General features: G+C 33.0%; 2 protein-coding genes, 1 long non-coding RNA gene and 1 pseudogene across 3 annotated transcripts; 2 read left to right on the top strand and 2 right to left on the bottom strand.

Annotated features, from left to right (window-relative positions):
- Positions 1-13,660: 13,660 nt before the first annotated feature.
- On the bottom strand, positions 13,661-17,192 carry LOC111992584 (putative calcium-transporting ATPase 13, plasma membrane-type). The gene has a single exon (XM_065777312.1). It carries the CDS (start codon positions 16,996-16,998, stop codon positions 13,921-13,923), a length of 3,078 nt encoding a protein of 1,025 aa, XP_065633384.1. The 5' UTR covers positions 16,999-17,192; the 3' UTR covers positions 13,661-13,920.
- A 2,756-nt stretch (positions 17,193-19,948) lies between these two features.
- LOC111992583 (pentatricopeptide repeat-containing protein At2g36730-like) lies at positions 19,949-21,458 on the top strand (annotated as a pseudogene).
- Positions 21,459-37,009: 15,551 nt separating this feature from the next.
- On the top strand, positions 37,010-41,613 carry LOC111994530 (vacuolar cation/proton exchanger 1). The gene is given in 13 exon segments (XM_065777311.1): positions 37,010-37,417; positions 37,608-37,675; positions 37,774-37,802; positions 37,920-38,116; positions 38,209-38,421; positions 39,169-39,265; positions 39,268-39,281; positions 39,369-39,384; positions 39,387-39,484; positions 39,591-39,644; positions 40,645-40,761; positions 40,870-40,960; positions 41,076-41,613. Coding segments are annotated over 13 exon segments (1,350 nt in total). The 5' UTR covers positions 37,010-37,117; the 3' UTR covers positions 41,132-41,613.
- A 1,073-nt stretch (positions 41,614-42,686) lies between these two features.
- LOC136069122 (uncharacterized) lies at positions 42,687-43,347 on the bottom strand. The gene is made up of 2 exons (XR_010630394.1): positions 43,077-43,347; positions 42,687-42,951 (listed from the first exon to the last, which is right to left on the bottom strand). It is a non-coding gene; the product is annotated as an uncharacterized LOC136069122 (long non-coding RNA).
- Positions 43,348-72,089: the final 28,742 nt, after the last annotated feature.

The raw sequence follows: 72,089 nt of genomic DNA, 5'->3' as shown, positions 1-72,089 counted from the left end.
TTCTATTTTTATTATTATTTAAGAATCAACTTATTTTGATAGTCCTAGTGTTTTTAAGACATTCTCAAGGTTGAAATATCCTCTCTTTTGTTGTAAGTCGTAACTATTGAATTATCAACTAAAAAAAAAAAAAATTGTTAAATAAAAAAACTTCTATTTTATTATTATTTAAGAATCAACTTATTTTGTTTGTGACTCTTAAGCTTTTGAAGCTTAAAATTTTCTAAGCCATTATTTTAAAACTATCAAAATAATAGCTTATTAGCTTCAAACATGGAAAAGGTAGAAAACATAGATCCGCTTCAAACTATAGAATTTTATGGGTCAAGTCCAAGTTAGTGTGGTAGATCAAAAATATGATTTATAAAAGAGAAAGCAAAATAAAAAAGAAAAAGAAAAACTATTGGTGTTTCTCTTTATGCAAAGTCGAAGGACTAGCTAGGATTAGATTCTCCAAAAGAAAAAAAGAAGAAGAAAGAAAAGAAAAGCAACCTAGGATTCATCCATACATACATGTATTTTTAGATTGAAATATAATAAACATACATACATATGGTATTTTTGTACAAATATAATACACAAAACGTTTAATACATGTTTTTTTATTACTTTAAATTATAGAATATATATATATTTCGAAATACTTTTGTTTAATACTGTACATAATTTAGTTTTAGAATGTATGTATACCATGGTTTTAAAAACCGAACCGGGCATCAAACCGTTTTTTTTAATTTTAGATTCAACCTCGGTTTTTGGCCGATTTTCCAGTTATTGATTGGTTTTGGGGCTTTTAACTGGACTGGACTAGCTCTCGATTCTCGGTTGAGCTAGTCAGACCGGCCGGTCCGGTCCGGTTTTTAAAATAGTGATGTATATATAATATACCGTGTGATATGCATATTTCACTAACTATAACAAAAATTTCCATGTATTTCAAATATTATACCCATTGGTGTACAAATAGGGACAACAAATGTTGTATCTAGTGCACACTACCATTACTTTTGTGGGGTTTGAAAGACGTCTTGATGGGCAACTCAACCCAATTTATTAAAAAGAGGAGCTCTCTAACTCAAACTTGCAACCTATTAATTTTGGGATGGAGGCACTTGTTATTATGCACAATAGTTATCATTTACACTTATAATACTCAATAAAATACTACAATTGCTTTTTCTACCAAAAAAAAAAAAAAAACAAAGTTTCCATGTGTGTGTTTCAGACAAAAGAAAAAGGAAAAGGGAAAGAATCAATGCTGTTGCATAGAAAATCTTTAAAAGCAACAATTGGCTCCTAAAATCTTGATGAGAAAGGAATATCTCAATTTTCTATAGTTCTCATAAAATAATAATAATAATAATAAAATAATAACTTTTTGGTCAGAACGTGCTTGGAAATTCAGTTGTGTTTCATAATTCATACTGCTTTTCAAATATAAAAACTTTCAATGATTCTAAGTGTAACCCATAATGTCTTTCAACTACTAGTGGATGGTGATGTATAAATCGCAAACTTAATCTTTACATTCCTTCTATAGTAAGCATAATGTCTTTCAATGTTGGCATTCATCATTTTCGATTAGCAGTTTTTTTTTTTTTGTTTAAAGTGAGAAAAAAAGGATAAAAGCTAATTTAGTTTCAAATTTTTAATTTTGATGCTGATTTTGTAAAATGTGAGACAGAAAAAGAAAAAAAAAAAAAAAAGCTGGAAACTCTTGAACAAACTTGCTTGAGGAAGGCAATATCGTAGAATCCATTCCGGGATCAAGTCTATGAGTGTCTTGCACTCTTAGAAAAGGAATTTCGTGTTGCTAGCTCCTCACTCCACCCCTCTTTCTTCGGAGAAGTTACAAAATAATGGGTTGTCCAGTTATTCTTAAGCAAAAGGCCTTTTTAAAAGTGTATTCTTTTTTTTTTTTTTTTAGGTGGGGTTTCTCTTTTTTNTCGTTAATTTTCAAAATATTTTTAACTTGTTAATGGGTTACGCTGAGTTAATTAATTAAGCAAGTTATACAAGTCTGATTTAAGAAAATTATCTTCTTTAGTTTCATACACTAACCATGTTAAGAACCACTACTTCCTAAAGGAGATAGATGAGAATTGTAGAAAAATGTATGAGAATATATGAGATTTGATTGAATTTGAAGCAATTACCCTCCATTAAAGAGATTGAGAGAGACGAAATGCATTAAGGTAACAACTTTTAGAAACTTATTTTATGAAATAGAAAAAAAAAATGACAAGTTTTTATATTTCCCATTAAAGTGGTATTATAGTCAAGTTTTGGCAACTGTTTTTTTTTTTTTTTTTTTAAAAAAATTTTAAAAACCATTTTCTATTTTCTAAACCAAAAAATTTTTTTGGTAACTTAAAATAGACAAAAAACAAAAACAGTTTCTAAATCTTAATTTTCAAAAGAAACTGAGAACAACTAATGACCTGTTTTCAATTATTAAAACACGGAGAAACCAAGTTTTATAGTCTTGCCAGCCTTTTTTTCATTTAAAAATACAGTGTTGAATTTTATAGTCTTGCCAACTTTTTTTCTATTCACCTATATAAAAAGAACCAACAGGCTATTAGGAATAGTAACTTTTAGTTTAGTCAAGTTTTGGCAACTGTTGTTTTTTTTTTTTTTAATTTTCTTTTTCAAAATCTATTTTCTATTTTCTATACAAAAAACTTGTTTGGTAACTTAAAATAGATAAAAACAAAAACAGTTTCTAAATCTTAATTTTCAGAGGAAACTGAGAACAGCTAATGACCTGTTTTCAATTATGAAAACATGAAGAAACCAAGTGAACTTAATGAAGTCTAGGCTTTAAGTCTTGGCTGAAAAAAAAAAAAGAAAAAAAAAAGAGGAGGAAGAAAAAAAAAAAGAAGAAGCACAATAACAAAGGCTAAAACTTGCAGCCAAACCCAAACCCACCGCTCTCTCCTCCCTCCCTCTACATTCCTCCCATCATCCATGAAATCCTCTTTAGTTCACAGCCTATGTTAAATTACTGATTCTTCAAAAAGTTTAACCCATTGAAATATGGTAAATTTAATTATTTAACCACACGATTCTAACACTCTCTCTCACGTGCGAGCCGAAACTACCTTTTAATAGTTAAGACCCAACATGTGGGAATTTAAATGGGAAGTAGAGTAGAAAAGATAAGGATCGAACTCAGGATATCATGCTTTGATATCATTTAAATTTCCATATGTTAGGCTCCACCTATTAAAATGTAGTTTTGGCCCACATTTGAGGGGAAGAATTGTGTGATTAAATGATTAAATTTACCATATCCCAATAGCTTAAACTATGTTAAATTACCAATTATTCTAAAAGTTTAAGTTATTAGGATATGGTAAATTTAATCATTTAACTATACAATTTTAACAACCTAACATGCAAAATTACCTGACATGACAAACTTGAGCAATGAACATCAATGACCAGTGATATATGAAGAAACGACCCAAGGCTAGAGTTAAATGAGATTTCATGTTTAGGTTTTGGTCTTATGTTTGTAAGATACAATGACTATGTTTAGACTTTAGTCATGAGGTTGTTTTAAGTCTGGCAACAAATACATGTACCTGCTATGCTGGCATGGGATTGTTTATATTAGACACATATATTTACGTTCTATTAATAAAAAGTTATAGATTAGCCTAAAAAACGATATATATTGGTTCATCACTTAGTTAATAGTCCAAAATTACCCCAAAAGAAAAAAGTTAATAGGCACAAAAAATGCTCACTTTTGTTTTTAATTTTGGAAACACAATAAAACCGTTTTTTATTTTTATTCTCAAGAACAGGTTTTTGAAAACAAAAGACAGAGATAATTATCAACATAGCCTTCTGTGTTGAATTTTATAGTCTTGCCAGCCTTTTTTTCATTGTGAAATTCTGATTAGAATTTTATAGTCTTGCCAACATTTTTTTTTTCTTTCTATTATCTATTTCTATTTCTTTTGGGCCATAAGGAACAGTAACTTTTAGTGTAGTCAAGTTTTGGAAGCTTGCTACTTTCTAAAGTGGCTTTGGTTTCTTTCTTAAAAATAAAAAAAAAATAAAAATGTAGCTTTGGTTTTGGTGAATTTGGTGAGCTGGCTTTTTTATTTTATTTATTTTAATTTTTTATGCCTATTTTGGTTTAGGTGTTGTTATATTGATACAACAAATTGTCATAATATTTTAAAAATTATTGAGGTGTCAATTTTTTATTAGTCAAAATAAAATAAATTAAAATAGTAAAATATGAGACCGGGATCAATCACAACTAACATAAAGATATTGTGAAAATGTTGTGATATATGTGTCAATTCCTTATAGATCAAAATAAAATAAAATAATAAAATATCAGACCGGAATTCACCACAACTAAAAATAAATGTATTGTATTATGAAAAGTTCGTGACATTTTGTTTTTTTGTTTTGTTGTTGATAAAATGATATTTTGTTATTATTACAATATTTTCACAAATATTAAGGTGTAAGTTTCTTATAAGTTAAAATAAAATAAAATATCAGATCCACCATAGTTGAAAATAAAGAGATTGTTTGTAATATTTTGTAATGTTCCTAGACTTTCTTTTTAGTTTAGTAAAATTTGGAGAGCCATTTTACAAACAGTTTTCTCGGGCTTTTTTTAAAGAAGAAGAATTTTTTTCACCTATAGTAAAAGTAGAAATTAGGCCCCTTTATGTTTGGGGTAGTTTCATTCCTCTCTAAACTTTAAAATCGAGCAAATACTCTCTACTATTATTCTTTCAATTAAACTATAAGGTCCATAACAAAATATTATAATTTATAAAATATTCCATTGTGCAATCCTAACTACTAGATTATATAATTTATGCTCTATTTATTTCAATGTAAAAATATTTTTAGGTGTTTGATGTAACATGTAAAATCAAGAACAAACCACCGAAACCAGTGGCATCAGCTACTGGACTATTAACCTAGCCACGGACCATTAACATAGCCACTATATGGAGGGGGATAAAGCTACCGTGTGTTTTTGTAGAATGTTTTACCAAGTTTTATAAGTTTTACAAAATATTTTATAGTTAATTGAAAATATTTTCAAGTTTAACCAAATTTTACAATTAAAGAAATACGGTAAAATGCTGAAAATATTTTCCACAAAATACATTTTACAATTAAACAAACGGAGCAGCACAACTATATTATCATATTTAGATTAGAGTTGGGTTATGTAATAATAAAAAAAATTGCACTAATTTGAGCTTCTGGCAGTACGATTTGTGAGGAGAATTTGCATTCCCACCAAGAACACAAAAATGGTACACAAAGTAGTGAAAGTACAAACTAAAGTACTAATCAAGTGCTCTAAAATGCGCTTAACAGTCGTTTAAGCTATGAAAACTTCCGAAGCCTTGAGTTAATTATTACTACCTTGGTAATTAAACATGAAATATTCAATTTGGTAACAAAATATAATCGCTAATGGAAAAAAAAAATCAAAATTTTCTTTGAAAATTACCTTATTGTTTGACATAAAAATCATATATTTTTCTTCTCATATATAATCAATAAAGCAATCTAATAATATAAGTGGAATCCTAATCCTAATACTCATAATACCAATAATCATTTGGATGAGTTTCAGCTGCGAGGGCCACATATAGAACAAAGTTTCTTTCCAAATTAGTTTACAAAGAAACTCTTTAAAATTTTCATATATTTCTTTTTTGGGTGTAAATTTTTAAAATCTTATTGTTGAATTTTATGTTCCTTATATTCTTAACATGTATATCAAATTTCGTTTAAATTGGATATTATTTATTATTTGACCAATAAACTTATTTTTTATAAAAATTTTATATCACAAGAACATGAAATTTTAACATTTGTTTGATGACATAGCAATTAATCTTTGATGTTCTTGAAATTTTGCAAGCATGAAGAATATAATATAAACATGCAATCCAACAGTTAGATTTTCAAAATTCACAATCAATATAAACATATATGAGAAGTTTGAAGGGTTTCTCTTTAAACTAGTGCAGAGAGACCCTATTTTTGTTATAAAAAATAAAAATAAAAATAAAAAAAGGGGAAGAAGAAGAAGAGGTTTCCCTCCAACCCTTTCCCCTTCTTTAAAAGAGTTCAAAAAAAGGTTAAATAAACACCCCCATCCCCTTTACTCTTCTCCCCTACATCCAAATACGCTATTAAGCAAAATTATTGAGTACTTCATGAACAATAGTGTCTCATCTCACATAAATGACAGGTCTTATTATGAAATTTAATTAGTGGAATTCCAAATTATGTGAGAGGAGAGAGCAATACACTTGGAATCCTGGATAATTTACTCAACCTCCAGGTTAGCCAAGTTCAAATTCCTTTCTCTATACTCATCGTTGTGAATAAAAATTATGAATCTGCTTATATGCATTTCTTTAGAAAACAATGTCGCTAAACTCTATGTTTCTGTTGCAAAGAGAAATTCATAAGAAAGGACCACTAATTTCAAATCACCGTATAAACACATTGAACCTGACTTTTCATCTTCCTGTGTAATGGACCCATGTGCAGACTTGTAACACCCTTCATTTGAAACAGTTCAAAACGCTAACAACCTTTTTTTTCCCCATGAATTGGGAACATAAGATCATGAACATCCAACTGAGACTTTTTTAGGAAACGGATTATATGCAAACTACAAGATTTAGGTACATGGTATAGGTAACTAGAAATATTAGCAGCCTTTGGATTACCCATATTTTTGTATGTTTAGAACATTGTTGTCATCTTTTTTCTTTAGGTGAATAGTGGTTCGAAGTTCGAACCCCAGATATTAGACATCACAAAGGGTGTGGATACTACTAGACTATCGCTTGAACCCCAACTTTGTTGTTACTTGGGAGAAAATGAAAAATGTTAAATCCCTCCCTAAGCTATTCATGGTTTATATGTTCTGTTAAGATTTACAATCAACATGGTCAGTGCCTCATTGGTTTGTGGGCCACATGACATTTCCTACCTCCCATAAACAAGGGGTAGATAGTGAAGTGAGGACATGGGTTTAATCCTGACTGGGTACGTGATTTGTATTTACCTATCAAAACAAAGTGAGATAGATAATTAATCAGTGTCATAGGCCAATTATCTTATGAGGGAGCTTTGGTAGGGGCATAGTTAATTTTATGAACAATGTGATGGTTGAATTTTGTTATGAATCAAGGAAAGAGAACCTACCTTAGGTTTACTTTTTGCTTTGCTGGTTATTTCTTGTTTGTGATGTTTAGCCCAGGATGAGTGCCAATGCAAGACGCTTGGTACGGGCCTTCATTTGATCCAATGTGCATTTGGCTGGTTTATTTGCTTTGAGACAAAAAGTGGCTTAAAGCAAATATTATTTGCTTAAAGTCACTTTTTGTCTAAACATTGTGTACACCTTACTTTTTTCTTGTTCTTGAGTCATCCAGATACTTTATACCTTGATCCTGAACGAAAATAGGCTATGAAGTAATTTTACTCATCTTTTATTCATAAAATGCAAAGAAAGAAAGAAAAAGTGCCACAATGTAGGTAGTGTCAATAAACTCTAAGTCAGGGCCCTTCCTCATATCAAAATTTTGGCTTCATAACAATTTTTTCAGTATTCTTTTCTTGTCCTTAGTCATTCAGCTACTTATCAAACTAATTTTGTACTTTTATAAACCTTGATCCCAAAAGAAAAAGGGAAAAATAAGGACAAAGAAGTGTTGTTCAACATCTATTTTTCTTGAAATTCCAGGGGAATAAAAAAAACATTAACACATTGACAGTAGTATTTACTAAAACCTGTTTGCCCAAGTCCAAGGAAGGCAATGGTTTGATTGCAGAACAGGTTTGAAGATGATCACTGGAGCTCTGCATCATACATGCTTCGAAGCCAAGATTGGGCAGCCGGTGCTTCATGTGTTGCTACATTCCTTACGCAGCTTGTAGCATTGTGGTCCGTTGGCACCTAAGTTGTTAGAGGCCCCATCATGTGCAAATTCTTTTATTTTTCCATCTCATGAGTTTATCCAGAAGAAAGTGTAAACATCACATTTTTCTCTATTAGTTGTTTAGGTGAATCTTTTTCTTTGATGAATGCTATTATTCTCATGTCTACGTTGTTGGGGTATCCTACTCCTAAAGATTTAGTGTTTTTTTTTTTTGTTTTTTTTTTAAATAAAATTTTTCTTATGACTTGTATTATGTATATTTATAGGATTATGCATGCAGGTTCTGAGTTTTAACTGCTTACCATCATTATAATGATTTAAGCTACATTACCTTTTAGTACTTTAAGCTCTTTTCACATGATTTTTTACTTGAATGTGGCTAAGATCAATGCACAACCTTTTGGNGGTATGTTTCTTAGTATTCCTTTATATATGTTACCTTTTTCTGGCATCTTTTTTTTTTTTTTTTCAATTAAGCTAACGAAAACTTGTGGATGGTCAAAGCTGTTGATAATAGTGGTATTCTTAACCTTCTTGTATGTCGAAGGTAAAACCTCCTCTAAACTTTAGGGTTGATGAAATGGTCACTAGATATAAGCCTTGTTAATGGGATTTGTCAACATGACAATGGCAAAAAGCACCTTTGCATGGACATGTAGGTAGTCATGAGAATTAGTTTGGAGGAACCCCATTGACAAGACTTATAACTGGAGGAACCAAATTTAAACTACTTTTTTAAAGGAATATATTTAATTCTTGGCCCCTTAAATTTAATGATAAGTGCATTATGATCTCAAGGAGAATGGGAAGAAGAAATTCGAACTGTTAACTGCTGCTTCATGAGGAGTAGTCTCCAGTGTTGTTAAAAAAGTGTGCTTAAGAGCTCAAAGTTCAAAGCCCTAAGGTCTAAGCGCTTCATTTGGTCGAAGAAAAGTCATTTAATATAGCATGCCTCAGGCACACTTTTCTAATGCTTTTTGAAGAAGTGCGAAGGCATGATATTTATTTATTTATTATTATTCTAAAAAAATATATATGAATCACTAAATTAATTTCTCAAAAAAGGAAATGACTCGGAGTCATGGACCATTGACTTGTTAGAAAAATACTATTCTTAAGGTGCTGTATTACACACACACACACACACACAAGTCTATATATCAAAAGATATGAAGAATAATTTACTATTCTTGTGCTTTTTGGCCTTTACCTTTTGGAATTTTTTTATTGAACCATATACTTCCTTTAATCATAACTATAGTAGTTGATTTTCATAAGCACAAGACCATTATATAAAATGTTACGTATAAACTTTCTATAACTAGTTTCTATAAAATTTGAACTTACAAACTTTGTACAATTGTACTATCTAAATTAGCTCATAGGAAAATATAATACTATTTTGGTTTTTTATTTTTTTATATATTATTGCTATTAATATTTTTATTAGAGGTTATTTATATAATATTTGAAAAGTGTGTGTTTTACTTCGATTAGGTGTGCTCTTGCTCTTTTTGTCTAAGATCCAAGAAGTGTATGCACTTGATTCTTTTACCAACACTGGTGGTCCCTAACACGTTATGCTACCTCTTGGGGTAAATGAAAATTTTCTTGTAGTGATATATGTTTGAAAAATTAACATTAGATACAAAATAACTTCTGACTCTAGCCACGTTTGGAAGGTTGCTGAGTGGCAATGGAGGATTACAAAGAAATCCATTATGAGTGTCTCTCTCAACTGCTCTAGGTTGGCCTTCATCAAAATAAATTGGACATTGACTATGAGATGAAAATGGACAACTTTTCAATGATTTTTTTGCTGGCATAGTACACTGTACACACATCTTCAAAAACTTAAGACATATGTAGGTTTGTCATCTAATAGCTATAAATGAACTCTTCTTAGCTACTCTGTATTTGAATATCACTTATTTTACTAAAATTGAAAAATTATTGCTAAAAATACTATAAATAAAAGTAAAAGTTAGTTAAAATAGTATAGTGAAACTTAAAAATAGTGTCAAAAAATATAATAAAATTCATAAATAATATAAAAAATAAGTTAAATAATAAAATAATTTTAATTTTTAATTCTAACCAAACGCAGCCTAAATCCTTAGATTTGTCAAGTGCATTGCACCACGTGGGTCCAGCCCATTCTTTTGCTTAGCTCATTAAATGAGCTTGCTGGACAAGTTGCTGAGAAGTCAGCAAATAAATTGAGCTTGCTGAAGAATCTTGCCAAAAAGGAAGAATGGAAGTCATCTTTTTCTTTTCTCTAATTTCAAGAACAAAAGTCAAGGCAAGGAATTAATCTTTTTGCTCTGCTCTTCAGGGAAGCAATTTCTGAATTTAATATGCCCATTTCTGCTTCATCATCTAAATTCATATTAGACATGATGTTCTTCAAGGTAATCATGAATCTGCTCTTTTCCTCATAGAGTTCATTCAACCTCCCTTTTGAAGCTCCACATAGTTGTCATTTGATCCTCTGTGTAAAGCATAAGGTAAAATAAGGTGAAGATTTGCTCTTTAAATTTGTCATATAAGATATAACCGTATGTAGATTTCTAGGTTTTGAATTCTGTTCCTTTTTAGTACTGGCACTTGAAACTGTATTATTATCCTTGTTGTTTTTGTTGTTCTTGGAGGTTCAAAAACCCATTGAATTGCAGGTTTTTATCAGGCTTGGCATTGCTTTTGTAGGAAATATGCATTGCATGGAATGTATATGTTGATGTATTTTTTTCCCCATAATTTCAAATATATATTGAAATATGTTAACATATTTATTTTATTTTTAAACATATACAACGTACATAATAAACACACATGATAAAGGGAAATTGCTGACACAACCAAGCAAAAGAGGATGGCATCATAGTTCCTTTCCCAAAAGCTAATTCAGTATGTTTGAAGGTTTTCCTAGAATCTGGAATTTTGATGAGGAAGCCACTATCCTATTATAACTATAAAATAATTCAAAGGTTAAAAAGACTTAAAATAATAATAAAATAATAACAGGCCCTTCCAAATCTCTAGACAAGTAATCAGAGAATCTTTAGGCCATATCATATGTGGAGCTTCAATCTTTAGTCTGACTGATTATTGTCAATAAAATAATTTATTAAAATTTTAAAAGAAGGACTAAATATTGGGATACACAAGGTGAGTAACCACTTTTGATGGTGTTGAGGTCCTATATCACATTATCAAGCAGTTTTTGTTATGATTTTTGTATGATTGGATGAATGCCCTGGGTAAAATTGCAAGTGTATTTTGTCTTAGTTTTCTTACTTTTGAATTTCAGCCATAGATCAAAAAAATCACAAAATAAAAATTTAAAGGTACATATACACACACTGACACGCACACACTACCACAGGGGTCCACGAGGCCATAGTGGGCTCAGTAGTATGGCTGTAAATAAACTGAGCTAAGTCAAAATTAAAAATTCAGACTTGTTAATTTATTTTATTTTGAACACAAGTCAAGCTTGAGCTTGTCACCAAACAATATTACATGTTCAACCTTGATTCATTTTCTTGTCGAACAAGTTTAAGGTTGTTTATGAGTTACTTGATTAACTTTTTTTTTTTTTTCCATAACTAATTTTTTTTAAAAAAAAAAAAAAAAAAATAGGCCCTTCCATTTGTCTAGACCATTTGTCTAGACAAGTAGACAGAGAATCTTTAGGCCATATCGTGGGTCCCATCTATGCGGAGGTTAAAAATGGAGGTTAAATAGGGTATCAAATGATAGTTCAACAATAACTTTGTAGTAATCTCACTCATTGAAGATCAATAGTTATGTCATCAATAAATTGTTTAAATTGCAAGTTTTTGTAGTTTATAATTATGCATAAAATATAAGCTTATAAATCATATAGTAAATAATATCTGATTGACGCAAAATTTGACATGTTTATGAAGAGCATAAAGAACATGCAATTCAGTAGTTAGATTTTCAAAATATGTAATAATGTTTATTTTATTGAGTAAGGTTGTAGCTTTTGACTACAACATTTTGTAGCTAAATTTTGTCATTTCATAAATTCACATTAACATAATAGTATTCCTATGTATATAAATCTGGTTTACTATTTTTTCCCCTTTCCATAATGATTATACATATACAATGAGTTTGACTGATTTTTGTGTATAACATAATTTATTAAAAGTTAAAACAAAGGACTAATTGGAATACACAAGATGTGTAATTACTTTTGACTACAACATTTTGTAGCTAAACTTTGTCATTTCATAAATTCACATTACCCTAATAGTATTCCTGTGTATATAAATTTGGTTTATTATTTTTTCCCCTTTCCATAATGATTATACATATACAATGAGTCGGACTGATTTTTGTGTCTAAAATGATTTATTAAAGTTAAAACAAAAGGACTAATTGGAATACACAAGATGTGTAATTACTTTTGATGGTGTTGAGTATCCTATTTCACATTATCAAGCAGTTTTTGTTAATATCTTCGTATGATTAGATGCATGGCTTAGGTAAAATTGCAAATGTGTATCTTTTTTTAGTTTTTCCTAATTTTTGAATTTCATCCAGAGACCCAAAAAAAGGGGAGAATAAAATGAAGGTATATATATACATACACACTACCACAAGGGATTGAAAGTTAAAAAGTTCACTATTAATCTCAATACTTAGATCAGAAATTTAAATTTGTATCTTTTTAACTTTTTCTCTCTCACATTAAAAGTGCTATCGCACCATGCGATAGCCCTTGCTATTGGCTATTGCACCGATTCACATCTAGTTAGCCCCATTCGAATTACGTTAGGAGATATTTTGCTTTTGCCAAATCTAGGGAGACTCTTTTTTATTGGCTTGCAATGCTATAACTATGAAAGTTTGCAAATGCTTGTGTATATATGTTACACATAATGATGAACTTATTCAAGTTAAATACAATAAATTGACTTAAAATTTCCTTTAATCAGACCCAGAACTTGTTTTTTATTCTTTAGGTTTTTAATCAAAACATGTCAAAGTGTAAATTTTTCATGAGGTTAAAGTGCCCAGAATTAGAGCAGGGCGTTGGGGGCCATCTTTGTAGAATCAATTTCTATATCTTCCTTTATATGCATGGTTTTGAGATCTGAGACCATCTTGCCTAGAAAGAATAATTCATAACAGTTTTGAAATGCTTACCCTTTATCTTTTTACAGTGAGGAGTGTAAATGATTCATTATATGGGATCTTTTTTATTAGAGCAATGCCAAACTTAAATATCTTCATCTTGAATGATCTTCTCAGAAGATTAGTCTCATCACTTCCCTTAGTAGAACAATGCACATCATTGTCATCTTAATTTTAGGCTGTGCACTTTCCTTACTATTTGATATCATTAACTGCTCTTTGATATCAATACAATTTTTTTGCTTGTATATGTGTGTAACTACTAAAAGGAAGTTTCTTTCATTTTATTTATTTATTTTAAATTATTCAGGAGAATGCCTAATATGTCACTGTAACTTTTACAAATGACTTGTGAATACATTTTTCTGGAATCACTTCCTTAATATTATTCTTCTTTCATTCCTTTTCCCCCCCACTCCTGTCTACCTACCTAGCTGGCCACATACTGGGTCTTTTTATTTACTTGTATATGGGTTAATAGGTTGCATCAAAATATATCCTAGTTTAAGAAACCACATACAAAATTCTGCTAATGCAAAAAGAGAACTAGGTATTTACTTATATTGCAACCTTGGAAATGACCTTTTCAGTCTTCCTCCATAAGGAAGTTACTGGTTACATCTTAAGCATTTACCTTATATCAACTTGAGAGAAATATGAATATTAAACTGAAAATAATAGCAAACCTCCATAGACAAGTTGAACTAATATTTTTTTATCTTCTATAAACTATTCAAGAAAATTTTATCCATGACATGATGAGGTAATAGCTAGATATTCAATTGAATATTTACATAGAAGCTCTTTGGTTTCCCAACTGCTTACTTGAAACTGGGATGCACTTTACAAGCCAACCAATTGGCCATGACAAACTTGCAAGTCCAATGCAAACACCCCATTGCCCCCAATCCAGTCTCTCAGTATTGGCAAATCTCTTTAGAAACTCCACCATCACTAGTTGAAGAACTATGGTGATCCCAACAATTGCTATAAACAGCTTGTTCTTAAGAATCCCTTTGAATATATTCTTCTTCTCCAGTTTTCTTGTGTTAAATTCATTGAAGACTTGGCAGAGGACAAATGTATTGAAAATGAGGGTGCTCTTAATGCTCTCCTTTACACCAAAGATGGATTTTCCCTTAAATTGTAAAACCAATAAGATGGTTACCTGATACACAGCCTGTGCCATGAGGTTCCGCCACATTATTTTGGTTATAAGTGGCTTAGATCGACCAATAGGTAGGTTTGCCATAAGATCATTAGTGGGTTTCTCAGTAGCCAAGGCTAAAGCTCCCAATGTATCCATTATCAGATTCACCCATAATAGTTGGACTGCAGTCAAAGGCACCTTACCAGAAGAAACAGCTGCAACAAAGTTGATAACAAGGGCAGCAACATTCACTGTGAGTTGAAACTGAATAAACTTTTGAATGTTTGTGTATACACATCTTCCCCACCTCAATACTGTTACCACAGAGGTAAAATTGTCATCCAAGATTACTATATCTGAGCTCTCTTTTGCCACTTCAGTTCCTTGGATCCCCATGGAAAGCCCAATGTCTGCTTCCTTTAGTGCAGGTGCATCATTGGTTCCATCACCTGTGACTGCAACCACATGGCCTTTCTTTTTCAAGCACTGTACCATAAGAAGCTTGTCAAAAGGAGATGACCTAGCCATTACAATGATTTTATCAATCTTTTCCATTCTCTCTTTAGGTGAGTAATTTCTAAATTGAACCCCTTCAACTACTGCTTCATTATCTAAATCCTCATGAGGATTGAGAATCTTGCATTCAAGAGCTATAGCCATTGCTGTATGCACATTGTCACCAGTGATCATTTTGATATTCACTCCAGCAGCTCTGCAAGATTCCACAGCTGCACTGACTCCTGGCCGACATGGATCCTTCAAGCCAACAAACCCTAATAATGTTAGCCTATTTTCTTCAAGCTTCTCAGGAGCTTGTCCACTTTCTTCTTCAACTTCTTTGTAGGCAAAGGCAATGCATCTCAGGCTTTTTTGTGCCATATTCTTAATAATAGTCTCAAGCTGCAACCTTTCTTCCTCATCCATTACTTTCAGCACCCCTTCTCTATCATAATAAGATGAACACATGGCCAGTATCATTTCAGCAGCTCCCTTCCAATGAGTATGAATAATTTTCTCATTGTTCCTCTTCACCAAAACCCCACTTCTCTTTTTCTCTGAATTGAAGGCCTCTACATGGATTGTGTGATAATTCTGCTTTACTTCATCAATACTCATATCCAAATTTAATACAGCCCAAGAAAGAATTGCTTTCTCAGTTGGGCTACCAGAAATCTCTGGAACTGATGTAGAATGTGGTTTGTAAACTGTAGCAGTTGTGTTTATGCTAACTGCTTGATGTAGTAGTTTGAGAATATTACCTGCCAAACCCGCAAAAGTGCCAGCTTTCACTGCTTCCTTTCCAACCCAAAACTCTGTAACTTTCATTTCATTTAGTGTAAGAGTGCCTGTTTTGTCTGTGCAGATTATTGTAGCGGAGCCCATTGTCTCACAAGAAGATAGTTTTCGGACCAAAGCATGATCATCCATCATGCATTTCATAGAATAAGCCAGAGTTAGAGTAACAGCCAATGGCAAGCCCTCTGGAATAGCCACCACAATGATAGTGACAGCAGCAGATACAATGCTCACTACTACATTCATCACATCATCAAACTTTGTCTTGCTGCCATTGAATTCCTTGTTTCCCTTGTCATCTCTAGTGTTCCCTGTGAAATACCGGATCAACATAACAAGAAGAACAAGTGCAGCCACCAGCAGTCCAATCTTACCAATATAAGAAGTTAGCTTGTTGAGGCGTGCTTGTAATGGCGTCTCCTTATTCAAATCACTGTTTATTGAACTCATCATCTCGCCCCACGCTGTGTTCATGCCCACAGAAGTGACAAGCATGAAACCAAACCCATCTGTGACCTTCGTGCCTGATAACATAAATGGATTCCTTTGATTGATCTCAATTTGGTCACTTTCACCAGTCATGCTAGACTCATCCACCTTCAAGGAATGCCCTTCCAAGAATAACCCATCAGAGGGAATCTGATCACCAATCTTCAAGCACACAATATCACCCACAACAACGTCAAATATGGATATAGGTTGGCGCCTCCCATCTCTCACAACTTGCACTGTTATATCACTCCTCTTTGTTGAAAGCTTCTGAAATTGTTTTGATTGTTTGAAGTCACTCACTGCAGACACAGTAACAACCAAAAAGACAGCAAGAATGATACTCCCGCCATCATACCACCCATCTTTCCAGCCATGTTGCTTGATACCGAAGCCAAGAGAGAGTACAGCACATGCCAGTAATATTATAATAGTTGTATCTTTTAATGCATCTAACACAAATCTTATAAACCTTTTTGGTGGTGGTTTATGGTATTTGTTGGCACCAAAAACATTCTGTCTATGAGTGAGATCAGCCTCACTACCATTAATACCGTTTTTTACATCGGTTTCAAGAATTAAAGCAAGTTCTTTTACCCCCCCAAACTCACTTAAAGACTCAAAGTTTTTGTCCCTTACCGTGTCACGAAGCTTTGTTGGATCGACAGTAAGCAATGTAATGGCTTTGCTATCCAGTGGGGAGTCTTCGTTGATACGCTGCACGTCAATGGCAACGTAGGAAAGGGTGCGCAAGAGAGAGCCATCCTTGTCAAGGACTTTCTTGGTCAAAGAAAAAAGGAGCCTGGTGAAAGATATGGCCGTGAAGGCCGTTCTCCATCTGCGCTTGTGGGTCTTGGAGACGGACCACCAGTCTTCTTGTCCTTCATCACATATAGCTATCTCGCTAGGCTTTCGAAACCTAATCGTAGACATGACTATGGAATGGAAACAAATAGAGAGATAAGAGAGAGTGTGTGTGTGAACACGAAGACTAAACAGCACAAGGAGAGTTTATTTATTTATGTATATTTTGTGAAAATGAGTTTAGGGTTGTTTGCAAAGGAGAGGCAGGATGATGTTAAGAGCTAATGGAGAATGTGTATAACTTGCAACAATTTCCTTTGTACATATAGTACTTGTTATGATCAAGAAGAGAAGTTTCTCTGCGACTTCTTTTTCAGTTTTTTTTTTTTTAATTTTATTTTTTAGATAGGTAGATAGTGGGAGAAAGAATGTTACAGGTTCACAGTAGCTTCTTAGTAATTGAAATGTAGATTCCACTACACGTTGAAGACTATTTAGAATTTTCATTATAATTTACAGGATTATTCGATGACTTGGTATAATGCATGAATTTATTTCTAAAATTGAATCCTAATTGATTGAGTGTTTTATAATTCTCTTTAGAAGTAAATTAGTAATTGCAGTATTCACGCCTTTCTTCTTAGCCAATCATAAAAAAGTGTGACTAGCTAGTACAGTTGCACTTTTTTTTTCCTTTTTTTTTTAATAATTCATGGTTGTGCTACTTTTGGATGACTCATATGATCATTCGCAATCGGTGCATGCCTTAAAATATATTTTATTATGTGTATTGAATGCTTTCAAGTTAATTAATACAACTTTCTCTGTTTCTCAAATAAATAAATAAATACAACTTTCTCAACCAAAAAAAAAAAAAAAAAGAAGTTAATTATTACAATTATTTTCTAAAAAAAAATAATTAATTATTACGATCAAATTTGAGTAAACTTTACTTAACTTTACTTTACGTCTTTTTTTTTTTTTTTTTCTTCTGAGAATCAAGTGCACCTTTACTTCTTCTCAATCGAAAAAGAAAAAAAGCAAAAAGGTGAACCTATACTTTTTTTTGTTGAGAAAAGTGAACCTGTACTTATATGGAGATATTGTAACAAACTACTTTATTTTTTTTCTTTTTTTTCCTTTTTGCTAGTTATTTAGATTTTATTTTTTCATAATTACATTATACAAATGAGAAGAGAAAAAAAGAGCATAATAGTGCATTTTTTTCTCTTATGCAACTCTAGCAAAGCACTAGAGCAGCTCTAATACATTGCTAAAAAATATTTTTTAAAAATGAATGAAAACTTTCACAATATTTGTTTTTCAAATTGGAACATTTATTTATTTTTTATAATTTATTAGTTACAACAATGGAGGAAAAATAATTAACCCTAATTGTTTCCTATAGAGGACTGGCAGTACTACTAAGTTACAAAGTCCTATTATTTGAATTTTTTTTTTTTTTTTTTTTTTTTTGAAAGAGAAAATTTCCTAATATACCTTCGAATAACTTTTGACTTTTTTGAGAAACAAATAATTTTTTTTTTTATTAATTCCGAGTTGTTCATTTTTACACCCACTATAAATATAATATATGTTAAGCCTGCCTTTTCTACCAGTCCACTATTTTGGTATATAATATTTTGATAGAACTATATATATATATATATATATATAGGTGCTACCTCATTACTTTGATAGAGGATCATTACTTTTTATATTTGAATTATTGCTGAAGATATAACCTTTCTAAAAAAAAAAAATTGTTGAAAGATATTTTTTTTTTTTTTTTTTTTTCACAAATACAATATAATTTTAACTTATAGCATCCCTTTCATGATGATTACTTATTATATCATTAAGTCAAGACACTAATTAATATTTCTTTTCTCACACAAACAAATATATATGGCATCATTTTCTCTTTATTAGCTTAATCCCATAATTTGTTATTTCAGATGAATGAGGTGAAAATCTATCCTCTTATATTGTTTTATATAAACAGAAATTAATCCCTCAAGTTAGCTTTGCAACACCTATCACGACATTAAATCAGATTTTTTTTTTCCTTACAACAAAATAAAGAAACGACGTGGTTTTTATTTTTATTTTTATTATTATTATTATTTTTTTTTAAACCAAGAAACCGTAGGCTTTTGACGTTTTTTGCCCCATAGATAATGGAAACGATGTTATTAATTACATGGTTTTGCCCTAACAAGTATTAAATGTTTCTTTATTATTATTATTTATTTATAAAAATGTATTAAATTATATTTTCATATAGTTGGTTAATGCCTTGGACTTTGACTCTTGGACCATTTATTAGAATCAGACTTGACTTGTTGACCCTACAAGCAAGTCTTTTAACGTAGAAGGTTAGTTGCTGAGAAAAGATGGTTAAATTCAAGTCTCAGCACAAGTATTTTGGCTTAGAGTTGAAGGTATCTATGCCCATGGTACGTAGAAGGTTGTAATGAACACTAAAGTTTGATCAGCATTTCCTGCCTTTTATTATTATTATTATTATATATTTTTTGAGATGGATGTAGTTACTTTTTTTTTTTTTTAGGGAAAGATAGATGTAGTTACTAGTTAGTACTTAGTATTACACATTTCATATTGATAAATTAACCAATGTTTAAGAAAGAAAGGAAAAAAAAATTAACCAAGGTGTAGACTTCCTATTTCATTCCTTAATTATGATGCATAAAATTTTACTCGTGTGTCCGCAAATGATGAACAAATTAAAGGATGAGCATTTCCCCAATCTCTCTCTCTCTCTCTCTCTCATTTGATTTTGATTTTACTTTTATTTATGGTTTTAATTTCTATTTTATTATTCTACCATTTTTCACCTTTATTTTTATCAAATTCTAATTTCATTTCTTGTCTCATCTCACTTTATTAAAATTATTTTTTTATTTTAATTTTGGCGAAAATTACTTTTTAGTCCCTACATTTTTAGACGATTCCCATTTTATTCCCTTCATTTTATTTTTACCTCTTTTAGTCTATTTTCTGAAAAACGCTTCCCGTTTTGGTCCCTGCCGTTACTCATTTAACAGAATTATCTTACATGGCAAACGGTCTAACAGTGAATGCTGACGTGTTCATTAAAATAATATTAAAAAAATTATTTACATTTTTAAAAATGCCACATCGGCAATTTAATTTTTTCTTACAAACCACGTCACATAAAAATAATATAAAAATTTCTAACCTAATTATTTTTTAAAAAAAAAGAAAAGAAATTAGTTAAATTAATTTTTTTCTTTTTTTGGAAGAACATGAAGAACTCAAAACTATGTGTTCTTCATTTTCTTTGTGTTCTTTGCGTTCTTCCCCAAAAGATTGACTCATAATCTTAGCAAATTAATCCTTATTTTCTTCCCTTTTCTTTGTCTTTCTTTTCTTTTTCTTTTTCTTTTTTCATGTATTTTCTTAGCATACAAACCCAAAAAATTTTCACACGCTCAAAAGAAAACCTTCAAACCGGTTCCCCTGCCTTCTAAATCTCAAACCTTCCTCTTTCTTCCAAAACTCTCACAATTCTTTCAACCTCCATGGCTGGCCTCCTCTACTCATCGCCAGTACTGCCACCACCACAACCAGCGGTGGTTCTCTTCTTTTCTTTCTCTGAAACGACCTACTCTCTCTCTCACGATTCGCTCAAACTCAAACCCAAATGGCTCAAACTCTCTCTAACTCACAGATCATTGTCTCTCTATCCCAGATCGGTCGATTCTCTATGGTTTCGATGATTCAACGCCTTTGCCGTGGAACATTGTCATCAGGGGATATGCCTCGAGTGATTCTCCGAAAGAGGCGATATGGGTATTTCTTGGAATGCAAAGGCGAGGAATTAGACCCAATAAACTCACGTTTCCATTCCTTTTCAAGGCATGCGCGGCGGTTACTGCGGTTAAGGAAGGGAGGTAGGTTCATGGGGAGGTTGTGAAGTGTGGTTTGGACTTTGATGTGTATGTTCAAAACAGTTTGATCAGTGCTTATGGGTGTTGTAAGAGGATTCCGGATGCGTGTAGGGTGTTTGATGAAATGTCTATGAGAACGGTTGTTTCTTGGAATGCTGTAATAACTACTTGTGTTGAGAACATGTGGTTTGATGATAGGATGTGTTATTTTTTGAAGATGAGGGATTTTGGTTTTGAGCCGGATGAGACCACTATGGTGGTTATGCTTTCTGCATGTGCTGAGCTTGGAAACTTGAGCTTAGGGAGATGGGTTCATTCCCTAGTTATTGTGAGAGGGATGGTTTTGAATTTTGAATTGGGTACTGCCGTTGTGAACATGTATGCAAAATCTAGAGATATAGATTATGCGTGGTTGGTGTTTGATAGAGTGCAAGAGAAAAATGTTTGGACATGGAGTGCAATGATTTTGGGGCTAGCTCAACATGGGTCTGCAAAGGAAGCTCTTGGATCTTTTCTTAAAGATGATGTATAACTCATCAAAGAAAATGAAGAACACATAGTTTTGAGTTCTTCGTGTTCTTCCAAAAAAAGAAAAAAATTAATTTAACTAATTTCTTTTTTTTTAAATAATTAGATTAGAAATTTTTATATTATTTTTATCTGACGTGGCTTTTTCTTAAAATTAAATTGTTGATGTGGCATTTTTAAAAATGTAAATAATTTTTTTAATATTATTTTAATGAACACGTCATCATTTACTGTTCGACCGTTTGCCACGTAGAATAATTCTGTTAAATGAGTAACGGCAGGGACCAAAATGAGAAGCATTTTTCAGAATAGGAACTAAAAGCGGTAAAAATAAAATGTAGGTACTAAAATGGGAATCGCTTGAAAATGTAGGGACTAAAATGTGCTTTTCTCCTTTAATTTTTAACTCAAATGAATTTTTTACTATTTTAAAATTTTTGTCCAACTTTTACTTTTGAATTTTAGTGGCTTAAAAAGAAAGAAAAATTAAAAAGGAGAAAAATTAGTGCTGGTGAGGTGAGGCGTACACTGTTGTATTAACAGTGTGACTAGACCCTACAACATCAAACAAAAATTATAGATATAATTTATTTTATAGATTATAAATTTTTTTTAGTAAATTTAAAAGACTATTTTAGTTAAATTTTATTATATAAATTTCATAAAATTTAATAGAAGTTTCATTATTTTTATTTTTATTTTTTTGAGAAAAACTTATGTTACTTGTTATCCTCCATTACTTTGATCTTTGGGAATACATATAATTTTTTCATCAGGTGTCGCAGGGTGGTTTTTATTATCATCCTTTTCAATGAGAAATTTCAAGAATGAGTTTTATGGGTCAAGAATTTTATGACAAGAAAAAGGTAGAAAACATAGATTTGCTTCAAACTAAAGAATTTTATGGGTCAAGTCCAAGTTAGTATGGTAGATCTAAAATATGATTTATAAAAGGAATAGGAAAAAAATGAAAAAGAAAAATTATTGGTGCTTCTCTTTATGTAAAGTCGAAAGGACTAGCTAGGATTTGATTCTCCAAAAGAGAAAAAAAAAAAAAAAAAAAAAAAAAAAAAACAAAGAAAAAAAAAAAAAAAAAGGCCTTTCTTGTTGGTTATAATAAGAACAACTTGTACTAAAGCCATTTCTTTGTAACTTCTCCAAAGAAACATGGGTGAGGGGGAGAAGCACCACCAAAATTCCATTTCTTAGAGTGCAAGACACTCATAGACTTGACCATAATGGATTATGCGATATTGCCTTCCTCAAGCAAGTTTGTCCAAGATTTTCCAGCTTTTTGTTTTTTGTCTCACATTTTACTAAATTAGCATCAAAATTAAAATTTTGAAAATAAATTAGCTTTTATCTTTTTGTCTCACTTGAAATAAATAAACCACAGAGAATGATAGGATGCTAACAACATTGAAAGACATTATGCTTACTAATTACTATAGAAGGAATGTAAAGATTAAGTTTGTGATTTATATGTGGGTTTCAGTTAATTTAATTAGTAAAGTCTATTGTTACCGAATAAGAGACCTGGATTCAATCCCGCCTATACCAAAAACCAAGAATAAACGGCATAAGTTGAAAATCTTTGAATCTTTTTTTTTCAATGATTTATACATCACCCTCCACTAGTATTCAAAAGACTTTATGCGTTACACTTGGAATCACTTATATTTTTGAAAAGCAGTATGAAACACAACTGAACTTCCAAGCACATTCTGACCAAAAAGAAAATAAATAAATAAATAAATAAACTTCCAACCATATTTTTGTTTATTAATTGATACCATTTGAATCAATAATAGTTATTCTAATTCATTCTTTATTTTTTACCTCTTTTTTTTTTATTAGGGGAGTGGGGAGCACTTTCCCACCTTTATATCTGGCATTCGTAGTTCAAAAATTTCACCTTCATCTTTGAAACCAATCAATTTTCTCATTATGTTTGGAAAATGAACAAATACCCAAAATTCGTTACTTTCTTAGTTGAATTAAACAAAAAATTTTGAAAACATTATTAGTCTAACACCACAAAGAAGAGAAAAAGTTGATGTGATTGCATTGTTGTTATTTTGGATAGGATTTGTAATAATTGTGATGACATTGGATTTAATTGAAGAAGTAATGGATTTTAGGAAATTGCTTATTTTTAGATATGATATTATTTCAAACTTATGACGTCTGCTTTATGATGCTTACTCTTTGTTATCAGGTCAAGACACTAATTTATTTTTTGTGCAGAGATGATTAAACCTCAATTGTCTTATTCAATGGCAATAGACTTTATTAATTGAGCTAATTGAAATTTGGAACCCTTGCATCTTTACCACTTAAGTCAATATAGGAAACCTATTTCTTTAACCATAGAAAATTGAGGTATTCCTTTCCCATCAAGTTGTTATGAGCCCAGTTTTGCGTGTAAAGCTTTCCTACGCAACAACATTGATTCTTTCCTTTTCCTTTCCTTGTCTGAACTCACACATGTAAACTGTTTTTTAGGTAGAAAAAGCATTGGTAGTATTTTATTGAGTATTATAATTTATAAGTATAAATTATAACAATTGTGCATGCGGTAACAAGTGCCTTCACCCTAAAAGTAACAGATTGTGAGTTTAAGTTAGCAAGTTGATCTTTTCAATAAAGTGAGGTAAGACTACCCACCATGACATCTAACAAACTCCACAAAGTAAGAGTTTTGTGCATTGGAGTTTGGATATGACATTTTTTGTCATTATTTGTACATCAAAGGTTATAACATTTGCAATACATGGAATTGAAATTATAGTCAGGGAAATATGCATATCATACCATATATTATATATACATACTTTTTTTTTTTAACAAAATTATGTATTATTAAACAAAATTATTTTGTAAAATATATATTTTTTATAATTAAAAGTTAAAAAAAAAACATGTATTAAACATTTTGTGTACTATATTTGTACAAAAATATTATATATATATGTAAGTAAGTATGTATGTACGTATGTATGTATATTATATTTCAATCTAAAAATACCTCATTTATGTATGGATGAATCCTAGCTTTTTTTTTTTTTTTTTTTTTTTTTNCACATGCATTCCTGTGTTTCTAGCAAAGATGTTCAGATTTCAAATATCCTCTTCTCTAATTATCAAATTATTAGAAAAAAGTATATATAGACATTTTTCAAAAGAGCTTTTTCATCAGTTAGTTCAACCTCTTAAGCTCAAGCTCATAAACTTAATTAAGCACCTTTATGCTCATCTAGATTAGGCATGCTTACAACCCTAGTAGCAAATATAGATGACAAGAGCCTTGTAGTTTAATTGACACATTCATGTGTTTCCAACAGAGATGACCGTGGTTCAAATCTATTCTCCCCTAACTATTGAACTCTTAAAAATATATACACACACACACAGACATTTAGAGAGAGAGAAAAAAAAAAAAAAAAAGGCCTTTCTTGTTGGTTATAATAAGAACAACTTGTACTAAAGCCATTTCTTTGTAACTTCTCCAAAGAAACATGGGTGAGGGGGAGAAGCACCACCAAAATTCCATTTCTTAGAGTGCAAGACACTCATAGACTTGACCATAATGGATTATGCGATATTGCCTTCCTCAAGCAAGTTTGTCCAAGATTTTCCAGCTTTTTGTTTTTTGTCTCACATTTTACTAAATTAGCATCAAAATTAAAATTTTGAAAATAAATTAGCTTTTATCTTTTTGTCTCACTTGAAATAAATAAACCACAGAGAATGATAGGATGCTAACAACATTGAAAGACATTATGCTTACTAATTACTATAGAAGGAATGTAAAGATTAAGTTTGTGATTTATATGTGGGTTTCAGTTAATTTAATTAGTAAAGTCTATTGTTACCGAATAAGAGACCTGGATTCAATCCCGCCTATACCAAAAACCAAGAATAAACGGCATAAGTTGAAAATCTTTGAATCTTTTTTTTTCAATGATTTATACATCACCCTCCACTAGTATTCAAAAGACTTTATGCGTTACACTTGGAATCACTTATATTTTTGAAAAGCAGTATGAAACACAACTGAACTTCCAAGCACATTCTGACCAAAAAGAAAATAAATAAATAAATAAATAAACTTCCAACCATATTTTTGTTTATTAATTGATACCATTTGAATCAATAATAGTTATTCTAATTCATTCTTTATTTTTTACCTCTTTTTTTTTTATTAGGGGAGTGGGGAGCACTTTCCCACCTTTATATCTGGCATTCGTAGTTCAAAAATTTCACCTTCATCTTTGAAACCAATCAATTTTCTCATTATGTTTGGAAAATGAACAAATACCCAAAATTCGTTACTTTCTTAGTTGAATTAAACAAAAAATTTTGAAAACATTATTAGTCTAACACCACAAAGAAGAGAAAAAGTTGATGTGATTGCATTGTTGTTATTTTGGATAGGATTTGTAATAATTGTGATGACATTGGATTTAATTGAAGAAGTAATGGATTTTAGGAAATTGCTTATTTTTAGATATGATATTATTTCAAACTTATGACGTCTGCTTTATGATGCTTACTCTTTGTTATCAGGTCAAGACACTAATTTATTTTTTGTGCAGAGATGATTAAACCTCAATTGTCTTATTCAATGGCAATAGACTTTATTAATTGAGCTAATTGAAATTTGGAACCCTTGCATCTTTACCACTTAAGTCAATATAGGAAACCTATTTCTTTAACCATAGAAAATTGAGGTATTCCTTTCCCATCAAGTTGTTATGAGCCCAGTTTTGCGTGTAAAGCTTTCCTACGCAACAACATTGATTCTTTTTTTCCTTTTCCTTTTGTCTGAACTCACACATGTAAACTGTTTTTTAGGTAGAAAAAGCATTGGTAGTATTTTATTGAGTATTATAATTTATAAGTATAAATTATAACAATTGTGCATGCGGTAACAAGTGCCTTCACCCTAAAAGTAACAGATTGTGAGTTTAAGTTAGCAAGTTGATCTTTTCAATAAAGTGAGGTAAGACTACCCTGCCAATTAGACTACAAGACTATTGACATATTCTTCTAAAAAAAAAAAACTCTTGACATATGCTATTACTAGGGTTGTAAGCATGCCTAATCTAGATGAGTATAAAGGTGTGATAACACCTTAAAATGTATACTTGTTATATATTTATGTGAATGTTATCTCCTTATTACTATGCTTAATTTGTATAATTGAGTTATGATTTTCATTAATCACTATTATTTATCTTTACATAATATCTTGAATAAGATGTCATTCATTGTGTGTAATTTTCTACTTTTAGGATATTATGTGAAAAAAATGAGTTTACAAGAGTTTGTGAAAGAATGGAGGTGAAAGTACTAGAATTAAAGAGGAGCTAAAGGACCAAGTTTAATGTCTAAGGAGGTGCAACTGGAGTGCTTAGGTTGTTTACCATGTTTGGAAGGTTTAAATAAGGGGGGAAAAAAAAAATCAAAGAAGCAGAATCTGGAAAGGAAAAATTAGATTTGAGCACTGATCAGTATTTTGGGCATATATCTCTCATCAAAAATCCAATTGACTCAAAACTGGATGGGCTGGAACCGTGACTTAATTATCTACAACTCTCCAGTTTTGAGTTTTTCATAATTCATAATTTTTGAAAGCCAAAATTAACTCACAATTTACTGCTATAAATTTGGATGAAAATTAAATAGTAAAATTTTTTATTTTTCTTTGGACACTTTAGGCTTTTGAAGAGAGGCGGTGGAGAAAGAATTTAGAGGGAAAAAACTTGTATTTTATTTTCTCTAATGGCAGCCTAAACTCTTTGTTAGGGCTACGGGTTATGTTTCTTCTATACGGTATGAATATTCAATGTGATTATTTCTAAGATTTTAGACAACGACATATTTGATTGATTAGTTAGATTTTTTATTTTTTATTTTTTATTTTTTTATGGATTAGTTCTTCCATGCTTTCAATAGGTTCAATCATGTTCTTCTTATTGTTTAAATAAATTTCTAATAGTTTGAAATAGAAATCAGATTTTAAAGTGAAAGAGTTTTTCTGAAAACTATTATAACCGCATTATTAATCTAGATTATCATACTTTCTTGAATTGTCTCAGTTCAACTGAATCATAGGTTTTTAATTATTTAAGAACAATCAATTATGAAATACATATTTTCTTAGATCACAAAGAATTTCATATTAATATAGGAAAACAACCCGATGTCTTGGCATTTACATTATTGATTTAAATTGGTTTTTTATTTTGTTTTATTATTATTCTTGTTAATGATTACCAAGCAAAAGTATTTTTCTTCTTTACCCAATTTTTTTTTTAATTATATTATCTTTAAATTTACCCTACTCCTTGTGGTTTGACCTCGGTACTCTGAGAATTATATTGTTACGATCTCCTACACTTGGGATTGAGCGAGCAAGGTACTTAATGAAGTTTGATTATTCACTTTATTATTAAGTTAAAGATAAGCTCAAGCTTAACACTAAATGAAAATTTTATATTCATGCTTGGTTTGTTAATTTTCAAAAGATTTAACTTATTAATGAGTTTGATTGAGTTAATTAATTAACTTAATACAAGTTTGAGTTAAGAAAATTATCTTTCTAACTTCTTAAGTATCGTACACCAGCCATGTAAGGAACCACTAGTTCCTAAAGGGGATGGATAATAATTGTAGTGGGATGTATGAGAATTATATGGGGTTTGATTAGATTTGAGGCAATCAACCTCCATTAGAGAGATTAAAAGAGACAAAATGTATTAAGGAAACAATTTGCAATATTATTCAATGAATGGAAACGTGATTACAATTAGGTATTTATAGAATCATAAAACTAATCTATTGACCCACATGACATTATCCTCACTACAAAAAACGAGGGCTATAGCCGCGTTTTTTTAGCCATGTTTACAAAAAAAGTAGCTTAAACTATTAACATATAGCTGCATTTTCAGTTTAGGTGTTTATAGCCATGTTTTTTTGGATAGGGCCTATAGCCGCGGTTTTAAAGCATGGCTATAGGTCTTGCGGATTTTTTTTTTTTTTTTTTATTAAAAAAGAGGACCTATAGCCGCGTTTAAAAAACTTGGCCATAGCCAACCAAAAACCGCATTTTTAAGGAACGCGGCTTAGAATCTTGACCTATAGTCAAGTTCTTATAGCATGGCTATAGGTCCAACCGAATTTTTTATTTTATTTTATTTTTTAAAGAGGACCGATAGCCACGTTTTAAAAACGCTGCCATAGCCAACCTAAAGTTGCATTTTTAAGAAACATGACTTGAAATCCTGATCTATAGTTGCGTTTTTAAAGCGTGGCTATAGGTCCAATTGATTTTTTATTTTTTTTTTAAAGAGGACCTATAGCCGCGTTTAAAAACCGCAGCCATAGCCTACCTAAAGCTACATTTTTAAGAAATGCGGCTTAAAATCCTAAACTATAGTCACGTTTTTAAAGAGTGGCTATAGGTCCAACCGAATATATATATATATATATATATATTTAAAAAAGAGGACCTATACTCGTGTTTACAAAACTCAACCATAGGTCCTGCAAATAATAATAATAATAATAATAATAATAATAATGTAGCTATTATGGCTCTTGGAAAGCGCTGCAAAAGATCCTGCCAGCTTAAAATTAAAATAAAAAAAAAATAAAAAAAATCGTTAAAACCTATGCTTATCTAACCCTAAGCTTATTTCTTCTTCTTTTCAAAACCTGCTATTCACCCACTCTCTCTAATTCCATCTCTCACTAGCTCCCATATATCATTGCTGACCTCCTCTCCCTGGGTCCGGCCGAACTCATCACCGTGCCGCCACCTTCATTCTCACTATGCCACCACCTTCATCCTCACTATACCGTGCTACCACCTTCGTCCTCGCTATGCTGTCGTTGACTTCCTCGCTCTCACTTGTCGATTCAGACGAAGTCCAGCTCTCCATGTGCATTAATAATTTCAACAAGTATTAAATATAATTATCATGCTTAGAATTGTAACTAACTAACTAAATGCAACATTACAACAAAGGAAAAGTTAACAAATGCCCTAAAGGCATTGGTTTAAGGAATATTATTTGAAACTTTTTATGAAAAAAGAAAAAAAAAATTTTGACAACTTTTTATATTTCCTATTAAAGTGGTATTAAAAATTTCTTAAAAAGGTTTATTAACAAATGCCATAAAAGCATTCATTAAAAGGACTCTTACAACAATTATTATCTATGTGCCTCTAGTAATTACTAACATTTCCCTCCCCTTCAAAAAACCTTGCCCCCAAGGTTTGATTGTATTCTTCATAAGAGGTGATAGGCCACTACACCAATACTCCAAGGCATCTTGACTGTCAAACACACCAAAAGCTCCAAAATAATTAATCACATGCCCATAGCTTGATAATATCACAGAAGTTTGAAGAAATGACACATGATGTTCTCTTTGCTAGAACAGAAATTAAATTGTTAGTTTCGCACAACATGTGAAATAAGCACCCCGTAATAGACAATTCTGTATTGAATTTTAGAGTCTTGCCAGCCCTTTTTCATTGTAAATTTCAGTGTTGAATTTTATAGTCTTGACAACCTTTTTTTCATTGTAAAATTTATATTGCCCACAAACCTCTCCAGTGGGAATCCACTAGTGGCAAGGCATGATTGCCACCTAGCTAGAAGAATATGTTCAACCACGAAGGCAAGTTCCATAAGGAGTCCATTGTTTGCATTACCCACTTTGTCTTTATCGTGTAGCACAGTAGGCTTGTAATATGCCTCATCTTTAATGATAATAGCTTCGACATAAGTAATTATCTCATCAATGAATCTATATTTATATATTATATATCTAAAATCTAAAGTATAACATTTACTGTTGCTATACTATATTGTGCCATCTCATTTGCCATGTCATTGGTCATTTTTTTTTCTTATTTATTTTCTATTCCTAAATTCTGTTGACAATATATATATATATATAAAGCTTTTTTTGTGCCACATCGTTAGCATCCTTTCTTATTTTTTTAGTTTTTGCAATTTTTACTTTATTCAACATTTCATCTTCTTTAATCATTGTCTTTTTAGTTCAATTTTTCATCTCCTCCAATTATTATCTTCTTAAATTTTTTATTTGATTTCCTTTATATATTTTTAAAATTTTGCTTTATAACTTTTTACATTCTACCGTTTCACTTTTTTCAACCTTTCATATACTTTTATCCTAACTCTTCCATCTTAATTTTCTTATAAATTTCTTTTTAATTCATTTCCGCCTCTCTCCTATATTCCTTCCAAGTTGTTCATGGCAAAAAGGTCAATACTCTCTCTGTCTCTCTCTCTCCAATTTTGTTTCTTTTTTGGTGAATTTTTTGATTGTTTCAACTACTTTTTTTTTTTTTTTTTTTTTTTTATAAAAAAAAAAAAAAGCGTTTTGTAGTGTTTGTGACATTCCTATGGCAATGAATTAACCATCAAAATCACAATTTGAAGAACAAAGTTAAAGTCCAAATTGAATATCATCAAGTTATATGATGATTTATAAGGCTAACAAATTGTATTTTTTAAATAAGTTACATAACTCATTAAAAAAATAGTACGACTTGTATCTTCAATAGCCACATAGTAGGTGAGAGAAACTAGCTGAAACAATGTTGAAGATTATCCATAGGCAACAACAACTCTCTATCAACAATTTAGCTAGTTAATTTCAAGATCCTTGTTTGCATAGAAATGTTTTACTTTAGTACAAAGATTCGTATACCGTATACATGATCTTAATTTGGCTCAACCACACAACATATAAAACCAAACATGGCAAGACTGTATCGTTTGTGGAACATTGTGAGAAGTATCATAAAATTCACAAGTCGTGGTCGGAAGTGAAAAACTAGTGTACCCAATTAACATTGTGAGATATATGCATCGATCCTTCATTCCTACTTTCGTAGCAAGTGTTGTAATATGGCAGCATATAATGTATACATTCGGATCGGGTCTGTTTAATTAGATGAGTATGATTCACGGGTCAACCATTTTGGACTGCAAGTACAAGAGAGTGTGAGGAAACTTCGTCCAACCTTCTTTTCTCTCTCAACTTTCAAACCCAATCAGTTAATTAATATGGCAGTTTGTCTATTTTTTTTTTCTTCTCATTAATCTGAAAATATACAACCGTTAGATTCTACCCGAGCTAGGGTGCCTTGAAAATTTCCACGAAAGTTCAAAGTTCTAACTTTTTGGTACGGACGTACGGTATAAGGCGTTGCTTCAAGTTTATCCCTCATTACAATGGATTTTTCTTCTTATTATTTTTTTAGAAGGGTGGGGGTGTTGAAATTTTTTGTTTCCCAAGTTTATATTTAGGGGATATAAATTTCCACAAAGAAATATATATATAATTTTTTTTTTTTCCTGCAGAATTTTTCTTGGGATGAAACAGGGGAATTTGCCTATGTTAAGTATTAGTATATATATTGAATTATTTCAGTCATTTGATTGTGATCTCTAAATTAAGGAGGTTTCATCATTTCATATTCAATATTAGCAATATAATCATTGCAAACGAGCTGAGACTAATTTCTAGTAGTCGGCAATAAGCTTGTGAATATATGCGTCAGTGTTGTCTGAATATGCACGTATACAATAAGAATTCTGAAGGATTAATGCAATCGTGGAATACTTAGGAAATAGTTCAAACTTTCAATAACAATTTTATCGAACTCTTTCATAAGAAGGTTACTTATCCTTTTTCCTCTTTTTGTTAGATTAGTTTTGATCATAAAAAGTGCACAACCCCCATTGCTTAACTTTTTTGAGAAGGACCCCCATTGCTTAACTTGAAGGCTAAGGTTGATTAAACTCCAGCCCTTTTATCCATATAATATTGGAGGTAACGTGTTAATGGGTTGTATTCGGGGTCATATCAAGAGAAAAATATTTTTTCTCATAAAAAAAAAAGAGAAATATTTGACATCAATTTCAACCCAACCAATTTAATAATCATGTCAAAACTTTTCAATCTTAACACGATTTACTTATTAATTGGATTGATACAACAAGACTCATGCAGCCTGCTTAATGTACTGTTGGATTGATAGTACACAATTAATTTCAACTTGTTTAATAAACATGTATTGAGTTAACATGGATGCAACCTATTCCAACTCATTTAAAAAATATCCAAAAGAATGAATTTTTTAACATAAAATTTAAAATTCTTTTAATAACTCAATTTTATAGGTAAAATACGAATCTATATTGAGCAAAAATGACATTTACATAAGTCAGATCATTTTAGATTGATTACAAGTTAAACAAGTCAACATAGAATTAACCCTAACTTATTAATCATATCAAAACGAATTTTTATGTTTGACACAACTCATCTACCCTAAATAAAAATCCCAAAATATCATGCCTTGTTTGCATCATTTTGCATGCAGGTCGTGTTAAATATGATCAAACAAGACCACAATTGACATCTCATGCATGCACAAAGGCCCCAGTCGTCTCAGACTCCCAGGCGCCATGCGGCACATTTTTGTCGTGGGCCATGAATGTTTACAGGGAGCAAACAGCTTTAATGGGAAAAATGACAAGATGATAACTCTAATCCATGGTGTCAGCACTCACCGCTTAATATGTTCAACCATTAATTGGAACTTCACTCTCTAAACAATGGAAAACTTCCACAGACTTCTCCCCCAAAAATTAAAATACCAGAAACTTCATTGAGGGAGCTGCGTGTATTCACTTTTTTAGTTTTATGGATTTTCTGCCATTCCTTTGATTACTTGAACATTGAACACGCATTGTTCACAAAAAAATTACAATTCATTCTAATCTTCTTTAAATTTTTAATCGAATGATGAAAATTCTCTCACTATTTTATAAGCAATCAGCAACCCTATATATATATATATATATATATAAACACACACATTACAACCAGAGTAGCATTCTTTTAACATACCCTAAACTATTCAGCCCAAAAAAAGAAAAGAAAAAAACCTTAAAATGATACCCCTACTACTGTTGAATAAGTATTAGAGTTGACACTGAATAATAAGTTTAGACATAAAATTTTAAAACTATGTAATGTTAGTAATAAGTTCAAATAAGAATTAGTAAAAAAATTACTGTAAAAATTATTGTGTCAATTGACGTCGAATCGCGTGCAGTTGATCATTTGTAAGGGTCAGGCATTTTCCTTGTCAAATTATTTACCTTCAAAGCAAGTGCAAACTAGTTTTAACTTTTTTGAACAATGTCATATGCCTCATGGAAGAGCTGGTATATGGTATACCTGGCATATATGCCGGGTCACTCACACATAGGCAGGCCCCACACACTATGCCGGGTACAACATATAATTTTTTCTCATGGAGACTCTTTTTCTTCCTTTTTATTTTTATTTTTATTTTTTAAAAATACAAAATTTCTTACCATATATCATGACATGGATCGATTGCTATATACATGTGCTATAAAGTTATGGCATCGTTTGCACGTCAAAAGCACCAGTGGGTATGATGATTATGACCCGTTCTTAGTTCTTACACCAATCAATTTGTATATCATTGATATGGAAGAATTATAGCAGGTACCATGAGCCTAACCCGTCAGCTTCTGCTCTGGCTGACGGGTCCGTTATGACGAATGCTGTAGGCTAAGCATGAAGGAATGCATGCTGACTAGATCAAGACAAAACCGACGGGCTGAAGTCCCCAAGTCTAACTGACGGCAATTTGGAGCCCCTAGGCTACTGAACGTAGCGAGAAGCTGACGCCAACTCAGCTGAAAGGGAAAGTGCAAGCTGACGGTTTTAAGGCCGACGGTTCTATGAAAACCATGACTTGGTCACCACGCATGGGTTTTAGGGAAATTGCTTGTATTCCACGCTCAGTATCAGAGTCCTATAAGGAAAGGATTCCGCAATCTACGCGCATAAGGATTCCTATAAGGAAAAGACTTCTACTCCAAGGAAGAAAGGTCCACCCTCTACTGCTATAAAAACCCCAATACCCTCATAAGCCGAGGTACGCATAATTAACCCCTCTCTAGCACTCTAGAGTTGAAAGAAGTTCTAACTTGACCTTCGGAGGGTATTTGGCCGGCACCACACCGGTGCTCTCTGTGAGGTCTTTTCCTTTTTGTTGTGCAGGTGTTGTTTTGAGCGTACAAGCGTCGTGCAACTCACTGGTGAGATTTTCGGCATCATCAATCATGATATTTGCGTCTTCATGCATGACATGTGTAGGGAGCAATATAGAAGTTTAAGAATCATATTGCGAAAGTAGTGTGCTTGTGAGATAAGAGTTAGATAAAATTTAAATGTAAAATAGTGAAAATATTTCACAAATATCATGACTAAAATTGAGCGAAAAGTAATTGATAAAAATATTAAGATTCAAGCCTATAAAGTAAGGCTGTTTTTTAAAACAAAAAATTATGGTATATGATCACAATGATTTAAAATATATAACAAAATTAATTTATAATTTTCAAATTTTTGATAGTAGTAATAAAGTTTCACCTAGGCTCTTTTGTTGGCTGGGATAAAAAGAATTTTAAGAGCGCACAATAAAGGGAAAAAAAATATTTTCCATGTGGCATAAGAAGTAAAAATAAAAAACAAAAAAAAAAAAAAAAATAAAGAGAAAAGGAGAAAACATTTATTGGATGCAACCATAACATGTGAGATATAATTTGTAATATATAGTATGTGATTTTGGTACCGACAATAACATTTTTTAATAAAAAATTTACACTGATTAGCCTATAATTAAGAAAAACATTTGTCTTAGAATTTTGTGAAAATGATAGCAATATCCTAAATAATATTTTATAATTTATTACAATAAAATGTACGAAATGTTATTTAATACTTTTGGAATAATGCTCAATTCTCTCACATTTATTGTGGGGAGCCGCCATTCATATGAGAGAAGAAAGCATTGCATCCAGACTATTGAATGACTAAAAGATAAGTTTAAATTCATTATCTTATTTAATTTTAAAAATAATTAGTTGCATAAAAATATAATTGTATTTAAATAAAAGTAAGGTTAAAAAAAATGGTCTTAATAAGTTATACATTTTTTTTTTTTGAGAAACAACAAGTTAAACATAATAACAAATATTTTAACTCCAAATTTTGGATTAACTATTGATTCTCAACAAACTAATTAAGATCAGTTATATGTATTATTTTCTGCCACTCAAACTCCAAAATCATGTTCTCTATTATTTTTTAATTAACATGTCATTTTTACTATTTTACTAGTGTTAGTTTAGGTCTTGCTCTACATATTTTTGTTCTCTTAACTTGAATCAAATTACTCATTCTTATCTTAAAAAAAAAAAAGAAAAAAAGAAATTTTTTTTTTTTAACTTGTGCATTAATTGCTCTCTTTTTACGTATAAATCATTTCAAATGATTCTCGCTCATTCTTTTATGATAAAAATCATAGATATTTTTAAATAAACTTATTTGTATCCTTTTTTTTTTTTAATATTTTAATTTATCCATCTTAACATTCCTATTTCAACTACGCTTATTTTAATAACTTGTTACTTCATACCAACCTGACATTAAGTGTTCATTTGGAAAATCTTATTTAACTTTTTGTTGAAAATACTATAGATAAAAAGTAAAGTTAAATAAAAATAAGTAGGTGGCTCATGTAAAACTCGTAGATAATGATAAAAATAAGCATAAGTTAAATATAATAAGGTTCTATTTGGATATAGCTTATTTTGCTGAAAACTGAAAATACTGTAGCAAAATAATTTCTAAATATATGAATAGTGCCGTAAGACCCATTTTTAATGAAAAAGTTGTTGAAAAAGAGGTTTGTGGGTCTCATGAACAGTGCACGGGACCCACTGAACAGTGCCATTCCAGTGCAAATTTTGGTTGTCAACGAGGTGGTGGGTCCCATGTATAGTGCACGAGACCCACTGGCAGGTCTGTGTTCACGTGCTTCTCAATTGAAAAAAAAAAAAAAAAAAGGCGTGAAACCATTGAAACGCCAGAAACGCAAACATGGGTAGAAATAATTTCTACCCAAACGCACACTAAGTAGATGATTCACATATGACCCGCAAATAGTAGAAAAATAAACAATAAACTTGCTTTTAAGTGTATCCTAAAGGGTACTAAATACTAAAAATGACTATTTGTAAACTGACTTAAAAGATAAACCAAACTTATAAACTTCAACAATCAACATGTTGCATTTTGGATAAGGTTGGGCTATACAGAGAATTTTTTATTTTTATTTTTTATGGGTTTTGATTGTTTTACGTTTAAGTACATGTTCACACTCTTTCATATTTTGCATAAAATGTGAATATTCAGTATAAACATGTGGATTTTGTGTCGGAGAGTGTGAAAGTGGAACTAATAATAAAAAGTTATTTATTTAATTTTTTTTTTTTTAATCGCTCTTGTCTATGGGCCTTATAACACAACGTATAACTACTATTCTTTTGCCACCTTTCGACAGCGCAGCAGCAACACCTATGCGTAAGTTTGAGGTTTAAGTACGTGGAGAGACTCATGCAAGACGAGGACAAGGACATGCGAAAATTCCTGGAAGCTGCGTACACTAATTACACACTCTGCCTCGACTCTTTAAATCTGCAATAAGCTTGTCCTGTATAAGATCCAGTAGTGTAATACCTCAAAGAGAGAGAGAGAGAGAGAGTACTTTCAGGGGTTCTTTCCAAGTCATTGTTTTTGTTTGCTAAGGTATCTTTATCACAATTAGAGCTTGACATACAATGGATTCACATCATGATACCATGGGCATGGATTCATATCATGAGGCCATGAACAACGTGGAGAATGGGGACTCTAAGAGCTTAATGAACAAGGGCCTCTCCAAGGGTCGGACACCACAAAATGTGTCATCCTCAATTTTGCGCAAGAAATCGGATCCAGTGCTTGTATCCAAAGTTCGGTTCAAAATGATTAGACAATTCTTGGCCAATTTGCAAGAGGTTATTCTTGGCACCAAGCTTGCTGTGCTCTTCCCAGCTATTCCACTAGCAATCGTTGCAGACTTTTATAACTTTGGAAGAGTAAGTGTCAATATTTCTGGATCTTTTAGTGGATAAATGCATGCTTTTAAGATAAACGTGACTCATATATAACTTATAGTATCTGTGTATTTTGTTTACACACAAAATCGAGATCTTAAGATACATACATTGTGATATGCTATTTACTTGACACTTTTTTTTTTATCGATATTCTATTTATGACACGTAGCCTTGGATTTTTGCTTTGAGCTTACTTGGACTCGCACCGCTTGCTGAACGAGTCAGCTTCCTGACTGAGTAAGTTGGCATTTTAATTATGTGATTAAAAACATTTGGAACAAATAAAAGACAATTATGTAACATTGTTATACATTTTTTTTCTATGTAACAATCAGGCAAATTGCATACTTCACGGGTCCGACAGGTATTATTTGAATCCAATTCCTAGAACTCATTCATTATTCGTCATCTGGTATTTCAAAAATAAAAATTCCACATTCATCAAAGGAATTGAAATATTGAGTGTTGGATCGACGTGTAGTTGGAGGGCTTCTGAATGCAACATGTGGTAATGCAACGGAGCTGATAATTGCATTATTTGCTCTTCGCCAAAACAAAATACATGTTGTGAAGTACTCTCTTCTGGGTTCCATCCTTTCAAACCTTCTTCTTGTACTTGGGACCTCTCTCCTATGTGGAGGCTTGGCCAACATTAAAAAGGAACAAAGATATGACAGAGTAAGACATCAAATCCAATTTAGCCTCTTTAATTTAGAAATTAGGAAGGTGGGTTTTATGTGATTTTTATTCTATTTTATTTGGTTTAACAGAAACAGGCGGATGTGAACTCGCTCCTTCTGTTGCTGGGATTGCTATGCCACTTGCTACCATTGATGTTCAGATATGCCTCAGGAATTGAAACTTCCACAGCTGTGTATACCCTCCAGTTGTCAAGAGCAAGCAGCATTGTGATGCTTATAGCATATGTTGCATATATCTTCTTCCAGTTAAAAACCCACCGGGAATTGTTTGATTCACAAGAGGTGATTATAAAAACAAACAAGGTTATACCGGTGAACAATGTTTTAGGTTGCAAAAGACCCAATTAATTTGATGGCACCGCGCGCGCGAGAGAGAGAGAGAGATTCGGGTAATAGAGTAGAGATTTCTAACTATTTAAAAAAAAAGAAGAAGAAAGTTTTAAGTTCATTGTCTAAATTCCTTCTGCTTATATTGCATGCATGGGAAGCTTAATTGCAGTTGCGCTTTAATAGCGGAGTGGACCAGAAATGAAAATAAGGCTTTATACCAAGTACTTAATTGTAAATTACCGGGAGGTAGAGTGAAGAAAGATTCCAACTCAAAACCATCTATTTTGATATTCTAATAAATTACCAATTATTTTGAAGTTTTAAATTGTTAGAATATTGAATTTAATCATTTTACTATTATTTTAACTGATGAAAAAAAAAAAAGATTATTCGCTTTTCCTTTTTATTTTTCCACCCCACAAATACTATTCAATTTTCTATATTACGTTTGTGAAAAATTTCTAATATTTTCAGAAATTTCTTTTACTCATATTCTACCCTTTTTTTTTTTTTTTTTTTCACATCTATACTAAATGACAGGAGAACAATAGTGAAAAATTACCAACAGTAGGTAAAATACACATGCCTTGATTTTGGCGTTGGGAAAATGTAATTGGGTTGTTAGACCATTTCTTTTATCTTCAGAGAGTCGGTATAAAACCCAATGACTAAAACTTATTTTGGTGCAATTATTTCCAGGATGACGAGGAAGACGAAAAGGCAGTGATAGGATTTTGGGGTGCATTTACTTGGCTAGTTGGCATGACAATTATCATAGCTGTGCTATCTGAGTATGTTGTGGAACAATAGAGGTATCAATGCAAACCTTTTTGGTGTAAAACCTTAATTGCGTTCTATGGCATAGTGCATACTCTTACATAAAAGTCTCTCTCAATTAGGCTGCATCAGATTCTTGGGAATTTCTGTTAGCTTCATCAGCATAATTTTGCTACCAATAGTTGGAAATGCAGCAGAACATGCTGGATCAATCATATTTGCGTTCAAGAACAAGTTGGTATGACATATGATTTATTTATTTTGTGTATAAATTAAATTCTGGGTATTATGTATACCTTGAATGAATGTAGATTTAACTCTATAGAATTCTGCGTATCATGCAGGATATCTCTCTGGGTGTAGCTTTGGGGTCTGCATCTCAAATTTCCATGTTTGTGGTAAGATTAAATTAGCTCAAAAGTCAAAACATTTAAGTAGCATTTTTTTTTTGTTGAGAAATAAACACAAATACACACAAGCGAAATGGAAATTTACGTTGCATTTGGTTGGTGAAATTTTAAGTTAAAAAAAAAGAAGAAATATAATTGTGTTCATGTTTGCTTTTATTAAGAATTAGATAAGATTGCTAAGAATATAAATTCCTGTATTTTGAGATGAGAAATTCAATAGTAGAATTTATAAGAATTATTTATCTTTCCCAATATATTCTTAGGTTTCTAACAATAATGATACATACCCACGACTTTTATGAATTTCTAAATATAACTCTCATATAGAAAATATTTTCCTTAAAAGAAGTCTATTGAATTAAAATTCTTTTTTTATGGAAATGATATCTATTGTTTTGGATACACGCAACATCACACTACTCACATATTATTGGTATAATACTATATACATCCAAAACATTAGGTCCATCAAATTAGAAACCCTTTATATGGAGACAATATTTAGTATTTTGAATGCACACAATTTTACACCCATAAAGGCCTCATAGAAGTGGAAGCCATTTGTTATCATTGATTAGTGATGCATGCAACGTTACAATCTTAATATGTGGGCCTCACAGAGGTAGGACCGATATGGTATGAGTATTATACTACATGCATTTGAAATATTATGTATTATTATTATTTTTCCTTTCAATGAACATATTATGGAAGAGTTTACCCATTGACTTCTTAAGAAGGGTAATAGTGGTATTAGTGAAATTTCCCATGATCATGACGTTGAATCAACATTCCACGTGGTTATGTTACATGTATTAATCATCCTTTAAAACCTCAAATTATGCCAAATTAAACCTTGAAAATCCAAAAAAAAAAAAAAACCTCAAATTATGCCAAATTAAACCTTGAAAAAAAAAAAAAAAAAAAAAAAAAAACCTTCACCTAATTAATTAACAAGGAATATCTAATATTAATCTATGAATTTCAGGTTCCTCTGAGTGTTGTTGTTGCTTGGACAATGGGCATTGACATGGATCTTGATTTTAGTCTCCTGGAAACTGGTTGTCTTGCATTCACAATAATTGTCACGGCCTTCACTTTACAGGTTCTTAATTTATACTAGATTCTATCGATGTCTTTTGTTATGTTAGATATTGCTGATGATCGGTTTTCAATGATTAATTACAAAAACTCATCATTTGTCATTATTCAGGATGGAACTTCACATTACATGAAGGGAATTGTTCTTTTCCTATGCTACATTGTTATTGGTGCTTGTTTTTTTGTTCACAAAATCCCAGTGAGTAAGTGCCTAGCCAAAAAGCTTTTCTTACTTACCATGCATGTAGCCAAACAATATAATATATATGTGATTATTTTTAATTCATTCTTCAATAATGTCTACAATTTTCATGACAGGTGAAACAACCGTCAACTTCGGAGTTGAACAATCCTCTGGAGTTTTGAATGCCTGAGCTGACTACATTGTTTGGGATTTACATCCCAAACTAAAGATTGGTGCATCCGTAAATCTATTTCTTACTTTATTCATCTGTTTGTGAAGTGCTGGAAAAACTCATTCCCATTTCATTTGTGACCAATAGAGAGATCAAGTGCTAGAGGTTTCGAGTTGCGGGCGTGTCTAAGAAAGTGGGGACTACTTAAAACTTAGAGAAAGAATGAATTTTCGTGTTGAAGATGTTTGTATATAGTTCTATCTCTATGTCTCTGCAATAAGGTTTTATTTCAAATTTAGTTCATAAATTTGTGGCGAATGCCAAGTCATTTCTCTCCCCTTTCTTTTTTTGAGACTACTAGTATTTAATAAATTAATTTAAGCTGATATGTTACCAAACCAGAGGAAATGGCATTACATCTTTGATGTACAATAAGAAAATCTGGAGAGTATCAGATTTCAATCTTATCTTCTAATAAAATTCCCCAAGTGTTTATCTTACTTTATTTATATATACACCTTTCTTGGTGAAACCTGTAGCTTTTGTTTACCATGCAATGAGCCAATGATACAAAGATGATATATATATATATATATATAGAGAGAGAGAGAGAGAGAGAGAGAGAGAGAGAGAGAGTGAGAGATGGCAGCGTTGATGATATACTTGCGACGTGATGCGATTATGTCATTTTGCGTGTAGTTTTGATGCGGTTTTTATAATTTGTGCAGTTTGCATGATTTGGTGAACACTCCAGTTATAACTGTGTCCACAATTATTCCAACCCCACAGATTCATAATTCATAAAAATACACTTTCAGATACATGTTCCATTAGGATAAATCATTAATTAGGTAATGACATGGAAAATGACGAATATATAGTCTTAAAATCTTTTAAAAATAGAGTAAAATTAAACATGATCAAGCGAGCATAGTCAATGGTTGAAAGCCATGTCGAAGACTTGCTTGCCGTATCTCCTCAATGTTAAACATCATGTCCCCACACTCGTGCACATTCCACCCTTTTAAGGTTTTTTTTTTTTTTAATCCCTTTTAAAGTTTTTTTTTTATAACACTCTATGTTTCACTTGCCGCATATCCATTTATTTAATTAAATTCTATTTTTTTTGCATTTCTTATTTTAGTTGCTTAAAATAAATATTAAAAAAAATAAATAAATAAATAAAACACAACAAATTCCCACTGCCACCTGTCACCACTACCAACTTTTGTCGATGACACTAATAAGAGATCTTTGTCATCATCAACGCTGCCATCTCTCACTNAATTGTCTTTAGTTGAACTTCCTTATAATTTTTTTTTAAGTGAAAAATACTTTGAAATCATCATCGATTTTTGTTTTTATCACTATGGTTCATACCGCACAAAATAACAGTAAAAAACGTACAAAGAAACCTATGAAGTATGAGTTCTAACACAATATATATATATATATATATATATATATATAAATAGCTAACTTCATAAATAATCAATTAGAATGTTTGTTTTTCTTTAGTTATAAAACAAAATACATTCATAACTTTACCAAACCAAAATCTGAAACACCCAAAGACTCAAAGCGAATCACAACATTCACAAAATTTATAACGTCCGACTTTAAAATCAAAACTGTAAGCTACCATCACTGAATAAAAACTTAAACTCCCTTCCTTGGTCATAACCTACTCATACAGACTAGATACAAATAGTATTTCAATATTAGAGTTATGTAGGAGGTGTCGTTAGAAGGTTGAAGGCAAATGACATCATTTTTTTTTTTTTCTGAGTGTATTTGAGATTGGACAGTGGCAGCACCACATTCAGGAACACCTTGACCTGAAAAAAAGAATTTGTATAATAATTTAAATTTTTTTTATTTGTTTACCCTTAAAAAAAATTAGGAACACCCTCAAGCATAATCAGGAACACGCTCAAATTAAAAAAAAAAATAAAAAATTTACCCGTATAGCCATTGTTGAAGCTTCTCAACCACAGTGAGATGCTAGCAGACCATGAGCTTGCATCTCCATTTCTTCTTCTTCTTCTTCTTCTTTCTCTCTCTTTCATTCATTTTTTTTTTTTTTTTTTTGCCGTTTCTGCATATTTGCTCTTTTTGAAGTCTCTACTAATCTTTGCTTGTTTGGCTATGATGAAGACGAACTTTTTATTTTTTCTATCATGGTCTTCCACAAGTCAGGAAATTTTTGGCTGTCAAAGTATAAAGTGTCAACACTTTCTTCTTTTACTTGTACCAGATGATTGGCTGTCAACCATTTACTTGGGCCTTGTATTAGTATTTATTATTTAATTATTATTTTTTTGAGGGGGATTTAATTAATTTTTTAATGGGCAAGTCTGCCACTCTTCTGGATTTTACGATTTTTTTTTTTTTTTGAAATTTAATAAATAGTTAACCATATAATGGACTTGGGCTGCTGGGCATAACTTGAGATTAATTTAAATATAGTCTAGCACAAAAATGTTATATAAGTATGTGGGTGTGTGTATATATATATATATATTTCATCTCTTCTCTAAATTAAAACAATTTCCATGATGTTATCAACTCCTTGATTAAGAAACTTGATATTTAATTTATGTTTGCTTATAATTTAGTATTTCTTATTTTTCTTATGAAAGTTATGATATAAAAAATACACTTGAAAGATAAATCTCAATATTTATTTTGACTATTTTAGTCCATTTTTCTACTTTTACTAATTAATGTATTTATTTATCTTTAAAAAATCTTAAATTAATTATGACGTCATCACGATTCATTAGTTTATTTGCTTGCGAAGTTAGTTTTGACCCTTCCTGTCGCTATTGCAATGACAGAAAAACGTTTTTAGCAATAAAATATATAAAGAATGAACTGCGCAATCGAATGAGAGATTAGTGGATAAATGATTGTTTGGTTGTATATATTGAATGGAATGTAGATTGTAGTATTGATAATAAGACTATCATGCAATGATTTCAAAATATGAAACAAATAGTAGTCTTAAAACATTGAATAAAAAATGTAATAAAAAGTAGTCTTGAAACATTAAACCGAATGAAATAAAGAGTCTCTATTTTTAAATTTGTTCTTATCTCTGATGTGGTTTAAGAATATTTCAATTCTATTCATAAAATGCACCACATGACAGAACCTCATGATCTCCCGCATAAGGTCTCTGCTTTTATATATATACTAGTCACAACCCTGTGCGATGAGTAAGAATATCTAATTATTTTGTAATGAAATATAATATATAATTTATTTTCTAAAATATTCATAAAATTATATAATTATGACTAATCATTTGTAACAAAGCGTTTTCCTTATAAGAGAATTTTATTTTAGATGTATTGAACTATTAATTAAGAAATTTTCTTCATATAATCATTTACCAAACCAATAAAGGGTTTGGTAAACAAAGGGCAAGGATCTTTTTTTTTTTTTTTTTTTTTTTTCAAATCAAACAATGTTATACTACTTTATTAATATTTTTTAAGTAATGCTTTTGTGTTATCTATAAATGAAAAATTATGTATATTTTTTTCTTTCTTTCAATATTAAAATTTTCATCAACTCATATTATGAGTCAATTTGCTAGTGATAGAATATAGTGTGGATTAAGTTTTTCCAATCATGATAGTTAGAAAAGAATGAGAAAAATATTTTTCCCACTGTTCAAAATTTCAACTTGTAGCCTTCTATTTTAATGTTATCCTTAATCCCAAATCAGTCTATCTCTCTTGAAGTATACAAAGTATGATCATGATCTCTCTTTTTGAATACAATGTTTATCTCAATACATCCATAAAAATATACCGAATCAAAACATATCCATATGAAGATACTTTACAAACAAACAAAATGCCATATCAATCGTCACTTAACAATGATTAATTTGACAAATTATAAAAACAATTTATTGTTGATAATCTATTAAGATTATTTTCTCTGTAGAAACGGCAATTTTTTCCACCCAAAAAGATTATCAAATAAACAATTATTAGTAAAATCTCATAATTAAGTTTCTATATAATAATAATAATAATAATAATAAAACAATTACAAAAGCGAAAATATGTCACTCATCCAATTATTTTCATTTGACTAAACTTTGCTTTTATCTAAATAAGTGACACTATAGAATACTTCTAATAAAACTATTGAGAGCACGTTCTCTTCAAAAACTACAATTTTGCTTACCCAAAAGGATAAAAGTGAAAAAAAAAAAAAAAAAAACAAACAAACAAACTTAATAAAGTCTCATAGTTTAACATCTAAATGGATCACTAAAAAAATCAAATTCTAACTTGAAAAGAAAAACTAATTATTAACCTAAATCAATTAAAACCAATAGGATAAAGAAATAAAAAGTGATCTGGAATTGGAATAACAAAATACCTAATAAATATGCATAAAAGTTTATACAAATTTGCCAAAAAGAGAAACAAATGTGATGTGACAATTAAATCAAAAATCCATTAACAGAAAAAAAAAAAAAAAAAAAAAAAAAAAGTAGTTGAAACAATCAAAAAATTCACCAAAAAAAAACAAAATTGGAGAGAGAGAGAGAGAGTATTGACCTTTTTGCCATGAACAACTTGGAAGGAATATAGGAGAGAGGCGGAAATGAATTAAAAAGAAATTTATAAGAAAATTAAGATGGAAGAGTTAGGATAAAAGTATATGAAAGGTTGAAAAAAGTGAAACGGATAGAATGTAAAAGCAAATTTATATATAAAGGAAAAAATAAAATTAAATTTTAATAATGAATGTGTTTTTAGTCAATTTCTCTCTTTGTTTAATCATGTTCTCTTTATATGATACTTACAAATGATTTTCTTAATTTCATTGAGATAATGAATTAGGTATATGTGATTAAGGCCTCCATATTTGGTTGTAAGAATAGAGTGGATGAGGAAGTGTTTGAAAAGTTGCTTAAATTTATGTAATTTTAGGATATAAAAGTATTTTATGCTTTAAATTCTTTTTATAGATTTCAAAACCATTTAATCAATTTAAAAAATAAAATTTACTTTTAACAATAAATATTATAATATGTTATATAGTCTTATAGTGTTATATAAGTTTTTTTAAAATAAAATATGAATTAAAAAAAATCAAGTTTCAAAGTATTTAACAATATTGTAGACAAACATAAATATTATACAATAAAATAAGTATTATATGTAAGTCTTAATATATATATATATATATATAATTTCAAATGAAATTGTAAAGTAGTCTGTGCATCATGTGGGACATCATCTAGTTACTATCAATTGCCAAAAATGTTGATCTGTAACATATTCCCTCTCATCTTCAAAATCGTGGGTTGGATAGGTTGATAAAAGAACTTGTGGCTACTTTAGGTCGGTGTTGATTCCAGTGATCTTTATGTGACTTTTTATGTTTCTGCGCTCTCCATAATAGACTTTGCATAATAACTGAGAAGATACTTAAGAATATGCTAATCTAGAGAGAGCAGCCATTTTTTCCTCTGCAACATCTATCTTCCAAAGCATATTTGCAATTTGGATTTCTTGATTCTCCCAACATGTGAATTACGACCTCTTGCAGTTTAGATTCTTGGATTACTTACACTTGGAATCTTAGAATGAACTTGTTGTTGTTGTTGTAGTAGTAATTATTGTTGAACCCTAGATGTCTTGGATATACTTGAGATGCCAACCAATTAATTAAGCTATAAAACTCTTGACACTAAAAATGTAGAAGTGATTAATGGCGTAGCATGTAATAAGAGAATTAACTAACATAAATAATAATGTCTTGAACCTTGTTTTCCCATGTCATACTACCATAAACCAAAGAAAGAATAATGCCTCTCCTTTTGCAGCTTTCTATAAAGGACTTTCATTCTAAAGTTGTTGAGAAGCTAGTACGTACTGGTGGTGCTAGAATAATATAATTAATGTGACCCAAATTTTTAAAAGAACAAAAATTTATCTTGCACGTCTAATCTAAGAATCTAAGAGGAAATCCATCCTCTTAACGTTTATAGCATAATAAACAAAAGTTTAAAATACCATTAACGTCCTACGGAATTAAAAGAATACATGTGAACTTCCCTCATATTTTTTGAAATCAAACTTTAGTCCAAGTCAAAGGATTCGGTTAACAGGAAATATAATTTGAAAATATGAACACTACCTTTACCATTTTAAAACAACAATTAGGATTATGTTTCATGTTAATGAATACATTGAAATATAACATGTGCTTAGGATAGAGAATATAAGTTTGAGCTTTTGCAGTAGAAAAAAGAGTGCACTTCGGACTCCCAATTACAAAACTAATGGTATTTCAAAAAAAGAAAAATTCTTATTTTAAGAAGATTATTAACTGTTTTCATATATTTCATACTAGGAAGAATCCTGCAACATGCGAAATCAGCTGGAGGGTTATTTACAATCTAGTAAAATTTTCTAGCGAAACCAAGGAAAACATTATTAAGTCAAATTTATTGAGCTTCAAGCCTCCGGTGCTTAAGAGAAATCGAACTATGTAAGTTGGAGTTATTTAAAAATTAGAGTACGATTACAAAAAGCAATAAGATTTCTAAGCGCGTCCTTCACAATATAGTTACATAACCTAATGAAAACGAAAGAATCAATTAAAGTGCAAAGAAAAAAAAAATATGGGAACATTTCAGGCAGGCGACATTATGCAGGTAGTTTCCTAACATTCCAAAACAAAAAATTTAAAGTTTTCTCAAAAGCAAGAGATAGATTCGATCCCTAAGGCATTTTGAAACGTTCATTAGTGTATTTTCTCTTATGTTCCATCGATCATGCTACCGCGTGAAAATAATTTCGGGGAAGTTGCATCAAAGCATAAAGCCACTTGAGGGAATCACTTACTTCATAAGTTCTTTTAGAAATCTGAGTTACATTCCTCTATTTCATTATCACTGGTTTAAGCTTATTGAAAGCTCGAAAATATGTTGAAAACACAAGAGCCGTTTAGACCCTCAAATTAAAGTTACGACTTGTTTGATTTTACACTAATTTAATACTAAATGTGGAATAGTGTAAAAGCGAGCGGATAACCAAACAAGCTACTTTTATCTATAAACAAAGTAACACAACAGTAAAATGGAATGTAAAAGAGTAGGGAAGAAATATGCAAATACAAGATAACACGCCGATGTGTTATCGAAGAAGAAATTGAAGAACTCGGCGAAAAACCTCTTCGCTACCCTCCGAGCAGTAATTGATCCACTAGACAATCAGTTGGGATACATGAGTTAGCAAGAGACCCTCCAAGCCTAATCTACTCGATGTACTTAAGCCTTCTAAACTTCTACTCCAACAAAGCTTCTCAGAACCGTGTCTTGTCTAGCATTCCCGATCTCGCAATACGTCTGATTGCATCCACCAAACCTCACCGACTTCTTTTGGCAAATCCCCAAAACTTTCCAAACTCCAAAACACTCCCTACACTCTGAATAGGTGTGGGTTGTGTTTGAGTACAAATCTCTTCTCAAAGTATGACAATAGGAGAGGGATGGAGAAGAGATTACAATGATTTGTCACTAAGGATAAGTAGCTCTCTCTCAAAAAGATGGGTGTGTATGTTGTAGAAAACATATCTAGAGTTTTTCTCTTTGAATGACCTCCTTTACATTTGTTGGTAATGAAGATATATATAGTATGGGTGAAAGGTAAGAAAAACACTCTTAAAAATCCTCCAGGCAGAATGTTGCGCAACTACCTCGAGGGAAGGCCTTGCCTACGAGATACTCGTGAAAATGACAGTCTGGCACGACTCTTTAGCTCTCAGTCATGTGCTTCTCACATGGCTCTTTCGTGGGTTAGCTTCTCGCGAGCTTCTCGCGGAATCCACTGATTCTTCACTTTAGCTTGAGTCTTTACCAACTTGATATTAAACTCAATACAATAAAATCACACAAAATACAGATAATAAAATTAAAGCAAATTACAACACTTTTTGTCATGGAATAAAGCTAACATAAAATATAGTTGTAAATCACAACTTTACACTAATTTTAATTGGCAAGAGGATGTGTAACTAATTTTTTTTTTTTTTTTGAAAAACAAACTAACTGCTAAACACACATTCTTTAATTACAATCTTTCACCAAGTTCAAAGTACCACTATAAAAGAGACTAACTCTTGTATAACTGATATATTAAATATAGTGCAAACTACATTGGTTAGCTAATTTGTACGTCTTGCACTCTTGAAATATAAGTTGTTGGATCTGAATAGATAATCACTAGGTTAGCGTGCATATAATATTTTTGAGTGCACTACTTGTTGTAGAGTTTGGGGCTTTCATTTGTAGTTTAAACTATAAGTACTTTGTTTAGCCATAATTAATTAAAAAAGGAATATGATCATATGGTGCTCCTAGAAGTTGCAAGGGAAAGAATAAAGTACGTACTTTTATGTCAAGGTATAGGGTAAGCATTCCGATTTAGATCTATTACTCTTCACAAAAGCTCATAGCAGTGAGATGCCTGCGTCATTCATGCATGTTATGCTACTGCAGTTTCCTCCTGCTTTCTGTTCACCTTCGGAAAATCTTCTCAATAAAAGTTATTCATCTCTGGTTTCACGTTGAAAGGCAGAAATTCCTCTATTTTATGTCATATCTGAAGACAGGTTATTATAATATACTTTCCCAAGATAGGTTAAATGTATTATCATGCATTCCTACGTGCTAGAACTCAGGGATGGAGTTTAAGGGCTGATGGCCCCTGGGCTTTCAAAAAAAAAAAAAAAAAAAAAAAAAAAAAAAAAAAAAACACCCTTCTACTTTAGAATTTGGCCCAATAAGTTGAAGTTGCCCCCTCCCCCCTAATAACATCATTAGCCCCTCCTAAAAAAAAAAGAGAGAAAAAAAAAATTTCGTAATAAGTAATCCTAAACATTTACCAAAAATTTACTAAGGTCGTCATCAGATTCATTTAGTTAAATTTATTAAGGTCATCACTTTGGATTTTTTATTTTCTTGTATTCTTTTTTACTTAGCAACCATAATTAATCTTAGTAAAAATAAATATATTAAAATGTATTAAGAAACAATCATTTTTTGTGTTTTCGTTTGCTCATAGTTTGTTATACTAAATTGATGTTATTTTGAATTTTCATGAATTTATTTTTTGTTCATACTTCGGGCCCCTAATCGAAATCTTGGTTTTGACCCTGTTAGGACTAGTTAATCAAAAAATTTAACATGCATTGATGTCCCGCCAAATAATTGATTTGCCCACATTAATTAAACCCTCAGCCAATCGAACAAATTAAAGGCACTACTAGAGCACCACCAAAGTGGAGCTTACCGATAGCAGACATACTCAGCAGCTGCTCAGCTCATAGCAGCAACTATTTCCTGCTCAGAACGGTAACTCTTGCTCATCTTCTATCAGATTAGCATTAGTTTAGTTCATTTTCAGATTAGTTGCAGATAAGTTGGGTTGTTATAATTAGTTATTAATTTAGTTCGTTCTATCAAAGATTTGTGAATGAAAAATCTTATTAACTTAGCAAAGAAGAATACAATCTCTGTTTGTATACACAAAGATAAGATCAAAACTGAAACTAACAGCTATAAGAGCATTTGTATCCGAGAATTTCATCCTATCCTATTTTACCATCTCAAAAACCTACTTTATCATTTATATCATACAATTTTACAACACACCCAACATCCCAACTTTTATTTTCCTATTCTACACATTAAAATAATATATCCACCTAATAAAATAATATATCCTAAAACCCAAATAAAAACAAAAACTCAAAACCCAAATCACCTCTGCAACCACCTGCTACCACCACCACCATGAAGAACCTACCCAAACTGATTTTTATTAGTTGAAAACCAAAGTTATCTTCAAGCACAAAAAAAAATCAAAATTATGGCAACCTACAAAATCAAAATCAAACCAAACCACAGAAATCCCTGACTCCAGCAACCATGGCAACCCCCAACTCCACCACCATGAACCCATAAAAAAAATCCATCCCAAAATCAAATCAAACCAATAGCAAAATGTTATACCCAATCACTGTCATTCTCTTTCATGGGTAAAGCTGACGGGTTTGTTAATAATATCACTTTTTGCCTCATGGTGTTCAAGTATCAATACTGCAAAATTACCCTTATCAGTTGCCCCCTACTCCATGATTTCGTCAGCTTTCGCTGACGGGTTATGGAGTTTGAATTGCGGCTTTTGCCACTATTATTTATTATTTTTACGGCTTTTGCCACTATTATTTATTATTTTTATTGAAAAAGGGAGAGCATTTATGGGTGAATCCTTGAGTAGCCCTTATTAACTGCCTGGACACGCGTCATAAATGGATTGGGTCCAGTTCTGGACGAGGGTGTTGCTTCGTCTTCCGTGCAATTTTCATTCTATATATATATCTCAGTTTCTCCCTCATTTTCTCCCATTTCATCGTTGATTCTTCATAGATAGAGCTTGTTACTTCAAGAACTCTACTCCTGTCGCTTTATTGCCATGTCAACATTCCCTTGTTGAGACTGTCATCCTTCCAAAAGCCATCTACTTAGTGAGTCATCTTCTCCTTTCTTCAGTCTTTCATTTTGTTTGTTTTAATTGTTTGTGTATTTTTTAGAGAGGCTGTCAACTTAGGTACTTAGAATGCCTCTGTCGCTTGTAGGTAAAAATGTCTAGAGAAGCGATTAGTGAGCAGTTGTCAGTCCGCGAATGAGTGAGCTATGACGAGGTCTTCCAAACAAGTCAAGAGCTTGAGGAGGGCCATTCCTAGTCGTTGGAGAGAGAAACGTCAGCCCATTCTCCTGTCAAGGACGTGGAAAGTTATGTAGGAGAAGGAGATGAGGATGAGGAGATAGATGAGGGAGAAGTTGAAATTAAGGGAGAGGTTAAAGGTAATGAGGAAGAAGAGGATGAGGGAGAAGAGAAGGATGGGGACAAAGATTATGTCGTCGAGAGAACTCTGGAAGTTGGAAGTTCAAGAAGTCCCAGAGATGGTTTTACTCGTCCATTCATTCTCCCTAGACTGTGGACTGTCAATGATTTTCTACCAAAGATGACGAACAATATTTTAAAGAATTTGAGGGATTGCTACCAGATCTCTGACTATATCCCAATTCGTTGGGAAATGTGAGAAGTGCTACTTAAGGAAGACTGCAGATGTCGGCATGTACGATGCGGCATTCGCAGCAAGATTAAGGTTGCCACTAACTGCTTTACACCATCAGCTGGCTAATTTTTTTGGTTTAACCGTCAGCCAAATCACTCTGAATGCTTGTAGGATTTTTATAGGAGCCGAGATTTTGTAGGGCCGTCTAAGTGGTGGGAACCGTCAGCTTACGTTGGACGAGTTCTTTTGGTGCTATAAACCCCAACATATAGTCTCGTCCCAAGGAATATATCATTTTGCTGCATAGAAAAAAAGCGTTAAAGCTGGTGTCAAATATGCCTGATTCTAATAGGAATTGGAAGGGCATATAACTTTTTTGTCAAAGGGACGGATTGGGTGTGCCATCCTGATGAGTGGGAGACAATGGCCCATGGTTTTGACAATACTTGGGGTATTGTCAAGGATTCAGGTTAATCTCGTCTGTCATTTTTTTTTTCAAGCTTCTAACGTCGTTTATTTTTCTTATCTTCAGCTAGTGTTCGTCCTCATATTTCAAATGAGCAAGAAGCCTTTATCCATTAGGTAACAGAGATCCTGTTGTGGGAGTGAAAGTGTTGAGACCTCATTACACTCTATACTTGATACTTTACACCTTTACTGCGGAGGTTCGGAACCGATGCCGATAGCCCATAAGCTAAACGCCTATTCTCGTCGGCGTAAGTATTTCTTAATTTCTCCTGTTGTTTTTGTACTCGTATACTTCTTGTAACACCCATCATCTTTGTCTTTACAGAAATGGAAGCAGCTAGGCAGAAGGTGAAGGCAGCTGCCGCTCGTAAGAAAGAAGAAGAGAGGAAGGCTAAGTTAAAAGAGGGGGCGTCCTCGTCAGTCCCTAAGGCCATTGTAAAGGGGGTGGCTAAGAGGAAAGATGACAGGAAGGACAACCGTCCTCTTAAAAAACCCGTTGTCACCCCTGGGGACACGCATCCCAAGAAGAAGTCACCTTCTAAGCCTAGCCATGGAGCAGGCAAAGGACTAATGACATCGACTGGTCCCATTGCTGAGGGATCCTGTCGCCTTCTCACGCACAAGGAATACGCTGTGGAAATCATAGAGTCAATCATAAATCCGACGGATGTGGATCTTTATGCTGAGCAAGGGACGGAGGAGCTGAGGGCATTGGCTTTCTTCGACCTTTCCCAGGTGAGCTTATTTGCTTGGTTAATTTCCTCTTGTCACCTTTTACTTATTGATTGATAGTTGTGTTTCTTTCAAGCCCTGGTGCGTGTAAAGGAGCTTCAAGACCAGTGCGTTGCCAAGGAAGGGGTCATTGGCCGTTTAAGGAAGCATAACACAAATTTCAAGGATGAGCAAGAATAATATAAAGACGCCCTTCGCACCCTAAATAATTAGGTGAACGAGCTAAATGAGAAGTTGGAAGAGGAGAGCCATTAGAAGGTGAAGGTGTATGAGGCCAAGGCATTAGTTGAGAAAGAGTTGTCAGCTCTTTTGGGGTAGGTGGAGATGGCTAGAACTGACGCCGTGGAGGAATTCAAGGCGTTGTAATTGTTTATTGATTCCTGCGCTGATTACTACAGTAATGGGTTCGAGGATTGCCTTAAACAGGTCAATTCTGCCTACCCAACTTTGGATTTCTCCAAGATTACCATGGACGAGCCTTTGCCGACTATGCCTACCGACGACACTGCCCTTGGAGAGAGTGACGATTTTTCTGAGTCTTTGCCTGACCCTAAGGATGGCGTTATCCTCGCACAGCCTGCAACCGCCGCTCCCATCACTTCTCTGATCCCGTCTACTATTCTCGAGATCGTTGAAGGTTCTGTTCAAGATGCCCAGGACCCCCTTAGGGGATGCTAAAACCCTTCAGCTCCCATCGCTCAAGATCCCTTAGCTTAGCTTGTTTTTTGTATGTTTAGTCTATTTTTCAAACAATATTAAGAGCCCATTGTTTTTGGGCTTTTATTTGTAAAAGACTTCCTTTTATTTATGGCATCTTATATCCATCGCTCTTAGCATATGCGTGTATGTTCATCCCTTGCCCTTATGAATCCGTCTACTTTTTAACTTTGTGATTTTGATGTTTATTTATAGGCAAATAAACTTAATATTGGACTAGTCCACTTTGTGGGATAATTATTTGTTCCTTTGCAGATTTTTTATGTGTGATAAGCTTGTCTATTTGTAGACTCTTATCCTAATGATACAAACTCGTCTACTTTTGGGCTTAACCATGGATCCGTCCATTTGTGGGCTAAATCATGAATATGTCCACTTGTGGACTTGTTGCCTTAACTTGGCCCTGCAGGATGAACTCGTCAACTTTATTGATTATGTTGTGAACCCGTCCACTTTATAGTTTTGCAAACAAACTCATCCACTTTATGGACTTAACAATGAACTCATCCACCTTGTGGTTTTATTATTAAACTCGTCTACTTGGACAAGCTAATGAACTCGTCCATTTTATAGACTTAACAATGAACACCCACTTTGTGGGCTTATTATTAAACTCGTCTACTTTATGGACAAGCAAATGGATTTGTCCGCTTTTACGGACTTAATAATGATTCATCCTCCTGGAATGAACTCATCAGCTTTATCTACTTGCTAACATTTGTAGAAAAATATACTAGTTGTTTCTAAATAAACTCCTCTTATTATGATAAACCATGCATTTGTAAAAAAGTTGTTCTCTAAAAGAAAAGACTTGCCCTTTGGGCTTAAAAAGTATTGTAGCAAAAATTAAGGTAAACTGAGGAGTGTAGCAAAAATTAACTAAAGTAAACTAGAGAATGAAGAGTGTTGCTCCCCATGCTATCATCTCTACTGGTAGTACTTCCATAGGTGCTCGGTGTTCCAAGGATGGTGCAACTTTTGCCCATCTATCATCTCTAGATGGTAAGTATCTTTCCTTTGCCATGACATGATTCTGTAAGGTCCTTCCTAGTTAGGTCCGAGCTTTCCTTAGGCAGGGTATCTAGCAGCACCCATCACCTTCCTCAAGACGAGGTCTCCAATCTTTAAGTCTCTGTGTTTGACCCAAGAGTTGTAGTGCTTGGCCATGAGGTCCTGGTATCGTGCGAGTCTCTGTTTTGCTGATGATGCCAAAAATCATCAGTAAGCCGCACTACACTTACGTGCTCGAAACAAGACTTGGGAGACAACAACAAAAAAGAAAACCCTAGGAGAGTACCGGTGTGGTACCAACCAAAAACCCTCCGAAGGTTAAGTCAAAGAGCTTTTTCACAACTCTAGAGTGCTAGAGCTGGGGGAAATTATGCGTGCATGGGGACCAAGGCAAGCCACGTTAGACCCATCAGAGGTGTACCCCCTTCAGCTTCTTCCCTTTGGCTTCTAGCTTCGTCGCTCAAGGTGCCGTCGTCAGTTTCGAGGTGAAGGTGTAGACTTTATGCTGTTGTTCTCTTTCATGGGTAAAGCTGACGGGTTTGTTAATATCGTCACATGTTGCCTAACTGTGTTCAAGTATCAATATTGCAAGATTACCCTTATCAGCAACCAATGCAACCAGACTTGAGAGACCCACAAACTCATCAAACCCACACCGGACTTGAGAGACCCACAACCCACACCGGACTTGAGAGAGCCAAGACCCATGACCCATGTCGGACTTGATGCACCCACGAACTGTGACGGAGCCATGATCCATGGAGAAGACAAGAAGCTTTGCATTCGCAGTGATGGCGAGAGAGAGAAAGAGATGCAATGAGAGAGCTCAAATTGTGTGCGAAGAGAGGTTCAGTGGGAGACAAACTTGAGAGAGTGGAGAGTCAGGGAGACAATTGAGAGAATAAAATAATGTTTTTGGTTTTACAATTGAGCTACAGTGTGATTCTACATTTAGAATCGCATTGTAGCACAATTGCAAAATTTTTTGCAATAGTTAGATTTTACAAGTTCTAGTGGAGTGGGGATTTTGGGCATTAATGCTAAAATATGCTTACATTTGGCATTTGGGATGCAAATGCTTTAATGGCCTAAACAACTAACTAACTAACATTTAATCACAGCACGTGCTAGTCATGCGATTCATTAAACTGTACAAATAAGAACTAAGCTAAGCTACAAGTTGTTTTTGCAGAGTAACAAGAATCTGTCTGTCTTTTAGCTCTGTTTCTTCTTTTTCTTCAGCTTTTCATCCTTCTCTTCCTCAACTAACATAGCCTTTCTTGCTTGTCATTCTGATAAGTTCAAAAGTTAGTTAAGTGGATTTTTCACATGTGCACATTAACCTCAATATTAGGGTTATATATAGCTTTTCAATAAAGAATTTTACAAAATAATGTGATTTACAATTTGTAAATCGAAGATTTTTTCGGTTTAATATTTGCCAATTTTTTTTTGGTGATTCCAGCCTTTTGGTCATTACTTATATTGTTAGGGCTTATATTTTTCTTTTTTTTTTTATATAATTTTTTCTATTTTATTTATGATTTTGTTTGTTCTATTCATCAAATCTTTCATTTTTATTTTCTATCAATGAATAAGTTGTCCAATCCATAGATCGAATTTTAATATATAGACGATCGATTTGTGACTTATTTGATTATGAATTATTGAATTTTTTTTTTTTTTTCTTTTTGAGATTTTTGATAATCAAGACAATTATATTAAGGTTCTATACGCAAATGAATGTAAGGTGAAATAAATGCAAAGCAAGTAGGATATGATTTTTCTCTCAACTTGATAAGATCCTAGTCTTGTGTTTCATTTTGTGCAGAACCTTTTCTCTTCTTCATTTCATTGCTGCAAGATTGTCCCCAAGCTTTTCTTTCATGGTATCGTAGCTATACCCATACAGCCATACTGAATTCTGATAAGGGCATCAAATTCTTCATCCTCTACCGCTTACACTTGCTCAAATGCATCGATGACTCTCTCACAACAGGCACCAATTCTACTGCTTTCGAATACTATATTCTAAAAGGTGAAATCCCTTCAACTTTTCCCGGAGATGCTCTAGGTCCTTTCCTTTAAATGAAAATCATACGAGTAGAATGAGATTGAACTAATTCAAAAAGGCCTAATGGTAACTGCGGTAATAAATAGTAGATTATAGGACCATTTATATATATCTTAGAGATTGAACTGGGCAGAGGAAGTGACATTCACTGTAAGAGAGGCAACGAGTCATCGACCAACAAGGTGTCGGTAGGTTCAGCTTGCAATGAAACATTTTCGGAAATCAACGATGCCAAGACCGCTCAACAACTTTGAAGGCCTTAGGCAAAAAATTTAAGTGGGATCTTTTTTATATTTAAATATTAATTAAATAATTTTTATTGAATTTTTATTTTTATTTAAAATCTATTAGACATTTATAATGAGAAAATATTTATAGATAAATAAAACACAATTTATAATTAAAAAAAGAATAATTTAACAAAAAATAAAATTTAAAAGTATAAAANTATTTATGATTTTGTTTGTTCTATTCACCAAATCTTTCATTTTTATTTTCTATCAATGAATAAGTTGTCCAATCCATAGATCGAATTTTAATATATAGACGATCGATTTGTGACTTATTTGATTATGAATTATTGAATTTTTTTTTTTTTTTCTTTTTGAGATTTTTGATAATCAAGACAATTATATTAAGGTTCTATACGCAAATGAATGTAAGGTGAAATAAATGCAAAGCAAGTAGGATATGATTTTTCTCTCAACTTGATAAGATCCTAGTCTTGTGTTTCATTTTGTGCAGAACCTTTTCTCTTCTTCATTTCATTGCTGCAAGATTGTCCCCAAGCTTTTCTTTCATGGTATCGTAGCTATACCCATACAGCCATACTGAATTCTGATAAGGGCATCAAATTCTTCATCCTCTACCGCTTACACTTGCTCAAATGCATCGATGACTCTCTCACAACAGGCACCAATTCTACTGCTTTCGAATACTATATTCTAAAAGGTGAAATCCCTTCAACTTTTCCCGGAGATGCTCAGTCCTTTCCTTTAAATGAAAATCATACGAGTAGAATGAGATTGAACTAATTCAAAAAGGCCTAATGGTAACTGCGGTAATAAATAGTAGATTATAGGACCATTTATATATATCTTAGGAGATTGAACTGGGCAGAGGAAGTGACATTCACTGTAAGAGAGGCCAACGAGTCATCGACCAACAAGGTGTCGGTAGGTTCAGCTTGCAATGAAACATATTTCCGGAAATCAACGATGCCAAGACCGCTCAACAACTTTGAAGGCCTTAGGCAAAAAATTTAAGTGGGATCTTTTTTTATATTTAAATATTAATTAAATAATTTTTATTGAATTTTTATTTTTATTTAAAATCTATTAGACATTTATAATGAGAAAATATTTATAGATAAATAAAACACAATTTATAATTAAAAAAGAATAATTTACAAAAATAAAATTTAAAGTATAAAATAATAGAACCTGTTTATTTCAATTTTTCTAAAACCGTGACTACTTTAGACTTTAAAGTCTAAACTACACAAATAAATTAATTTATTACATAGTTCAATATATAAATTATTAGTATCAGTATAATACAAATGAATTTTTTTTTTTTTTGAAAGTAATACAAATGAGTTGATATAATATACATCAAATTATTAATTGGTGTGATAACTTATAATAGTTGATTAAGTAAATTTGCATTAAAAAGGGTGAAAGATATAATGGGTGTGGTGCATATACATTGAGTGTGAGAGTGTGTGGTTGGGTTAGTACGTGGCTGTGTGGCGTGTGGGGGCAGCTATGAAGTGTGAACAGTGCACTATGGGCTTATGGCTAATGGCTTGTCAAAATCAACATGTGTTCATGTGCAAGTGTGCACTGTGCAGAGTGCAATGTTGTGGATAGTGGGCTGTGCAAGATAGCAAGACTAGTGTGTTATCCTAAGAGCATTAACAATGGACCTGTTATATGCCAAATGTAAAGTACATTTGGCATACAGGCCCAAAAATTGATCCACAACCGGAATGCTATATGGGAAAAGCCAAATTTTTTTTGAGATTTAGCTACAGTACCATCTCAAATGTAAGATTGTACTGTAACTGAATGGTATAAAAAAAAATTAATGCTTTCTCCACGTTTTACCTGGCAATTTCTCTCTCCTCTCTCATTTTTTTCTCTTTCTTTTCTCTCTCTTCCTTCTCTCTTTCTCATCCCCTCTCTCTCTCTCTCCATTGTCAAGCTTCTCTCAGTTGAGTCTGTGCCAGATCGGAGCTCACGCCGAATCACCAAGCCAGATTAGAGCTCACACCGGATCGGATTTCTAGACTGGCGTGGTGGCAAGGCTGGTGGCACGACTGAGATGGGCGTGGTGGTTGGAGGTCAGCACGAAGGAGATCAGCGTGGAGACCAATGTGGAGATCGGCATAGAGACCGGCATTTGGTGGGTTTAGTAGTGTTGACATGGTGGCCGGTTTTTGGGTTCGGTGGTCGGCGTGGAGATCGGCATAGAGACTGGCGTTTGGTGGGTTTGGTGGTGTTGACATGGTGGTTGGTTTCAGGGTTTGGTGGCCGACGTTTGGTTGGTTGGGTTGCTATGGGTTTGCTGGGTTTGTAGTGGGTACTTGGTGGGTTTTATTTTGTTTATTTATATTTTTTTTTTTTTGGGTTTTTGGTTTCTTTGGGATTTCTTTGGGCCGAGGGTAGTGGTGGCGATTGTTTGTTTAGTTGTGGCCGATGCTAGAGGTTGAGGGAGAAAGAGAAGAAAAGGAAGAGAAATAAAATAGTAAAAAAAGGAATAAAAAAGAATATTTAAATAAAATGGGAAAAAAATAGAGTTTTAGGATGTTGGGTGTATTGTAAAATGGTATGGTATAATTGATAAAGTAGTTTTTTGGGATGGTAAAATAAGATGAGATAGCAAAACCGGTTGTGGATGCTAGAGGTTATCAATCAAGCAGATTAAAAAAATATAATTTAAAATATTTAAATTGAGTAAAACGCAAACTTTTCAATGTTAAATATCATAAAGATAGAAAGGGAGAGAAGCATTACCTTTGCTATGCTCACACCATCCCTCTTCAATCTTGAATCTACTATGAATGTTAGTGAACAAAGAATGATTTCAAGCTATTACAAAGAATAACTGAGCTTATAGAAAAAGATCAAGAATCAAGATGAAGAAAAGAAAGGTAAGAATATAGATGGAAAGGCAGAGAAATAGAGAGATGAGAGATTTTTTCTTTTGTTTCAGAAATTTATAATCTCTATTTTAGCATATTTCAAGACAATTACGTTGTATTATTAATGAATTTGTCTGGTATCAATTTTGATTTTAGCATATTTCAAGAATGAGTTAATGAATTTTTCTCCTAAAATTTAATTTTGTTAGCTGAAGTTTGACTATTTTTGTTTTTTCCTTTTTGAATCTTCTGCATTTTAGTATGTAATGGGACTTCTTTAATGCATTTTATTGACCAATAAAAGTGTTTAATTTTTTTCGTAATTAAATTATATAGATAAATATATATATATATATATATACACAACTGGGGGCCTTCTTTTATTTAGGTGCCTTAGGCGGTTGCATAAATTGTATCTATTGTTCAACCGGCCTTGAATGATGCCTCACTGTCAGGCCACTCACCATTCCTGCTCAAAAAGAGAAAAAAAAAAATCAAAAGAAAGAAATGGATTCCTAAGGTTTGCATTTAGATTTTTGGATTTTTATTTGGATTTTAAAATAATGGATTTCAAATCTATAAATTTTAAAATTCCTTATGTTTTATACCTATGATGATTTTGAAATTATAAAATTTAGAATCAATTGAATATGTCTTAAGGTTTCTAGAAGTTATTTCAAATCCAATGATTTCAAGATTTAAAATTTTTGGTGTATTTGGCAAGTTCAAATCAGTGAACTTTTTAAAACTATCCAAACAAAGGTATTTGGATTTTAATTACCCAAATTCAAATTCACATGTCCAAATCCTGCACCATAAGAGTATTTTCCATCTGAGATGCAAATGCAAAATGCATCCTCAAATACCCCCAAAATACACAAAATCACCCCACATTCGGAATGTAAAATGCAAAAGAATTTGCCGCTCACTACCGGTAGCACAATATGATCTAAAATACACAAACTATAGTAGCTCTATCCATTATTCCTCTTCTTCTTTTTTTTTTTTTTTTTTCTCTCTCTCTCTCTCCCCAATTCAAATCGGCGGTGACTTTGGGTCATGGTGGAGGAGCACAAGGATGGCCGTGTGGGTTGTGATGGGTTGAGATTGGAAATGGTTCTTGGTTTTGATTTGTGTTGGTGTTGGGTTACGATGGTCATCATGGCTGAGGTGGGGTTGTCAAAGGTGTTTGGCTGGAAGTCGTGGATTTGTAAAATCTGCAGGTAAAATGGGATGGATTCTAGTGGTTTTACTGTTGGTTTATGGGATGGATTCTAGTGGTTTTTACTGTGGTTTGTAAAATCGGTGGTGGCTTTATACCATGAGTTTTTGAAATCGGTCTTCACATGCTCTGATGAGAAACTGCACAACACAAAAGCTGAAGACCTTAAGAGGAGTATCTCTCTCTGTTAGAAGAAAAGAGGGCCCAAAAACATATTCACGGATCCCAAGAAAATCAGATTGGAAATCTGACTTTTTAAATCTCGACAGATAGCAGGTGTCGAGGTAGCTGTCGAGAGGTGTCGAGCTTTATAAATTTTGCACTTCAACTTGCTTTCTCTTGGACAGACTTGATGACTTCAACACTTGACCTTGAAACATTATTTCTTGAAGTATTAAAAACACCTAGAACTACCCAATTACAAGCAAAGTGCGTTTTGTCAAAGGATTAGCCAATATACATAACTAAGTGACATATGTTCTTAAACAAGTTAAAACATATATGTCCTAACACTAAGTATAAGATACAAGACATTTCCTTATATACTCATACGTGATGATCAAGACAAACCACGTTAGGGTTATCAGCTTCGCCTACTCCCTTCAACTTTATTAGCGTCGTCTACCCATCTTCATTGCCTGAGGTCAACTCGTCGGCTATACGGTGAGTTTCGTGGACTCCCTAACATTGTCACTTACTAATGGATCCCGACGGAAGTTTGCTTACCCTATTCAGCTTGTTCTCATCAGCTTCTTCTTATGCTTACTGTCTTCAGTTTACTCTTCAACTTACTACCTTCAGCTTACAATTCAGCTTTACTGTCTTTAGCTTACTGCCTTCAGCTTAATATTCAACTTACTGCCTTCAGCTTACTCTTCAGCTCACTGTCTTCAGCTTACTACCTTCAGCTTACTGCCTTCAGCTTATTATCTTCAGCTTACTATCTTCAGCTTTCTCCCCGTCAGCTTTTCATTCCATCCGGGTGTAGATGCCATCAGGTCATAAGATACTTCATCTTGTGTGAAGTCTTCAGCTTACAGACTAACAGTTTCATCTTGCGTGAAGTCTTTAACTTAGAGACTGACGGCTTCATCTTGCTTCATCTTGTGTGAAGTCTTCAACTTACAGCTTAGAGACTGAGGGCTTCATCTTGCGTGAAGTCTTCAACTTAGAGACTGACAAATGGCTTCATCTTGTGTGAAGTCTTTATGCCATCCTTTTTACTAGTAGTACTTCCATAGGTGCTTGGTGTTCCATGGGTGGTGTAGCTTCTGTCCGTCCAACGTCTCCAGTTCTTGCCATCTTCCGCCCTCTGTCCTATCGTGTATCTTCCTGCCTTTCTCTCTTCTCTCGAGTCAGAAGTGCGTCTTCAGCATTCATGTACTTTGTTGCCCTGTAAAGCACGTCCGACATAGTCTTTGAGTCGTTCTTGTAAAGTGAAAATAGCAACTTACCCTTCCGCAGCCCATTTGTGAAAGCAGCTACAAGTATCTTTTCGTCAGCTTCATCGATTGAAAGCGCCTCTTTGTTAAAGCGTGCTATGTAAGACCTTAGCGTCTCATCTTCCCGCTGCTTGATGCTTATCAAGCATGCTATAGACTTCTTATACCTATGTCCGCCGATGAATTGCGAAGCAAACTGGGCGCTTAGCTCTTTGAAAGTATTGATGGAGTTAGGCGTCAGCCTACTAAACCATATCCTTGCGGGACCCTTCAGTGTAATGGGGAAAGCTCTGCACATGATCTCATCGAGTACCCCCTGAAAGTGCATCAGTGTCTTAAAGGACTCCAAATGATCTAGAGGGTCTTTGTTTCTGTCGTAGTTTTCCACCTGTGGCATACAGAACTTTGGTGGAAGGGGGAAGGAGTTGACGAAGGTGGTGAAAGGTGAATCGGTTCAGTGGACCAAATCGTCGAGGTCGCTGGACACCCGTCCTCTGAGGGCATTCATCATAAGGTCCATCCTTTCCTTCATCATTTGCATTTCTGCGACCATGTAAGGGGGTGCTGTATCTAAGCGGAAGGGATGGCTGGTATCCTGTCGTTCTTGTCGGCCTGGGGCATTGCTGCCTTTAGGTCCCTCCTGGTTCCTTCTTTCAACGCTAGTTCCTTCTTGATCGTCTCTTTGGTTATTTGGTGTTGCATTCTTCTAGTGCAGCTGTTCTTCCAAGTCGTGGTTTTGTTTGGTGAGGCGTTCCACGGTAGCGGCAAGAGTTTGAACTTGTCTCTCGAGGGCGGTCGTGGGTGGTTCCTCTTCTCGAACGCCGTTAGTGGTTGCTATCGAGCGAGTGAGAACCATGCAACTCTTTTGTCCGGGAAACTATAGTATGGCTTGCGGATCGGAACAAAACATTTCCCACAGACGACGCCAACTAATGATGCCGAAAAATCATCAGTAAGCCACACGGTCTTCACGTGCTCTGATGAGAACCTACACAACACAAAAGTTGAAGACCTTAAGAGAAGTACCGGTGTGGTACCGGCCAAATACCCTCCAACGGTCAAGTTAGAGAATTCTCTTATTCATAACTCTAGAGTGCTAGAGATAGTTAATTATGTGTCCCTTGATTTGTGAGGGTATTGGGGTTTTTATAGTAGTAGAGGGTTGACATATCTTCCTTGTGTTAGAAGTCTTTTCCTTATAGGAATCCTCATGAGCGTATATTGCGGAATCCTTTCCTTGTAGGAGACTAACACTAAACGTGGGATACAAGACATTTTCTTATATACTTATGCGTGGTGATCAAGACAAACCACGTTAGGATCGTCAGCTTCGCCTACTCCCTTCAGCTTTATTAGCGTCGTCTACCCATCTTCGTTGCTTAAGGTCAACTCGTCAGCTATGCGGTGAGTTTCGTGGACTCCCTAACATTGTCACTTACTAATGGATCCCAACGGAGGTTTGCTTACCTTCTTCAGCTTGTTCTCATCAGCTTCCTCTTATGCTTACTGTCTTCAACTTACTCTTCAGCTTACTCTTCAGCTTTACTGCCTTCAGCTTAATCTTCAGCTTACTGCCTTCAGCTTACTCTTCAACTTACAGTCTTCAGCTTACTGCCTTCAGCTTATTACCTTCAACTTACTGCCTTCAGCTTACTATCTTTAGCTTTCTCCCCGTCAGCTTTTCATTCCATCCGGGTGTAGATGCCATCAGGTCATAAGATGAAGTCATCAGCTTAACGACTTCATCTTGTGTGAAGTCTTCAGCTTAGAGACTGACAGCTTCATCTTGCGTGAAGTCTTCAACTTAGAGACTGACGTTTTCATCTTGCTTCATCTTGCGTGAAGTCTTCAGCTTACAACTTAGAGACTGACGGCTTTATCTTGCGTGAAGTCTTCAACTTAGAGACTGACAACTTCATCTTATGTGAAGTCTTCAGCTTAGAGACTGACAGACGGCTTCATCTTGTGTGAAGTCTTCAGCTTAGATACTGACGGCTTCATCTTGCATGAAGTCTTCAACTTGGAGACTGACGGCTTTATCTTGCGTAATGTCTTCAGTATGCATAATAGAGCTGACAGGTCTTTGGAGATCAACAACTTCTTTTATTTTTCCAATTAAAAATTCCCCTTATCACTATACAATAACACCACAACTATTAAGACACAGTAACAAGACAAACACAACAATAGGAAAGGACATAACACACACACAGACCTCCAATAGCTAGATTTCAGCTTCCTTAGTATTTACAAGCCACTGATCAAGGCAAGGTGAATCCCAATGAGTCTCAAAAATAGCATTACGTCAAAAACGTAGGATAGGTGTCATAGAAAATTTCACACTCAAATTGATCTGCTCCTTTCTTTGCCAACAGGTCGGCAAACCCATTAGCTTCCCTCCAAATGTGATCAATTTTGACCACCCAAGGTCGCTCCAGGAGAGACCTGCAATCATGGATCAAGTTAAAATATTCCAAAGGAAATTGAGAGTTCAAGTTTGTTATCCAATTATGTGCCAATTTGGAATCCACCTGAAGATTGAAATATTTGTATCCATTATTCCAAGCAAATTTTAAACCTTCTCTAATTGCCTATAGCTATGGGTGATACCTATGTTAATTGAGAATCCTCCTATCCATTTCCCCCCAATGATCTCGTATAATTCCGCCCGCTCCAGCATGTCCCTTACTTCCTCTTGCGCTACCATCAGTATTAAGAGTTAGGAAGGGAAAAGGAGTTGGTTTTCATCCAACAAATGTTGTAGAGATGGTCGGGTGTTGATGTGGCTAGAAAATGATTATGTTAATAGGATAATTGTAAAATAAAGATTGAGATTTAGGGTGTATTGTTAAATGAGACTTATAAAAAATAATTAAAAAAAAAAGGTATTGTTAAGTGAGAATATAAAAATAGATAAAATGGTGTTTTGGGGAGATAAAACCTTTTTTTTGGGGGGGGGGGGGGGGATTTATTTTTTATGCTACCGACTACTGTATGAAAATAATTTCGACGGAGTTGCTTCAAAGCAAAAGGCAAATATTTTAGGATATCATTATTTTTAAATGAATGCTTTTGGGAATCACTTTTTCTTTTTTAAATGAATGCTTCAGGGAATCACTTGCACTTATAGAAATGTGAGTCACATTAATTCTTCTATTTCATGATCACTGGTACAAGAGGATGTATGATTGATACATGCAAATATAGTGCAAACTACTTTAATTTGGTGTGGACGTCTTGCACTTTTGAAATATGAGTTTTGGACTAGAAAATCACTAGCTTGGGGTGTATATGATATTGTTTTAGTGGACTAGTTTACATTTGTCGAAGAGTGTTGATTTTTCAAAGCTATATCAGTAATTTGTTTAGGCATATAATAAATTAAAATAAATAAATATGGTTATATGAGACCTAGAAGGTGGACTAGTCTTTCTTCTCAAAAAAAAAATCTATTGCCCCTTCACAAAAGCTCACAGAGAGATTCATGCATCTTTTTATGTTACAATTTCCTGCATTCACATACCTTTTACCTTTAATTGGAAAATCTTTTCTATAAAAATTATTCATATCTGGTTTCAAATTGAAAGGCATAACTTCATTCATTTTATATCATACATTTCAAAGGAAGATAAGTTATACTCATATAAAATTTCACGCGTACAAATTTTCTTATATTTTGACAAATAATAAGAGAGTTAAACCCAAGATACTTTCCCACATTGATGCTTCATCATTGTGTTATCATGCATTGATACATGCTAGGATTAGTTAGTCAAAATGTTAACATGCATAATGCATTGATCTCCCGCCAAATATAGGCGATTCACCCACAATAATTAAACCTTAAGCCAATCAAGCAAAGCCACTACTAGAGTACCACCAAAGTGGAGCTTAATTATTGATGTTGTGAAAGTCTGAAGAAAGCAAACATTACATTCTTTAATGGGGAAAAAAAAATAATTAAACTATTAGTTTCCGGTAGTAAACCTTTAATCCATAAAAGGTCTCTTAAATATACAAGAAGATAGATCTGGAATCCACAATAATAAAGACAATAGACAAAGTCTGAATCTTTATTAACAATAATCTGAATTACTTTTGGAGTTTTCAATGCAATTATCTCCAACTCAGCACAGCTCCTCTAGCTCTTCTTCTAGCTACCAGCTCAGGTCAACCAGATAATTAGCAATTTAGCATTAGTTTAGTTCAGTTTAAGATTAGTTGCAGATTGGTTGGGTTTTTGGAATTAGTTAAAAAGTTAGTTAAAGGGATTTTTTCGATGTCCTACATTAATCTTTATATATATGATGAGGTTCTATACTCAAGCGAATGTAATGTGAAATGAGTGCAATTCAAGAAGAATGCTTTTTCTCTCTACTGCTTACACATGCTCAAATGCATCAACGACTCTCTCACAACAGTCACCAATTGTACTGCTTTCGAATACTATATCTGTAAAAGGTGAAATCCCTTCAACCTTTCCCAGCGATGATCTAGTCCTTACCTTTAAATGAAAATCATACGAGTAGAATGAGATTGAACTACTTGAACAAGACCTAATGGTAACAGCGGTAATAAATAGTAGGTTATAGGGCCATTTATGTATATTTCAGAGATTGAACCGAGAAAAGGCAACTAGTCAATGACCAAAGAGGTGTTGGTAGTATCAAGATCATCACAGTATAAATGCTTATAGAGTGTTGGGGGTAAGGGTTGGGGTTTAAATTTCTAGGTGAGAATTTCACACACATATATACTTAGATTAGGCTAAAGTAGAATTTTTATAAAAAATAAAAAATAAAAAAATCATCACAGTTAGAAGTAAGTCACAAAACAAGCAGACCAAGTGGTGATTGAAGTTAAGCAAGAGGAGGAATCAGAAATTGCAGAAGTTCCTAGCTGCAAAATGCACAAAATGAAGGGAAAGCAAATAGAAGAGAAACGACAGTAGTTTAACTTTGTATTTGACAGAAATGACATGTAGCTTAGTGTAATGGTAAATACAATTAATGCAGCGTAGGCGTGTAGAAGCAAAATCTATAACACACAATTATTACAACTCTTCCACGAAACCTAAGTTCTACAAGAACACTAGGCTAGTAGACAAAATAATAAAGAAAACCTCTCTAGAAAACTTTTATTAATAAACACATAATAATAATAAACCTCTCTATAAAAAGTAATTTTAGGAATAGAATTTTTTCTACTCCTTTTAGAAAAAGAAATAATAAACCTACTTCTACTTGAGAAAGGAAAAACAACTTAACTAGGAAATGAAAAACAATTAAAATCCTAACTCAACTAAGAAAAGGATTTTAATTGAACTTGTAAAAGCAAATAAATCCTAATCCCACTAGGAAAGAGAAAACAACATAAAATATAAAAATATTTTATTCTCCCTTAACCAATCTGCATCATTCTCTCGGGGTTGGGGAAAACTTGTCGTCGAGTTTTGTGGCAATCTTCCACAATCAATTGGAACCCCGAATAATTCTCTCCATCCTATTCTTCTGTGCAAGACAAGATGAATATGCTACTTATCAATCTTTTCTCACTCATAATAAATCTTGATGTACAAACTTATATTCTTGACCTCTTTTGCCGTGGTGGGATATATGAAGCAAGTACTGAAAACGAATCCATGCACACATCCATAAACTTCATAGTGCCTCCTCTGCAAAAATTACTTAAAATCACTCGTTCACGCCTCTTTTTGACCTCTATCAATTCTTGTTCAATAAAATCCTCCTAGAAGGGATCGATAAAGTTTTTCATTCATCTTTCCAAATTAATATTAAATATACTATCCGGAAATTTTTTGTTGAGAAGCTCATCAACCCTAATGAAATCATAGTGTTTAATGTGTTCAAGTTCAAACTTTAGTAGATTGAAACTTCGTTCATCAATAGAGAACTCATCTACTGTTGAACAAACCAATTGTACCAACGTATGATTGTAATTAATAAAATCAATAACCTCTTGTTTTTTAACGTTGAAATTATCATCAAAGGCGTGAGTTATGGGCTCACCTCGTATGTATATGACTTTATTTCATCAAGCTTAATCCTGTCTCTTTGAATAAAATCTTCAGGATATTCATCACAAATTGGTGGAGAGTCCAAATTTACTACACAGACTCTTTCAATGTATTCATCATCTTTTTTGATATCGTAATCCCCATCCTCCACATCAAAATACTCCTCCTCCTCTACATAACATGGATTTGGATGGTAGTTTTGAGGTTGGTTTTCAACGGCTAAGGTTGCGAGCTGCTTTGAAAGCGCATCAAATTATTCCTCTGTTCATTAAAAGAACGCCTCTAATTGTGCGTTGTGTGCAACCTCATCGCATTCATACATGTCATCTATGGCAATAGGTCTTCCCCCACATGCTCCTCTTTGTGCCATGGTAGGAACCTAGCCTTGCTTTGATACTAATTGATGCAGCATAGGCGTGTAGAATAAGAATCTATAACACACAATTACTACAACTCTTCTACAAAACCTAAGTTCTACAAGAACACTAGGCTAGTAGGCAAAATAATAGAGAAAACCTCTCTAGCAAACTTTTACTAATAAACACATAATAATAATCAACCTCTCTATAAAGAGTATTTATAGGAATAGAATTTCTCCTACTCCTTTTAGAAAAAGAAATAATAAACCTACTTCTACTTGAGAAAGGAAAAACAACTTAACTAGGAAAAGAAAAACAATTAAAATTCTAATTCAACTAGGGAAAGGATTTCAATTGAACTTGTAAAAGCAAATAAATCATAATTCCACTAAGAAAGAGAAAACAACATAAAATATAAAAATATTTAATTCTCCCTTAACCAATCTGCATCAACAGTTTTAATACACATGTGCCACACGTGTTAGAGTGTTATTTCTGTTTCTAGTTAGTTAAGTTAGTGGCTCTGTTGGGGGCTTGGGAACCGGCAAACAGTTCAAGAGCTCTGCGATTTGGTTCGGGCACAAGATCCTACAGTGATGTTTTTAGTCGAAACATGGCTGGATGATACTAGGCTAGTTGGTTTACGTGATTCATTTCATTTTGGTCATCATCATGGCGTTTCTAGATTAACACGTGGTGGTGGCTTGGTATTGTTTTGGAAGAAAGACTTTGATCTGCAAGTTATGTCTTCTTCTCAAAACCATATTGATGTTTTGATTAACAGAGGGAAGGAGAATGTTTGGCGCTTCACGGGTTTTTACGGAGCGCCAGAAACTCAGCTTCGGTGGGAATCATGGGATTTGTTACGTGAGCTAAATAATCGCTTCTCGGTTCCGTGGCTGTGCGGAGATGATTTTAACAAATTTTTGAATTCACATGAAAAGATGGGAGGCAGGTTACGTCCGTATGGACAGATGCAGAAATTCTGAGAAGTCTTAGATGAGTGTGGTTTGTTTGATCTCAGTTTTGTGGGAAGTAAGTTCACGTGGTTCAAAACTTACCTGGATGGTGGAGTGGTTTGGGAAAGGCTGGACAAAGCTGTATGTTCAGTCGCATGGTTTGACTTGTTTCCTGCAACTAAGGTAACAACTCTGGTATGTGTTTCTTCAGATTATAGCCCGATTATGGTTTTACCCGAGAGGATCATTTCGAAGCCCCAACGCCCCTGGCGTTTCGTACAAATGTGGCTTGAAAAGCAAGGCTGCCACAGCACAGTCAAAAGAGCTTGGAAAGCTATTTCTTCGAATCCGCCTATGCCTAGAGTTATTCAGAACGTTGATAATTGTAAAGCCCAGTTGCAAGTTTGGAGTAAGAATGATTTTTGTAATGTAGTTAACACTTTGACAGAGAAAAAAAAAGATTCTTAAAAAAGTGCAAGAGCCAACAGTGAAAGGAGGAAGTGTAGAGTTTTTTCTCCAGTTAAAAGGTGAGGTGGTCAAGCTCCTCTGAGTGGAGGAAAAAATGTGGCATCAGCGAAGCCATGTGCACTGGATGGAATCAGGGGACAAAAATACTAGTTATTTTCACAATCGGGCTTCACAGCTTAAAGATCCTCAGGGCAGACTGTTCTCGGGTAATGAGGAGGTTTCAGGGATGATAGTTGAGTACTATAACCAATTTTTTACTACCTCTAATCCGCATGATTTTGAGGAAGTAGTTCAATTTACAAAACGGGTGGTGACTAAAGACATGAATAGTTGTTTAATCAAAAATTTCTCAAAGGATGAAGTGGAGATTGCCTTAAAGCAAATGTCCCCATTAAAAGCACCGAGCCCTGATGGAATGCCATCGATCTTCTTCCAACATTATTGGGAGAGTATAAGAGATGATGTAGTTAAAGCGGCGGTGTCTTGCCTAAACTCAACCTCAATAGTGACAGGTTTGAACCACACTTTTATTACTCTTACTCCTAAAGTGAAGAGCCCTGAATTTGTAACGGAATTCCGCCCCATTTCCCTTTGTAATATATTATATAAACTTGTATCAAAAGTGTGGGCAAACAGGTTGAAGAAAGTTTTACCCCACATTATCTCTGAATCTTAGAGTGCCTTTCAATCGGATAAAGCTATTTCCGATAACATCTTGGTGGCCTTTGAGACTTTACACCATATGAAGAGGAGAAAAAGTGGGAAAATGGGACATATGACTCTAAAATTGGATATGAGCAAAGCGTATGATCGCCTGGAATGGGTATTCCTTCAAAGGATCATGGAGAAGATGGGTTTTCACTTAACTTGGATAGGTTGGATATTGGAGTGCATAAAATCTGTGACTTATTCGATCTTAGTCAATGGGGAGCCAAAAGGCAATATTACTCCCACCCGAGGTATTCGCCAAGGTGATCCTCTTTCCCCTTATCTTTTTCTATTATGCTCGGAAGGCCTAAATGGGTTAATAGAAAATGCAGTGGATAGAAAACATATAGAGGGGGTGTCTCTTTGTAGAAATGGCCTAAAGATATCTCACATCTTTTTTACAGATGATAGCTTGTTGTTTTGCCGAGCTAGAGTGGGGAATGTGGAAAAAATCCAAGAGATTTTGGAAAAATATGAACTGGCTTCGGGACAAAAAATTAATTCTGACAA

The sequence above is a fragment of the Quercus suber genome, unplaced genomic scaffold (assembly GCF_002906115.3).
Source record: "Quercus suber isolate HL8 unplaced genomic scaffold, Cork oak 2.0 scaffold_153, whole genome shotgun sequence".
Lineage (NCBI taxonomy): Eukaryota > Viridiplantae > Streptophyta > Magnoliopsida > Fagales > Fagaceae > Quercus > Quercus suber.
Note: the sequence above shows the minus strand (reverse complement) of the source record. Positions and strands in the feature narration are given on the sequence as shown.

Excerpts from the sequence above, each read along its gene's own strand:
- LOC111992584 (XM_065777312.1), bottom strand. The coding sequence starts at position 16,998 with ATGTCTACGATTAGGTTTCGAAAGCCTAGCGAGATAGCTATATGTGAT.